General features: G+C 46.9%; 3 protein-coding genes across 8 annotated transcripts; 1 reads left to right on the forward strand and 2 right to left on the reverse strand.

Moving 5' to 3' along the window:
• Window positions 1-6,780: 6,780 nt before the first annotated feature.
• On the reverse strand, window positions 6,781-30,468 carry SPSB3 (splA/ryanodine receptor domain and SOCS box containing 3). Of its 3 annotated transcripts, none has more exons than XM_084641319.1 (8): window positions 27,660-27,743; window positions 20,912-21,060; window positions 19,165-19,342; window positions 17,680-17,867; window positions 15,651-15,753; window positions 14,646-14,771; window positions 13,834-14,182; window positions 6,781-7,243 (listed from the first exon to the last, which is right to left on the reverse strand). In XM_084641319.1, exons 2-8 carry the CDS (start codon window positions 21,038-21,040, stop codon window positions 7,144-7,146), a joined length of 1,173 nt encoding a protein of 390 aa, XP_084497445.1. In that variant the 5' UTR covers window positions 21,041-21,060; window positions 27,660-27,743; the 3' UTR covers window positions 6,781-7,143. The 3 variants fall into 3 exon arrangements, with proteins under 3 accessions (XP_084497445.1, XP_084497444.1, XP_084497443.1); XM_084641318.1 differs by lacking the exon at window positions 6,781-7,243 and adding an exon at window positions 30,368-30,433 and having other exon boundaries at window positions 13,156-14,182; window positions 27,660-27,749; XM_084641317.1 differs by lacking the exons at window positions 6,781-7,243; window positions 27,660-27,743 and adding an exon at window positions 30,368-30,468 and having other exon boundaries at window positions 13,156-14,182.
• A 301-nt stretch (window positions 30,469-30,769) lies between these two features.
• Window positions 30,770-42,224, forward strand: NUBP2 (NUBP iron-sulfur cluster assembly factor 2, cytosolic). Of its 3 annotated transcripts, XM_084642139.1 has the most exons (8): window positions 30,863-30,879; window positions 34,727-34,796; window positions 36,565-36,683; window positions 37,955-38,153; window positions 39,350-39,504; window positions 39,808-39,918; window positions 40,415-40,484; window positions 41,205-42,224. In XM_084642139.1, the coding sequence occupies exons 4-8, from the start codon at window positions 38,000-38,002 to the stop codon at window positions 41,348-41,350; spliced, it is 636 nt and encodes a 211-aa protein (XP_084498265.1). In that variant the 5' UTR covers window positions 30,863-30,879; window positions 34,727-34,796; window positions 36,565-36,683; window positions 37,955-37,999; the 3' UTR covers window positions 41,351-42,224. The 3 variants fall into 3 exon arrangements, with proteins under 3 accessions (XP_084498263.1, XP_084498264.1, XP_084498265.1); XM_084642137.1 differs by lacking the exon at window positions 34,727-34,796 and having other exon boundaries at window positions 30,770-30,879; XM_084642138.1 differs by lacking the exons at window positions 34,727-34,796; window positions 39,808-39,918 and having other exon boundaries at window positions 30,770-30,879.
• Window positions 42,225-50,485: 8,261 nt separating this feature from the next.
• On the reverse strand, window positions 50,486-57,603 carry IGFALS (insulin like growth factor binding protein acid labile subunit). Of its 2 annotated transcripts, none has more exons than XM_084640513.1 (2): window positions 57,531-57,603; window positions 50,486-53,726 (listed from the first exon to the last, which is right to left on the reverse strand). In XM_084640513.1, the coding sequence occupies exons 1-2, from the start codon at window positions 57,571-57,573 to the stop codon at window positions 51,916-51,918; spliced, it is 1,854 nt and encodes a 617-aa protein (XP_084496639.1). In that variant the 5' UTR covers window positions 57,574-57,603; the 3' UTR covers window positions 50,486-51,915. The 2 variants fall into 2 exon arrangements, with proteins under 2 accessions (XP_084496639.1, XP_084496640.1); XM_084640514.1 differs by having other exon boundaries at window positions 50,486-53,723; window positions 57,531-57,599.
• Window positions 57,604-65,245: the final 7,642 nt, after the last annotated feature.

Here is a 65,245-nt window from a genome sequence, read left to right on the forward strand (position 1 = left end):
TCAGGCTCAACGGGTAGTGATCAATGGCTCCATGTCTAGTTGGCAGCCGGTATCAAGTGGAGTGCCCCACGTGTCGGTCCTCCAGCTGGTTTTGTTCAATATCTTCATTAATGATCTGGAGGATGGTGTGGATTGCACCCTCAGCAAGTTTGCAGATGACACTAAACTGGGAGGAGAGGTAGATACACCGGAGGGTAGCGATAGGATACAGAGGGCCCTAGACAAATTAGAGGATTGGGCCAAAAGAAATCTGATGAGGTACAACAAGGACAAGTGCAGAGTCCTGCTCTTAGGACAGAAGAATCCCATGCACCACTACAGACTAGGGACCGAATGGCTAGGCAGCAGTTCTGCAGAAAAGGACCTAAGGGTTACAGTGGACAAGAAGCTGGATATGAGTCAACAGTGTGCCCTTGTTGCCAAGAAGGCCAATGGCATTTTGGGCTGTATAAGTAGGGGCATTGCCAGCAGATCCAGGGACGTGATCGTTCCCCTCTATTCGACTTTGGTGAGGCCTCATCTGGAGTATAGTGTCCAGTTTTGGGCCCCACACTATAAGAAGGATGTGGAAAAACTGGGAAACGTCCAGCGGAGGGCAACAAAAATGATTAGGGGACTGGAACACATGACTTATGAGGAGAGGCTGAGGGAACTGGGATTGTTTAGTCTGCGGAAGAGAAGAATGAGGGGGGATTTGATAGCTGCTTTCAACTACCTGAAAGGGGATTCCAAAGAGGATGCATCTAGACTGTTCTCAGTGGTAGCAGATGACAGAACAAGGAGTAATGGTCTCAAGTTGCAGTGGGGGAGGTTTAGGTTGGATATTAGGAAAAACTTTTTCACTAGGAGGGTGGTGAAGAACTGGAATGAGTTACCTAGGGAGGTGGTGGAATCTCCTTCCTGAGAAGTTTTTAAGGTCAGGCTTGACAAAGCCTTGGCTGGGATGCTTTAGTTGGGGATTGGTCCTGCTTTGAGCAGGGGATTGGACTAGATGACCTCCTGAGGTCCCCTCCAACTCTGATATTCTATGATTCTATGATTCTAAAATCGTACAATAAAAATACAAATCGAATTCTGAGGCCACTAGGAAATACCAGTACAGTATTTATGCCTGGGATGGGGAAGTGGGACTTAGGGTTCACCTTATGAACATCACAGAAACAGCTAAAATTGGAAAATAAAACTGCCTTAGCCATGGGATGCACTGAAATGCAGATTCTCAGTTTAGCATCACTTGAACATGAAATGTTCTGGGTAATATCAAAAAATGTTAAAAGTACTGGAACACCTTTTAAAAGAACAACAAAAATCTTTATTTAATATCTATAAACATGAAGAAATACAGTACGTCTCCAGTAAGGTTAAGCCTGAATTGTTCCTAGAAAAAATGATTGTTAAAATTGCCCATCAACAATCTGTGGAGGCAAAGCTATAAAAAGTCAGTCCACTACTGAAAATGGCCATGGGATCTTTCTGGTTACCTTGCATTATGGGGCAGTGGGCTGGAAAAAAAGAAAATATTATTAAATACACAATAGTGTACAGAGTGGGACCTTTGCAAATGGGTATGCCTCTCCCTGCCTGCCACCATAGAACCATGCAGTAGGGACACATCACTAGGCATATGTGTCTAAAATAAACTAAAAAATATAACCCGTGTGGTATATAATGGACAATGTGTATGTGTTGTATCCTGGGAAATAATATTTTGGGAGAATGACAGTATTAGCCAGCTACCGGTAAATAAGTGTAGATGCAATGCAAGCATTTTATATACTAAGAACCACACTTATTACCTTCCTAAGCTAAAAAAAAGCCCAAAGTACCGTGATTGCCCCCTTGGTTAATTTCTCCATATGTCATCTGCTTTTAAAAGCCAAAGTAACGCAATTTAAAAAAAAAAGAAAAACAAAAATATGCAAAAAAGCAAGTTCTCCAAATAACACATACAAATAAAAATATAATTAAAATTGCTAATGCTAAAAGGGAGCTTACTGCATATCACTGATATGATGTTTTTATGGTTTGGTCTCCCACCTCTAAAGGCATGCTATCAATCATGCTTCATCTATTGCTAATTGTATTGGTATTATCCTGCATTTGCCTAATTAAAATGTTATGTATGTGTTGCTAAATAAAAAAAATGTTTGTTAAATTGCAACCGCAAGCTCAAATTGCTTCTCAATATGTGGCTATAAAACAATTATATAAAATATGACCCACTCAAAAATTGTTCTTGAAGGGTCAAAAGGGGAATATGTCAGAGCAGGATTTTATAATTGTACTATGAGAATAAATGTTTAATTTGATTTTATCCTGCCAGTCACACTTTTTGAATAGCAGAAAGGAATGACCCTCTGGGACTATGGGATTCTGTTTCCCACACCCTTTACAAATTGGGCCCTTTTAGTTTTTTGTTGTAGGCTTTAGTTAGTAAGAGACAAGATCCTGTATTGTGTCTATGTTAAGTAGATTAGAAGAACGTTGAAGGCCTGGGCCTCAATGTGAATTGTTTTGGTTATAAAATTTAGCAAGGTTTAATTTACAATGTCTTTTCGCTCTATATAAAATACTGCTGTTTGTATTCTCAAAGGTCTCTGTAAAAGACTGTTTGTGTGAATGAGGAATGCATGCATCAGAAAAAGATAAGGTGTGAAGGCCATTGTCATAAATATAAAGGGAAGGGTAAACACCTTTAAAATCCCTCCTGGCCAGAGGAAAAACCCTTTCACCTGTAAAGGGTTAAGAAGCTAGGATAACCTTGCTGGCATCTGACCACAATGACCAATGAGGAGACAAGATACTTTCAAAGCTGGGGGGGGATGAAACAAAGGGTCTGGGTGATGCTTTTGCCGGGGACAAAACAGGACTGGAGTCTTAGAACTTAGTAAGTAATCTAGCTAGATATGCGTTAGATTATGATTTCTTTAAATGGCTGAGGAAATAAGCTGTGCTGAAAGGAATGGATATTCCTGTCTTTGTGTCTTTTTGTAACTTAAGGTTTTGCCTAGAGGGATTCTCTATGTTTTGAATCTAATTTCCTTGTAAGGTATTTACCATCCTGATTTTACAGAGGCGATTCTTTTTACTTCTATTAAAATTCTTCTGTTCAGAAACTGAATGCTTTTTCATTGTTCTTAAAATCCAAGGGTTTGGGTCTGTGGTCACCTATGCAAATTAGTGAGGATTTTTACCAAACCTTCTCCAGGAAGTGGGGTGTAAGGGTTGGGAGGATTTTGGGGGGAAAGACGTTTCCAAACAACTCTTTCCCAGAAACCCGGTTAGACGTTTGGTGGTGGCAGCGAAAGTCCAAGGGCAAAAGGTAAAATAGTTTGTACCTTGGGGAAGTTTTAACCTAAGCTGGTAAAAGTAAGCTTAGGGGGTTTTCATGCAGGTCCCCACATCTGTACCCTAGAGTTCAGAGTGGGGAAGGAACCTCAACAGCCATTGTCGGAGCCAGATGGTCAAGGGAGGAGGAGTGAAGAAATTTAACAGACTTATCAACACCAAAAAACCATCAATGTGCATCCATGACTGAGGGAAGGCAGATTGATGACCCCTAGGTGGAGGCTGGCACCTCTAAAGACAAAACAATTAATTAAATCAAAAGGACAGAATGGCTCTCTCGGAGGTGCTTCAGAATGTTAACATCAGAAGATAACACCGATTAAGGAGTAACCAGTCACAGACTGACACAGCAAAATCCATAAACTTCAACAACAAAAAACACTATAAGAATAGGGTGCTTTGTCATGGGACTTTGGGTTCATCTTGCCACTACTCCAGCAGCACTGGATCACGACCTACAGAGCCTGGCTCCCCACTGTGAGCAATCTGGCTGGCCACTAGATTAATCCAGACTCTGGACTGGTAACTATAAACATCGACTGGCAGTACTGTGTGCATGTGTGTGTGACTGAAAAGCATATGCTAACTGCTATATTCTCAATAAATGAGGTGTTTTGCCTTCTTCCCTATAAAAAATCTCGTGTGCTTTGTATAGCGTAACAGGGATACTCAAGAGATTGGTAGTGAGGATTTGGAGCTTCTGAACCCTAGGACGCTGGCTCAAGATCTAGCCGAGGTTGGTAGAGGCCACCCCCTCCACAATGCTATGCAGTGGCCTGTGTGAAAGGAATTGTCAGGCTCAGCCCAATGCCTAATGGCTAGGTGTGGCAGAGTGTTGCTAGAGAGGCCTTAATCAGCTCCTGCCACCCCAGCCCCAATCAGGGGGATTGAACTGGGACTGGGTAGATAACTTAATGCTTGCCTGGTAACAGACCACACCTGCCAGCCTTGTTAGCAGGAGCTATAAGGCTGGGAGGAAGTAGAGAGCAAATGGGGCGGGGCGGGGCGGGGCGGGGCATGGCATGGCATGGCATGGCATGCTATGCTATGCTATGCTCTGCTCAGAGGGAGGCGGGAGTCTCCTAGTCTGTTGCTGGCCAGCCTTGTGGTAGGCCAAGCTGTTGTAAAAAGCCTGTATATAGGTGGAAACTAGTGGTGGGGACTTGATGACAAATAAAGAGCGCAGGTGTTGCACTAGCCTGAAGTTTCCCTGAGTCTCTGAGCAGAGGGGGAGAAGGGCTGAAACAGAAGGGCATGGCGTGCACCCCATTACACGTGGGGGCTCATCCGGGATCCAAAACCACTGCCAGTGCATGGCTACCCAAGGATGGAGGGAACTGTGCGTTGGCTAGCTAAACAGCAAGAAGAGCTGCAGAAAACCCTGCAGGCCTTCCAGCAGTCCCACCACGCAGAGCTGCAGGTCCTACTTGCCTTGCAGGCCGAACAACAGAAGAACCACCAGGATTTAATCCGGGAGTAGGCCAGTGTACAGCAGCAGCTCCTGCACCAATGGGTCAGTCCCCCTAGAGGTGATGCAGCCACGCACCAGGATTGGGGCTCTGTAAGATGGGCCCCACCAACGACCCTTCCTGTGTACGTTTGAGCGGGTGGCCATGTGTGCCTGATAGGACAAGGCAACCTGGGTCCTAAGACTGGCCCCCTATCTGGCCAGTGAGGCGCAGGCTGCCTAGATGGCCTTAAGTGATGAACAGGCCAAAGATTACGACGCGATGAAGGCGGCCATCCTAGACCGGATGGGACTGTCCGTGGAAAAGTACAGAAAGAAATTTTGGATGGCCCGGTGGACAGGGGGGTTGTGGCTCTGAGCTTTTGCCCGGAAGCTTACAGACTGGGCCATGTGGTGGTTGAGGCCGGACACCCAGATGGTGGGAGAAATGATGGACAGGGTGCTTCTGGAACAATCTGTGAAGGGCCTCCCAGAAAACATACGAGTCTGGGTCCAGTGGCATCAGCCAAATATGGTAGAGGCTGCTGTCAAATTGACCAAGGAATATGCAGAGGCAGATGTTCCTTGAAAAGAGGGTTGAACAGGCCAGGACCTAGACCGGAGAAAAAACCCTGAGAAAAGAAAGGAGGAGATTAAGGGGGCCCCTACTTGCCCAGGACAGTTGGTCTGCTGGCGATGTGGGCAGCCGGGACAAAGATGCAGAGTACCCAGATATGGAGTGTGGGCTAGCGAGTTTTGTGGTTAGATGAACAGTGAAGGGAGGAAGCAGCGGTGAACACTGGCCATCATCCCCGTGCGGGTGGGGAGGAAGTATTTTTTCCCCACTGCTTGTGTCCTTTCCTCTGATAGGCATTGTGACGGGTTCAATCACAGAAACCCCCTTGGGACTGTCATCTGATGTGCTGAGATTACCTCTGAGCCCATTTTCTCTGCCAGTTTGGACCTTCAGAACCCAGCCTTGTTGAGCCAGACATGCCAGTCTGCTCCAACACAGACCCAGGGTCTGAACCACGTGCCCCAAAACCGCAGACTTAACTGAAAACAGCTTAAGAAGTGCTCCTGTCTCCAGGACCCAGACACCCAGCTCCCAGTGGGATCCAAACCCCAAATGAATCTGTTTTACTCTGTATAAAGCTTATACAGGGTAAACTCAAATTGTCTGCCCTTACCCATATGCAAACTATGTAGCTGTGTAGGGCACCAGGAAATTTGGGGCACCAAATTGCCCCAAATTTCCTGGTGCCCTATGCAGCTGCATGCTGCTCCAGTAGCCAGCCTGATCCCCTGGCCGGCTGAGCCAGCCAGGAAAGATGCCCCCACTCCTGCCATGTGCCCACTCCACCCCTTCCCCATAGCACCTGCTCTGCCCCCGCCCCGCCTCTTCCCACCACTGCTCTGCCCCAGCTCCGCCCCCACTCCACCCCTTTCCCTGAGCTACGGCCCTGGGGGATTGCAGCAGGGGTCAGGCACACGCTGCACTCACACCAGGTGGCGGGAAGTGGAGTGACCTGACCCCAGCCTGCTCTGGCTCATGCTGGGGGGGAGGTTCCCCCCTGCCCCCCAAGCCTGCTCCTGCCCCGCACAGACCTTGGGCACAGTCCCCCCCCCCCCACGGAGGCCTGGGGCCAAACATCTTCCCCCCCTCGTGGGAGGGCTGCGTAGGGCACCACAATGTCTAGGGATGGCCCTTCTCTGGGTCTCCACCCCTCCTTCTAAATGGAAAAGCACCAGGTTTAAGATGGATTTGAGTACCAGAAGCCTTCATTCTTCCTGGCATGACTCACAGGAAGACTTGCAAGTAAGCAGAGCCATTTACAACCAATTGTCGTAGTTGATGGGAACCATCGAGATTCCAAACCACCATTAATGGCCCACACGTTGCATTATTACAATAGGACCTTATAGTTTATATTTCTAGTTTCAGATACAAGAATGATACATTAATACAAACAGGATGACCACACTCAGAGATTATAGATTTGTAATGATACCTTTTGCATGAAGCATATTTGTTACATTATATTCACACTCATTAGCATATTTTCATATAATCATATGGAGTGCAACATCACAGACATATTTTCCCCTACTCCCCAGCCCTTTCTGTAATGGAGCAGAAGTCAGCATTCATCTGTCTTGCTTATGGTGGTCGCTATCAAAAAGCCAGCATTTGCTAGTGATGATAGCATGCTTGTATCTAAGGTAACCAAAATCTTTCTCCAGTACTTACAATTGGAGATAGCTGTGGTAATTGTTGGCAAATGTTGACTCTGTGATGACCCTTGCTGTAGTTCTTTGTATCTGTGCCATTTTATCGAGGTGCAAGCTCAGATAATACAGTGCCTAGGAAGATATTTTGTGATTGGAGCTTGTGCCTCTTCCATTACCACCTTCAGACCCCAGCGGGGATCAGAGCCCCATTGAACTCTGTACATATACAGAGCAAGAGTCAGTTCCTGCCCTAGAGAGCATACAATCTAAACAGACCAGGCAGCCAAAGGGTAGGTGGGATCTTAACTGCACACCCATTTCTTGGTGTGCCCTGTGGAAACCATGGCCACAGAATGGGTTTATAAATGTCTTGGTGACCAAGTACGTTCTTGTCTAATGAGAGACTTATAATCAGAAGGTTCCTCACAAAATCTTGTCATTCCTGGGGCACTTGTCAGTGTCCCTTGAAATGAATTCCATGCCCTGGAGTGGGTTATGACTCACTGGCTCACTGGGAACTAAGAGGGGATAAGCAGGCTTTACTGCTGTGCTGTGTAAACAGAGATAATGCACTTAGCCCATCCCTTCAAGCATAATATGGTGGAGGGCCTTGCTGTGCCCAGATGTATGTTTTCCTTCCTTCCTTGCTCCTCTCTCTCAGGGTCAGAGAGGGGCCTCTAAGAGGCTGACCCCTGCGAGCTGGAAGTCTGAGCAGGGTGAGTGCCTTTGGTGAAGTGTGGTGAGGTGCCTGTGGCTGGTATGCACAAGCCTGCTCTCAGCTTGGGATCGCTTTGCTCTGTGTCTTGCATGTTTTGCTCATTTTAGTTCTCCTCCAGGGGCTGATGGTGCTACAGCTCTGGGGTAACATTGAGGTCTGGTTCCTGGACACATGGCATGAGTTGAGCCAGCATGTTTCTGCGCTGACCAAGACAATAGCAAAACGCCCATACAAGTAAGTTTGTGTCACCCAGGCAGGTGCTCTCAACTCTCAACCGAATCCCAAGTCCAGAACATCAGCATCACTCTTTGTTCTGGTTGTGACTCTGACACACTGTGGAAGCAGGGTTGATACTGCTCCCATGGCAGATCCTTACAGAGAACTCAGTGCCATGATGTTTCAGGGGGCTCTATGTGGATGGGGTGGGGGGAGGGGGGAACCCAGGTTGTCTCCTGTCAGGGTATCCAGAATAGACTGGATGTAGGAATGTTCATTTCATGACTGTCCCTGTACGGTTATTCGGCTCTTTCCCCTCCCCCATTGCCATTCACACACTCAGTACACTGTGCTCTGCCGTCTAGGTGTTTGAGGGATAAGAGGCATAGGCTCAGAAATAAGAGCTGATGAGGAAAGTTAGGTGACGGTAGGACATGCCCTCTTAGCAGCCGGAGGGAAGGGGCCATTTTGAAGATGGAGAGGGTTGTGAGCTAATGGAGGAAAAATGCTGGTCCTGGAGGAACAGAGGTGGACTAGCCAGAAACCCTATTACAGAGGCTGCAGGAAGATGTGATCTCCCAAACATTCACTACTGCGTGTCCTATCCTTGCATCTCTTCCTGCAGGAAACAGCTGGAGACCCAACTATTCCCCTTCTGCACTGATGGGGGCTGGTGCAGCGGTGTACATGGGGAGAAGGACAGGACAGGACTGCAAGAGGCAAATCCAGTTTAACAGTCAGCCCTGTTGTGGCAGTAGCCATAGCAGCAGCATACCCTTCCCCAAGCCCAGTGCCAGGTTTACAATGGCACCAGTGGCTCCATGGAGCCGGGCCTGTGCCCAGAAGGGGCCCTGGCCTGCTCCACTTGCACTGCATCCTGAGACCCCACTGGCTACCCCCACCACTTGCTCCTCTCGGCCTGCCTGCCCACTGGCCGAGAGCTCCTCTCTGCCCCCTGGGCCTACCCGCCAGCTTCTCTGACTGCTGGCAGAGGTCTCTGCTTCCCACCACCTGCAGGGCCTCACCTGTCTCCCTGGACCTGAGCAGCTTGGGACTGGTGCAGAAGCCTGGCCAGTCTCAGCTGCAGCGGGGGGAGGTGTGAAAGTCTGGGGGGATCGGCTGGACCCCTCCAGGCAAGTATGTCCTGAGGGGGCCTGGCAGGGACAGGCCCTGGCCTGGCTGATCACACCACTCCCGCAGGGACGGAGTGATTCCCCACCCCAGGACCAGCCCTAGCTGCATTGCTGGCTCACCCGGCAGACATAGTCGCCTCCCAGCAGGGCCAGTGAGTGTGGCCGGGAGGCAGGGCATGGGGGAGTGGGTCTCTGGGGGGTGCTGGGTAGTGAGAGGGCAGGGAAGATCCTAGTGTGTTGGTGAACTAGGGAGTAGGGTGCCAACTTTCTACTTGCACAAAACTGAACATCCTTGCCCCCCCGTGCCCTGCCCCTCCTCAGAGGCCCCTCCCCTTCTTCAAGGCCCCCACTCCCCCCTCACTCCATTCCCCCTCCCTCTGTCGCTCACTATCCCCACCCTCACTCACTCGCTCATTTTCACCAGGCAGGCTCCCGATGGCACTTACTTCAAGCAGCTCCCAGAAGCAGTGGTATGTCCCCCCTCTGGCTCTGACGTGGTGGTGAGCCAGGTGGTTCTGCGCGCTGCCCCATTTTCAGGCGCCACCCCTGCTGCTCCCACTGGCCGGGAATCGCAGCCAATGGGAGCTGTGGGGGGCGGTGCTTGGCATAGGGCCAGCATGCAGCACTCCCTGGCTGCCCCTATATGTAGGAGCCAGAGGGGGGACATGCCAGCTGCTTTCCGGGAGCTGCGTGGCGCAGAGGCTAGCAGGGAGCCTGCCAGCCCCGCTGCATGGCACCACCAACCGCACAGTCAATGGCCTGGTCAGCAATGCTGACAGGAGCCATCAAGATCCCTTTTTGACTGGGTGTTCCGGTTGAAAACTGGACACCTAGGCACCTTAGAGCGGTTAGGGGCAAAACTGTGTGGAGGGCCAGGTGGGGAAGGCTGTTGTCTCCTGAGTGTGGTATAAACTGCTTAAGGGGGGGTGGGGGGCGCGGACAATTAACCAGTGGTCTTGACTCCCTAGAGGGAAGTAGCTTAGCTGAGAGAGCAGACCAGACTAAAATCATCTGCACTTGGATAGCTGGGCTCCCCAGCCCAGTCAATGCCAGACTAGCTAGAGAAAACTCTTGAACAAAAAGGGAGTGTGTATTATTCTCTTGCCTCCCACTCCAAAGATGTTAAGGTCAACAGCTTTAAAAATGGCCTCTCATTGGGTTCCTAAACTTTGACCACTTGTATTTGAATTTTGGTAGGTGCTTGGTAGTTCCAGCTCCCCTTGACTCTAAGAACCGTGGGTTTTGAATGTTTCTGAAAATAAGGCCCTAGCTCTTTACATTTGGGTCTCCATGTTGAAATGAGAATCCCCTCTTGCTTCAGTGGGACTCCAGATAGCATTGCTCACTTACTTGGAGGATGGCAACTAGGAAGGGACAGCAGATGCATAGAAATCCTTGTTATCAATGGCTATTCCATGGTGATACATTCTTCCAATAAACTAATTTAAGTAAACAAGCCGGTCAGGTCATTGTGTTGCCAAAGAAATTCTTTGTTCAACCACAATAATGTGTCCTAATATAGGAGAGCGAGTGGTTAAGCTTCTCATCTAACAGATGTTCCAGGTCCCGTGATTGGAAAAGCAAGTCCAGTTCTCATTAATGATTTCATCATTGGATGGTATTGGGCTCATCGCAGAGAATGCATGTAGCTAGTATGGGAACTTTTGAAGGAGCGTCACTGTGGACACATGGGTACTTCATTTCCTCCCACATCTGTTCTTAGAATGTTGAAGGGCACTCTGTAGTGCTTTCCAGACTTAGTTCAGCACAGCTGATATTGAAAGCTGAAGGTCTCAACCTCCACCATATGCATGTAAACTCCTTCATGATAGCTCCAGTTCAGACAAAAGTCTTCCAAATCACCTGCATCTAGCTACTTCAGGGGTAAGATTAGAGCTTTGCAAGAGGAAGAACCTTAACCAGAAGTCATTTGCTAACTGAGCTCCCTCTGAGGAGAGGCTGGAAATGAGAGGGAGTTCATTTCCTGCTGCCATTCAGTACTGCTGAGGTGTGAGATTGTGGATAATGAAGATAGCAGGCTCCACAGCTCTTGCAAACAGGCATGAGAGGAAGGAGGAGCATGCAAGTTTTTCCTGGTGCTGTGCCTCCCCATGGTTGGTGTGAGGGGAAAGAGTTCACTTGCCCCAGCCTTGGGGCAGGTCTGATGTTCCTTTGCCACAGGGAGCATAAGCATTGGACAGCAGAAGAGAACCACTTACCATTTCTATTTCAATCTAGCACCCTAATTGAGATCGGCTTTGTTATCTTAGTACGCTGAGCCAGTCAGTCCTTACAACTCTAGGCACAGTACTGTTACAGGATATGCCTGATGTTTTACCATGTGTCTCTGTTACATGTTCAATAACCTGTTCCCACCACTTTGTGTCCTGACTTGCTAGTTACCAAGATGGTGCCTACAGTTACAAGGTAACAGGACACTTTTTCCTCATTGATGTTTAAAGTCTTATAGATCAGGGTCACTTCTGTCAGGGAAGAACCTCTTTCTCAGCACAGAAGGTCCGTGGGAACAGTTTCAGGCCACATGTGGATTATTTTCTGCCAAAGTAACCAGACCCTTGTCAGTCCCTAATCCAGGAGTATTTCTTTCTGATACCCAGAAAAGGAACATACTTTATGGTCTGCTACAGTCAGCTTGCAAATCTTGCATGATGATTATGCAAAAATTACTGCTGATAAAGCTGTGTTGAGTTTCAAATCAGGTACCTGACACCAGGCCTGTCACACTAATAGATCAAGTGAGAGCTGTGTGATCCCCCTGTCTGACTTACTAGGAGCCCTACATTATTCATCCATTCTTTGGGGCAATAAAACCAGAGTCTCAGTTATTAATTTGATTAATAGAGGAGGCAGCAAGTCAGATCCCTCCTTTCTCCTCACCTTACATAAAAGGTGCACCTAACTACCATAGTGTGCCCTGAGATCCATCTAATCCAGTATCCTGTCTGACTATGGCCAGTACCAGATGCTTCAGAGGAAGAAACAAGACCTTCACAAGGCAGATGTGAGATAATCTGCCTCCAATACATCTTTATGACACTACACCCCATATTCTTCATAAAAATAATTATATGAATATGGCATAACTAAGATGTTTTATGCAAGATAGGTTATGATTTGCTGATTATCCAATTTGTGTGCATGCATCATTTCTGTATCTGAAGTTAGGAATATTGACTATGTAACAATCACAACTGTGTGTGTACTTAGGGAATGCTCACCAGACAGTATGCACACAGCCTGAATGGGCCATTAGGAAGAACAATAAGACTTTGAAGATACTACTAAATCCTGCCTTCCTGCAAAGGTTCCTGGATTACTGCTTGGACACTACAGGGTCAGGTGATTGTGTCATCTGGTACTAGACCCCCATCTTGGACTTTTAGTGTTTTTCCATTAAGAGGTCATGTGGGGGTCAGCCTGGGAAACAAGATTCCCACAATATGTAAATTCTATTTAAGGCTGGAGCATGTGTTAATTATGGTTGCTGGTTCTTCACTGAGTCCTGCTTTATAGGATGACTGCTGTAAACACCTAAGACTGTTTAGGGGAGAAGGACTAGGACCCAGGCCGAGAAAGGCAAGCCTCTGAAGGGTACACCTGGAGATTTAAGCTGCAAACAGTGTAATTTACCTTCAAAAAACTCTGCAACCTGCATACAGCAATATTTACAGTGAGAAATTACTATTTTATTAAGCCTAGTTTGCATGTTTTGTTTGAGTTGCTCAGTAATCTGCTTTGATTTATTTGTTATCCCTTATAATCACTTAAAATTTACCTTTTGTAGTTAAGGGGCTTGAGAGCCCATCACAGCAACACAGTCCAAGGGAAACCCAGGCTGGTAGGACAGGCAGCCTCAATGGGACCCCAGCACATTCAGTGGCAGCCCAAAAGGGGGGATCCAACCTGTCACAGTCTCCTCCTGATTCTAATAGAGATTGTCTTAAATCCTGAAGCATGAGGTTTAATAGCCCTTCCAAGACTCATTATGATACTTTCAGTATTCTTGAGAGCCACACTTTGGCTCATACCTTCATGGGCAGTTAAAGTAAACAGTATGTTTATTACCAGTTAATAGTCTTTGATACAGGAAAAGCAGCAGTACCCAACATGCAAAGCAGTTAAAGAAGTCACAGGACTCAAATGAGATCATTTACAGATCAGCTCTAGCAAGTAACCGCTCGTTCACAACAGTAAAGCATATAGATGCAATTTTAAGAGCCTCTCTCTAAACACTGCTGTTCTAGATCACATCCCAGTGACCCGATGCCTTCATTGCAGGTGCCAAACCAACACATAACAGTTAGGAGAAGGGTGGAGTGGCAACTGGCTTTGTCATTTGATGGGATCATAAAGCCTGCTAGAAGAGATGCACATTCTGAAGCCAGGAAGCCGGTTTGAAAGCTTGCGTCTCTCCTGGAACAGTCTACTCCCTAGAGATCAGCTAGTGATGGTGGTAGTGAGTAGGAGAACGAAACTAGAAAATTTTGCTGTAGGTTATCTGGGCTGCCTATTTCAAAGAAGTCACTCTCTCCTCAGTTGGGATAGGTTTTCAATGCAAGTGGCTGATGCGTGTAGCTTAAAAGATTTCAAGAGAGCAGAAGTCTTTGCAAACTTGATTAGAAGTTGGGTGTCCCCATGAAGAGGTGTCTGGCCTGGATCACCCTCAGAGATAGTGAAGGAAACCACCCCCCAAGGCAGTTTGTTTGAAAGTAACTTACGTCCTCCTGCATCTCTTCCTTTGGCATGCCTCTGCATCCGAGCCACAGGAGCTATCTGAGTCACTTCCTGACAAGGAGGAAGAAGAGGTGGAAGGCTTCAATGTGCTACAGTTCATACTCAGCACCCAGCCTAGTTTGTTGTGTAGAACTTGCTTAAGTCCTGGGGGCAATGGCAGCACTTCCAGCGTATCCACATAGTTGGGCAACAGCTGGCGGAGGCGGTAACAGCAGAGGTACTGGAGCGACGTGTAGCTGGCGCATGAACGGATCACCTTCATGCTGCTTTTGGCTGCAGTGGAGCACACCATGGGGTAGAATTTCTTGTTCTGCAGTTTGGTAGCTGCAACTCCTGGGAGGAAATAAAATCAAGGAGGCTGGTGTTAGTCATAGGCAAGGGCACAATTAGGTAATTACCTATAATGCAGGGATATAGTTTCTAGGATGCCCTGTGATCTGAACTATCACCCCTTCTCCCACCTAAATGTGGGGTCTACAAACATATCGATAGAGATCTGGAAAGCAGGAGATATTTGAAGGCAGGCCTGTTGAAGTGAATAGTTGTTTTAGAGACACTCTGCTTTATGCACTTAATCTTCCTATAGTTTGCCATTTACAGAAGCCCACTATCCCCATCTTCAAACAGTCAGATGGCACTGAGACTTCCAAGAGGCAGCAACAAGCTGAAGACCGACCCAAAGGGTCAATGTTCCATAATTCATACACCACTCCCTCCCTGGATGTTTTGTCCTATCACTTTGTTGTGCTTAAGGGTGGGTTTGGCTGGATGATGGCCATTTTGTCCCAACTCTTACCTATGCATTTCCTGTTTTTGAAGAAAGTGAGAGTTCCATGCCACGTGTCCAAATGAACCCCAATGATGGAGCCTTGGCCAAACCTTGAGGAGAAGTTCATTTTATCTCCCCTGTGGTGGAGTAATCCTTAGACAGACAGACAGACGATTAAGAAGCAATCCTACACTCTTTAGATCCATCCCATCTTCCACAATCTCTTCCTATTTTGTATAGACTGAAGGAATCAGCCATTTAATTAAAAAAACCCTAGATTTCCCCATGACCACCATTTTGCTGCCCCCCCATCCCAGAGCATGTGAAGGGTCTTTGGCAGCTCAGGAGACAGCCAATGGTGGAATATACTCTTGCCTCTAGACCCATGGTCAAGTATAGGCCAAATGTGTTAAAGACTGAAAGTTGTTGCCCCTCTGTGGTGTGACAGCCTATGTGAAATGAGCTAGGTGTTCTCGCCAAGGCAGTGGGGAGGGAACCTTATTGGCAGTCTCAGCCATGGAGCAAATACAGAACAACAGAGATTGGACTTCCTTCACTCCTTTTTCAGGTGGAGACACTTTTTTTGGGGTGGGGTAGGGTGGGAGGAGTGGTGGTTTTATGCTGTTATCTACAGAGGAGGTTGGGCATGGACAACGTTCAGCCTCTAGGTCAGTCTATGTATCTGGCTAAGGAAGTTACTTCACTGTATTTATATTAAAAAAAAAAAAAAAAAAAAAAAAAGAGACAGACCGACAGACTTTAAACGACAGAGGCAATCCTGATGGGTAAACAGCAACACCGGCAATATGCATGGATTCTCTCCACTGCCCAAATGGAAGGCTGGCTATGGGCAGCAGTTTCAGTCCAAGTCCATTAGGGATATCAGAGCAGATTCACAGTCCGGGTGACCATTTCAGTCTTATTCCCATCATTCAGAGCACTTCCACAATTGCTAGGATTAGGTTTCTTCATATCCATGAGCCTTCCCCATGAACTCTAAAGGCAGCAGTCCCCCTCCCTACCCTGCATTACCTGTGTATGAGAGTCCCCAGCTGTCTTCATCCTTGCCCAGCAGACTACAAAATGTATGGCGGTACTTGTCAAGATTCACATCTGAAGTCCCAATTCCCACCATCTGGATGGAGGTAGCCCATGCCAAAGAAGAAAACAAGATCTTTGTTTCTGCCATGGAACCACTCAGGGCTTTAAGCACAGCATAGCAGTGACACACAATACAGGAGTGTGACGCTCTGTATCTCGGAGAAACATGCTACACCCCCATGTTCATCTTTATAAAATGATTGATTGGTATCCAATGCAAAGTTGGTCACGTTGGGTGCCTTAGGAAGGCTAATGATGCACTGAGCATAGCTATTATAGTAATGTTATAGGTTATAATTTCATGTATGTAGTTATGAGGATGAAAATGTATCCTCATGGCTTAAAATAAGCCCTGGCAAAAACTCTCCAAGAGCAGAGAGGTAGTTCACACCTCACCAGGGCAGGTACGGGACAAACCCAGCCCAGCCTCACAGGAACAAAGGATCCTGGCCTAGGCAGCAACAAAAGAATCTGTTAGACTCTCAAGGGAGTCAACCCCCCTTCCTTTGGTCAGTTTGGAACTGCAATGAGGTAATGCTCACCTGACTCTGAAAGGAGAGGGGTGGGGGGGAAAAGCCAAGAGGGAAGGAAGGACATGATAAAAGGGAGAGATGTTTGCCACGCTCTTCCCCCACCTTCCACCTACATCTACAGACACCACATTAAGCAAGTGAAGTGCTGATCAAAGGGGAGAGCCTGGCTGAAAAGCAACCAGCCAGCCTGTGATGAGAAGCATCTAAAGTTTGTAAGGACATTGAAAGTGTTAAGATCAGCTTAGAATGTGTTTTGCTTTTATTTCATTTGACCAAATCGGATTTGTTATGCTCTGACTTATAATCACTTAAAATCTATCTATCTTTATTGTTAATAAATCTGTTTGTTTATTCTACCTGAAGCAGTGCATTTCGTTTGAAGTGTGTCGGAGACTCCCCTAGACTCATATAAGCTTGCAGTGTCCAGCAGGCATAACTGGATACTGCAAGACAGAGGTTCCTAGGGTTGTGGCTGGGATCAGACGTATTGGCTAGTGTCATTCGGTTGCACAATCCAAGGAGCAGCTTACATGCCAGAGGCTATGCGTGAACACCCCAGGAGTGGGGGTTCTCACAGTAGAGCAGGGTAAGGCTGCCTCCCAGAGTCAAGGATTGGAGTCACCTAGCAGATCACCGGTCCAGACAACACCAGAGGGGAACGTCACAAGGAGTTTCACCTTTGGGTCTCTCCCTCTGCTACTTTTATTAGCATGTCCCAATAGGCTCTACTGGAATCTCTGGGCAAGTTACAGGTTTTATTCCTGCACTCTAGGAGTTTACTATTTATCTGAGTGAGGCAGGCAAAGCAGGAGATGGTCACATCAAAAGCCAACCAAAGGGGGAGTGGAAAATGGTGATCGTTAGGTGAATAGTAACTTCTTTATCTACATGCTCCAGTGCTGTTCCAGCGTTCATCACGTTAGGAACTAGTCAGAAAACGGTGCATCTCTGACTGGACAGGCATCTGGCATTTCTCTGCATTCTGTCACTCCAAGCACTGTGCGGCAGGGCCCCATCTCTCTATTTTGTCATGTTGAGACAATCACTGGTGACCTACAAATAATAATGTAACAAAAGGCATGAAGGAGAGCCAGGAGATGCGAGTCTTATACATGACCTCCACTGACTCCGAGATCTCAAGTAAGTCACTTAACTTCTCTGCTTCAGTCTAATTGAAGTTCTTGGGCTCAATATTGGGGTATTGTGATGAAATTTAATGGCCTGTGCTATGCAGGTCAGAACAGATGATCAAATGGTCCCTTCAGCCATTAAACTGTTAGTTTCCCTGTCTGGTAGCTGAGGAGGATTCCAGTTTTCATGAAGTACTTTGAGAGCTATTGATGAGGCATGCTGTCAAGTACTGTTCTGTTAAAAGCTCGTCTATATCTGTGCATCTACGTGTTCCTAAACAGCTTGGCTCAACATACCATGTCAGTGCCATAGACTGGAGAGGTCATCTTGATCTCCCAGAAGTGCTGCCCCTCCGCCAGCTCCTTGTTCCCACGGATAGCAGCAGTGCCACAGCTGTACTCCATGTGGAAGTTCACCTTGCGGTTGTCACAGGTCAGGAGGGTTGCAGTCGATTTGTTCACGTCATCCCACACCCACTCAAAGTCTGTTCAGAAAAAAAAAAGACAGCATCTTTAGGAGGTGGGGCTATATGGGATCGCACTGACCCAGAAATGTAACAGTTTAACAACCTTTAAGATTTTTATAATCTAGCAGGCTAAATACCAGGCTGGGTCAGTTGAACAGTCAGCTTGCTAAAACCCAAGACCTTTTTGCTGTATTCTGGCTAGGGATGTCATGCCAGTGTGGTCCATCCTTAACCACATCTATCACTATCAACAAACAATAGTTCTCATTTTGAGGTAACACCAGAGCTCAGGTGTGCAAGCAACTTGTCCTACAACTGCAGTTACCTAACACTGTCACATACATAACAGCTGCCAGCTAGCATGCGAGGTTGGGTTGGAATCCAGGCCACGAATGAGACAGAGTAATGTTGCCTTTAGTATTTATTACAAACAGCAACGTCAATCTGAAAGACAGGCAGGAAATGACCCAGATGATGTCTAATCTGGGAAAATGAGAATTTAAGACACTTCTAGAGCGTCCTTGAGTTTTGGAGAATCCCATTTTTATTCCCTTTAGGCTCATGAAATTACAGCCAGAGGGCAAGCAGTGTTCCGCCTTCTCATTCCTGACATATGAACACCCCCACCACCTGGCCAGGTCCAGATTTTATCTAGCTCTCCTAAGGCACAGTAAGCCTGATCTTAAATACTCCTTACTACCTGACCAGTTTGCTAATTGTACTGAATTGTGCCGAGTTTGATCCTTGTTACATGTACACTGCCCCACAGTTCAGACTACAGGTGTGTGAACAGCAATGCACACTGGATTACATTCATATGAAGTAGGAACCATTTCATTTGTACCTGCAGCATCCACATGGGGGAGTTACAGCACGTTGATGTGCACTGCTATTCGCTCCCCAGAAGTTCATGGCGGGGCAGTGTAGATGGGATGCCCTGGGATGTAACCAGGAAGTTCAGTTTCACTTGTGGCCTAAGCCAGATTTGAAACCAGGCCCCCACACATGAGATCTGGTGTATTAACATCTTTAGAGTTTAGCCTGTGAATCATGCAGGATAATATACTGGTTATCTTCCCAGTTTCCCTACGGAACATGTCATAAGAACAAAACAGCATGCCATGCAGGAATAGCACAGGTTATATTTTCCCCACTAAGCATGCAGTGGTGGTCCCCTCCCCATTCTCTACAGATGAGCAAGTGGCACCACCATCTGCATAACCCGAGGGGACCCTGAAACATATGGGCAAAGAGAAAGCAGCACAGTTCAAACCCCAGAGGAATAGCAAGAGCAGTTTAAGAGCTGCTTCCTTACACTCATCCTCTTCACCACACTGGCAGTCCTTGACACGATGGATGGTGTGCAGACTGGAGCAGTACGGAGTCTCATTCTGGTTCTCACAGTTGCAGTAGGACTCTCCTGTCACAGGGATGGCGCTGGGGATGGAGGGCGAGAGGGAAGGAAACTCTGGCTCAGAGTCAGAGTCACTGTGCTGCCATGGAAAAGCAGAAGGATACCATCAAAGCTAAAATTTGAGGGCCATCCCATAGCTTGAGCAGTGCTTTACAAAGCCATGGCTTGACACTCCTTGTATTGCAGTAATACCCAAAGGTCCCAGTGGGCACATGCCCAAAAGAGCCCACACAGATGAGTGGATGGGGAACGATGCAAAGTTCAAGCAAATTGAAGGAGGATGACAATAAACACACTGCATTCCAGGTCTTGATTTTACATCACTGACACGATTTAGGGATGTATGAGGTTGAAAGGAGGAAACCACAGGAGTGGGGAAAAAGGACAGACAAAGGGTAGGGAGAGCGAGATTGGGCAGCTGAGGGATTGACATGGAAAAAGAGGCTAGGATGCTACCAACAGTAGTACAGCAAGCAAGGGGGAAAATGTAGAGTGCATTTCAGGAGTGAGGGAATGGTGGCTTCAAGCAGTAACCGCTGCTGCTACTCGTGTGGAAGAGAGGGCAACACTCCACGTTGGCTTTTGTCTTAGGGGACAGATGATTGGAAGACCTCACACTTAAGATACTTTCTTAAAAAGCTTTTGCTTACTGTGGTGTATGGGCACAGAAGACATGTAGTTACAACAGCATCTAAACATTACTATCCCTATATGCCAGCATATCAAACAGCTGAACCTAAACTGATTTCTTTTACGCAGTGTTTGTACTTCATACAAGATACAGGGCCAGACTCTAATCTCAATGACTTCAGTAAATTACTCTAGATTTACACTGGTGTTAGATAATTAGCCCACTGTTTCCTATGTATTCCTGTTCTATTGCCCAGATTGAAAGTCATGCTTAAAGGCTACAATGACACTTGGATTTTGTACGACTCTGGTTCATTTGTGCATAGCCCATCCCAGTGCTCTCCTGTCCTCTGCAAATTGTTTCAATGTTCAGGCCAAACATCTAGAAAGACACATTTCTGCCTTTTCTCTTCTCCGCTTTCCCCTTCACAGAAGGGACCTTGCAGAATTTATAGAGAACGTTACCACTGTAGAAACTTTAAGCCACTCTGACAGGACTGAAGGAAAACAATTATACATTGTCCCTCTGAATTCACTGGGCCAATCAGGTGTCTGAGTCAATCTTACCCTCATACCAATGTGCACCTTGCTAGGGAGTTTAACCTGTATAACTAGGAGCTGGGGGAAAGCAAGCTGAAGGAGGTCAGCAGCTATTTTAATTTATCCCTTCTTACATGGTTCTATTTCTTTTCCTCCTTCATTCCCACCTTCCAGCTCTTCTACATCAATTTATACCAAGTGAGACAAATTCAGAGGTGGTGTGTCAAGGTGTTAAGTTACAGGCTGGTAACTGGGTGAGAGTCCAATTTGCATCAGCTTAGACGCCCTGTAAGCTTAGGTTACTGGAATCTTGTCTGAATATGGTCCACTGTGCATGCTATTGCCACACTGGGCACCTGGCCCTCAAGCCACTAGTCACCTGCATCCTGGGAGGAGGAAAGGTTTCCTTAATGGGTGTTTTAAAACATGCTTTAGAAGAGGATATTTTTACTTTGGGATCCTTAATATTCCAACCTACCTGCCCATCAGAGTCATAGCCCCATCCATGTGCTCCAGAGGCCAAAGCTACTGCCCGTGCATCTGCATCCCGGCGTACCCCATTCAGGACAAAGTGCCAGGCCCTGCTGTTGCGTGTGCGTCGTGCCATGGTGTTTTGATACAGATAATCTGCAAAATGGGAAGGGAAGAAAATAAGATTACCCAGAGCAGCAGAGTCAACCGGAAAGGATCTATTTGGGCACCACTTCCTTCCAGTGGTCATCAGGCTCTACCCCCTCTCCTGGCCACCTTGTGAATAGGTTTGGGATAGCCAGGCTCAGGTCAAACCGGGGCCTTTGCCATGGCCTTATGGAACCTCACACCACTACTCTCTGGCTAGACTAGTAAGACATACACCTTTCACAGCATGGTCAATGCTACACCTGTTGGCCAGCAGGGGTTGCTGCTGAGCAATACAAGCATAAACCTACCCTCAGGAGCCAAGCTCACCACCTCTGCAGAGCTCCCAGCCCAAACTGGCTGAAAGAAATACTAGGATCTACTTCACTTTGAACCCAGCGTGTTGAACTGGGTTACCAGAAATACTCCTAGAAGCACAAAGGGGGGGGGGGGGGGGACAGTGCCACCCTGCACTAGCACATAAGGGAGAACTGCTACTGCACAAACCACCCAACACCCTCACCTTTGTCCTGAAAAAGAGATGAAGATCAACAATAATTGATATATGCAGGCTCCTGTGGGTCCAGTAACTACACCATGCATAGCCAAGTTCTGACGTTAAACTCTCCCATTCTTAGCTGTCTATGGCATTGCCTCCTGGCTCTACAGTTACTACACAAGTTGATGTGTGTGTGCCTGTCTGCTCATCTTTGACTAATTGACTATAATGGGAAGAGGAGAAGAGAGACCAACTTCTTGCTGTAGAGGGACAATGATCTTTTCATCAGCTTGTCCTGACTTTCCTCAAGAACAAAACTTCTTGCGTGTTTCTGAATTCTAGCCAGCTGCGTCTCAGAGACCAGGTTTGGGGAGGTTCTATTTCCCCCAGACAGACCAGAACAAGTTTCTAGCCATTACAGCAAAAACTCACATAAGAAAAAAGAAGAGCTAATTCTTGTTGCTCAATCCCCTCCTTTCCCCCCTAGAATCTCCTTTTAGTATGTCACACACAAAAAACCCCTCCCTCCTCCTTAGAGCTTTCCATGGGGTTCCACACCTCTTCCAAACATCCCTTAGCCCTGGTCTTAGGTCAAATATATTAGTGTTAGATCGATTTAACCTTGCATCCGTCCACATAACGAAGCCATTTTTGTCGACTTAATGGGCTCTTAAAATCGATTTCTGTATTCCTCCCCGATGAGGGGATTAGCGCTGAAATAGACATTACCGGGTTGAATTTGGGTTAGTGTGAACGCAATTTGATGGTAGTGGCCTCCGGGAGCTATCCCAGAGTACTCCATTGTGACCGCTCTGGACAGCACTTTCAACTCAGATGCACTAGCCAGGTACACAGGAAAAGCACCGGAAACTTTTGAAGTTCATTTCCTGTTTGGTCAGCGTGGCGAGCTCATCAGCAGAGGTCACCAGGCAGTCCCAGAATCGCAAAAGAGCTCCAGCATAGGCCGAACGGGGCGTACAGGATCTGATCACTGTATGGGGAGAGGAATCCGTGCTATCAGAACTCCATTGCAAAAGACGAAATGCCAAAATATTTGAAAAAGTCTCCAAGGGCATGAAGGACAGACGCTATCACAGGGACCTGCAGCAGTGCCGAGTGAAACTTAAGGAGCTGAGGCAAGCCTACCAAAAAACCAAAGAGTCAAACGTCTGCTCGGGGTCAGAGCCCCAGACATGCCGCTTCTATGATGAGCTGCATGCAATTCTAGGGGGTGCCCCTACAACTACCCCACACCTGTACATGAACTCCTGCAAGGGAGTCTCATGCAACAGAGATGAGGATTTTGTGGATGAGGAAGATGAGGAGGAGGGGGAGGTTGAAGATCGCTTGCCTGGTATGCACTGAGAAACAGTTCTCCCTGACAGCCAGGAGCTGTTTATCACCCTGGAGACAGTACCCTGGGATCCCGGACCTTGAAGGCAGAGAAAGATTAATTTGCCCTGAAGACTTGGGATTCATTCGCAGCCAGTACAGCTACTGGAAAAGTCTGTTAACGTGTTTGGGGATGGAACGGAAATCCTCCAGGGACATCTCAGTGCAGCTCTCCTGGTGGTACTCCCAAAGTCTTTGCAAAAGGTTGCTGGGGAGGGCAGCCTTATTGCGTCCTCCATGGGAGGACACTTTACCACGGCAGACCAGTAGCACATAGTCTGGAATCACTGCATAAGAAAGCATGGCAGCATGATCCCGGTGTTCGCTGGCATTCAAGCAACATCCGTTCTCTATCTATGTGTTATCCTCAGGAGAGTGATATCATTCATGGTCACCTGGTTGAAATAGGGGAATTTTATTAAGGGGACATTCAGAGGTGGCCGTTCCTGCTGGGCTGTTTGCCTGTGGCTGAAAAGAAATCATCCCTCCTGTTAGCCACGCGGTGGGGGGAAGGGTGAAGCAATCATCCCAGAGAATTGGGTGGCTTAGTTGGGTTTGTGCTGCACGTTAACCCGAAAACATCAGCCCCTCCTTTTAAATGGCCAGTGTGTCTTTTTCAAATTTTACTCTCCTTTTTTTCCCCCTCCCACAGCTGCAAAGGTTTCAACGCTGCAACTAGCATCTCTGTCCCAGAGGCTAGCGCAGATAAGAAGGCGAAAAAAAACGCACTCGCGATGAAATGTTCTCTGAGCTCATGGGGTCCACCCAAACTGAAAGAACCCAGCAGAATGCATGGAGGCAGACAATGGCAGAGTCCAGGAAAGCACAAAATGAACATGAGGACTGGAGGGACGCATGAGAGGACAGGTGGCGGAATCAAGAGGAAAGGTGGCGGCAGTATGGTGAGAGGAAGCAGGATGGAATGCTGGAGGATCAAACTGGTATGCTCTGGCGTACGGCTGAGGTGCAGGAAAGGCACAGACCGCCACTGCAGCCCCTGTGTAACCAACCACCCTCCTCCCCAAGTTCCATAGCCTCCTCACCCAGACGCCCAAGAACGTGGGGGGGGGGGTTCCCCCTCCGGGCACCCAATCACTCCACCCCAGAGAACTGCCCAAGCAACAGAAGGCTGGCTTTCAATAAGTTTTGAAATGCAGTGTGACCTTGTCCTTCTCTCCTCCTCCCGCACCCCACCCAGTGCTTCCCTCCTCCCCCACCCCTCCCGGGCTACCTTGGCAATTATCCCCCTATTTGTGTGACGAATTAATAAAGAATGCATGAATTTGAAACAACAATGACTTTATTGCCTCTGCCAGCAGTGATCGAAGGAGGGAGGGGAGGGCGGTTGGCTTACAGGGAAGTAGAGTGAACCAAGGCCGGGGGGGGGGGGGGGGTTCATCAAGGAGAAACAAACACAAGTGTCCCACTGTAGCCTGGTCAGCCACGAAACTGGTTTTCAAAGCTTCTCTGATGCACAGCACGCCCTGCTGTGCTCTTCTAACCACCCTGGTGTCTGGCTGTGCGTAATCAGCAGCCAGACGATTTGCCTCAACCTCCCACCCCGCCATAAATGTCTCCCCCTTACTCTCACAGATATTGTGGAACACACAGCAAGCAGTAATAACGTCACCTTAGAGACTAACAAATTTGAGCATAAGCTTTCGTGAGCGACAGCTCACTTCATTGGATGCATCCGATGAAGTGAGCTGTAGCTCACAAAAGCTTATGCTCAAATAAATTGGTTAGTCTCTAAGGTGCCACAAGTACTCCTTTTCTTTTTGCGAATACAGACTAACACGGCTGCTACTCTGAAACCAGTAATAACAATGGGAATATTGGTTTCGCTGAGGTCTAACTGAGTCAGTAAACTGCTCCAGCGTGCTTTTAAACGTCAAAATGCCCATTCTACCACCATTTTGCACTTGCTCATCCTACAGTTGAACAGCTCCTGACTACTGTCCAGGGTGCCTAGGTATGGCTTCATGAGCCATGACATTAAGGGGTAGGCTGGGTCCCCAAGGATAACTATAGGCATTTCAACATCCCCATTCTGGTCTGGAAAGTAAGTCCTTTCCTGCAGCTGTTCATCCTGAAGATGCGAGCGTCATGCACCTTTCCCGGCCATCCCATGTTGATGTTGGTGAAACGTCCCTTGTGGTCCACCAGTGCTTTCAGCACCATTGAAAAGTACCCCTTGCGGTTTATGTATTGGCTGCCTTGGTGGTCTGGTCCCAAGACAGGGATATGCATTCCGTCTATCGCACCACCACACAGTTAGGGAATCCCATTGCAGCAAAGCCATCCACTATGACCTGCACATTTCCCAGACTCACTACCCTTGACAGCAGCAGCACAGTGACTGCGTTGGCTACTTGGATCACAGCAGCCCCCACAGTAGATCTGCCCACTCCAAATTGATTCCTGACTGACCAGTAGCTGTCTGGTGTTGCAAGCTTCCAGAGGGCTATCGCCACTCGCTTGTGAGCTGTGAGGGCTGCTCTCATCTTGGTATTCTGGTGCTTCAGGGCAGGGGAAAGCAAGTCAAAGTTCCATGAAAGTGCCCTTATGCATGCGAAAGTTTCGCAGCCACTGGGAATCATCCCAGACCTGCAACACTATGCATTCCCACCAGTCTGTGCTTGTTTCACAGGCCCAGAATCGGCGTTCCATGGCATGAGCCTGCTCCATTGCCACTAGGATGGCCAAATTGCTGAGGCCCGTGGTTTGAGAGAAATCTGTGTCCATGTCCTCATCACTCTCCTCACCGCTGCCATCGCCTCCTCGCCTGCTTTTGCAGGTTCTGCATATACTGCATGATAATGCGCGAGGTGTTTACAATGCTCACAACTGCTGTGGTGATCTGAGCAGGCTCCATGCTTGCTGTGGTATGGCGTCTGCAGGAGAGCAGAGTTTCAGGGGAAGTGGTGGTTGGATGACCAGTTTTGCAGACCTACTGGACCGTCCGCTGCCAGGACACAACAGCTGAGTGGGCTGCACACTTGCTGTGGTATGGCGAGACAAGAGCAGCCAAGCAGAGTTGCAGTGGAAGCGGCCCTGCAAGACCACCAGGAGAGCAGAGTGCCAGCAGAAGCGGTGGATGATGACGACGGTTAGCAGTCCTACTGCACCGTCTGCTGAAAGCAGTAAGGAGCTCGCACAGAAAAAAGGCACGAAACGATTGTCTGCAGTTGCTTTCATGGAGGGAGGGACAACTGACGACATCTACCCAAAACCACCTGCGACAATGTTTTTGCCCCATCAGGCATTGGGAGCTTAACCCGGAATTCCAATGGGTAGCGGAGACTGCAAGAACTGTCAGATAGCTACCCACAGTGCAACGCTCCGAAAGTCGACGTGGACACACTCCACCGACTTAATGCGCTTAGTGCATTAGTGTGGGGGGGGGGGGGGACACAATCGACTGTATAAAATTGCTTTCTAAAAAAATCGACTTCTATAAATTCAACCTAATTTTGTAGTGTAGACATACCCTTAAACACATGTGCAATCCCTCTAGTTCTGAAAATGCCAAGTTCCTTTAGAGCAAACATGCTAGAGAGCTCCTTGCCCCACACAGCCCCGCTGTTGAGGGATCTCCCTGGCCTATGCAGCTCTTAATTATTTTTTGCTAATGAAATAAAAAGGTACTGGCCTAAGCCTGCCACTTTATCATTCACTATACTCTCCCACCCCCATTCTAAGAGAGAAAGATCCATCTCTTAGCCTCTTTAACAGATCTGCGGAAAGGGGGCTGCCTGTATACTGTACTGCCACAGACTCCTCAGTTTTGAGTTAGAGGAAAGGAGTAAAGAAAAATAAGTGGTATTTACCAGCATTTTACGCAACACACACATCTGAGATTCAGGTGATTTTCTGTTCTTCCCTGTGACCTATTTCTACCTCCCTGTGGGATGCCCAGAGATTTGGTTCAGAGCACTGCTGATAGTGAGGGAACTGAGAACGATTGGTCTAGATAATACTTAGTCCTGACATGAGTGCAGGGGACTGGACTAGATGACCTTGCAAAGTCCCTTCCAGTCCTACGATTTCTGTGAGTCTATTCCCAGTCTACCCCTTCTGAAATACAGGCACTCCAATTCCTCATTCTATTCCTAAAGCAGGAAAGAAAGTGCTGAATATCGGACCAGCCCTGCCCCAGGAGACCCTGTGGAAACCCTTATGGTATAATACCAGCTTCCTATTCTTTCCACACACACCTGATTTTGGAGCAGCTCATATGATTTGCAATCTATAGCCAGAGTTCTAAATGGGAGGGGAGACAGAGGTCAATATTTTATTCCTAAGAATCAGTTCTAAGTGTAAATACACCTCTACCCTGATATAACGCAGCCTGTGCCAAAAAACTGAGCCAAACAAACAAACAAAAAGCTTACCACATTATATGTGAAACCGTGTTATATCGAACTTACTTTGGCCCCCCTGCTCCTTGTCCCCTGACCACCCTCTCCAGAGACCCCCGTCCCTAAACATCCCCAGGACCCCACCCCCTACCCAACCTCCCTGCTCCCTGTCCCCTGACTGCCCCAACCCCTATCCACATCCCTGCCCCCTGACAAGCACTCACTGGCAGCAGCGGGAAGCGGAGCAATGTGGCCCCAGCCCGCTCCACTTCTGCCAGCTCCCAGCTGCAATGCTCCACTTCCGCCGCTGCCGGTGAGTGCGGGGAGGTTGGGGAAAGGACGCCCCCAGCACTCACCTGCAGCAGGAAGCGGAGCGACGCGGTCCCAGCCTGCTCTACTCTTCCAGCTCCCAGCCGCGGCACTCCACTTCCCAAAGCCAGTGAGTGCTGGGGGCATAAAAGAACACACCCAGGGACGGGTGGAAACATGGAAACTGAGATTGAGTCAACCTGTACCTCTAGACTAACACCCAATCAGGTACCTTTGAAGGAGGGGAGAAAGATGAGAATGTCCATATCCAAATGTGATTTACTTCTAGCCCAGGGAGACTGCAGGCAGCAGGAAGTACATGAGTCAGACAAAGCCTAATTATTGACAAACAACCCCAAGAACCAGCTTAGTCTTTATTCAGCAGAGACTTGAGAACCATTCTTCTTTCTTTTTATAAATTATAATTGGATCTAACCTGTGATGGGGAAGGGAGAACAAGTCTCAATTAGTGAGCAAAGATTAAAGCCCAACCCCAAGGAGTTTTGCCAGAGGTTCATGTGGGAACAGGATTGGACCCTAAATAGATTAATGGAAAACCTGCACCCACCATTACTTGTTAAGCATCAGCAGAATGCCAAGTTGTTTAAACATTGCTACTACACAGGAAGAGGAGATCAGAGATCTCCAGGGGAGAATGGAAAAGATTCATTATTGGTGCCCAAGCTGATAAGAGAGTGAAGTGCTAGCATGACACAGAAAAAGTTAGCCTGATCTTACACATCAGAAGTTAAGCCTGCTTGAAAGCAGAGCCTGTGAGAAGAAGAAAGATACTAGGGTAAGGCTAGAGGGCAAATAACCCAGAGGCATGGATTTAGCCCATAGGTGAGGGAGAATTGTGGAGGTGTGGGTGGGGTGATACTCCACAGGGAAGGGCAAAGATTGACTTCCAGTGTAAGACACTAAAAACAGTATTTGTAAAGACACTGGGCAATACAATATATTTTAAGCCACTGCATAAAGCATTAAAAGCCATAATCATAAAAAGAGAGAAATAAGAACAATTTGAGGCATTTTAGAAGCAGAAGAGAACAGAAAACAGCACAAGAGAGGGAAAGGTTAATATAGACTCAAGAGTGGCTATAGTCAGTCATCTAGGATGGAGAAAGCAAAGTTTAGACACATTTTTAAAAGTCATGCACAAAGGACTCAGACACATTTCAGGGAAGAGAAAGTCCCATGGCTGAGGGCCCATCACAGCACAGGCCCATTGTCATACTGACCCAAGACAGGGGGATTGCCATAAGCCAGGCGGCGCATGATCACAGATATCTGGGGCAGTACGAGGTCTGAGGAAGTCTAGAATGAAGCTTTACCTGATTTGCATGAAAGGTTTCAAGGCCCAGCAGTACCAGTTTCAGGTCTATGTGGCACTTGATTGGCAGCTAACAAAGAATGCCAGGATCAATGTAATATGATGATGGTTGCTCAGAGCAGCAAGCAAATTATCTCCTGCAATCTGCTCAGCAGGTAAGTGACAGAGTTACCCTGTCAGGAAGGAATTAGAGTAACTGAGCTTCCTAGTCAGGAGGGCAGGTGATGCTGCTGCTGCGAGGTCAGCATGGGATAAAGAAAGGAGCAGCCTGCACAACTACAAGAGCCATGTTGAAGTCACACTCAACACACCATGAGGGCAGAGTGATGCCAGGCTGCAAAGTACCTCTGAGAAAGTTTCCCAAATGCACAGGGACAGTAAGGAAGAAAGAGCAGCACAATAACAATGACCCCATCTACCTAGCTACACAGATTCTGTTCCCTAGGATGCAAACAAGGTAGCCACAGGGCTACAGCTGGCAGAATCAGCCATTTGTCCAGGCCAGGGCTCTAACTGCAGAATCCCTGGGCACAAGAGGGGCAGGGTGATGTCATCAGTATGCAATTGACACTCAAGCCTGGGGGTTTTAAGAGTGACTTTGCCTAGAGCTCTCAGGTACAGACCAGCACCACAAACGGCAATTCTGTACTTCTGAGGTTCTTACAGCAGACTCATCTCTATGGTATCCAAGGCAGCATCAATCCCTCAGGGATGACACAGATTGGCTCCTATCTGCTAGAGATGGCCGGGACCAGACCAGTTCCAGACACCACCCCACTCCCTTATACTCATAGAAAGCCCAGCCTGGCCAGACACAACTGACCCCAATACAAACCCTGCAGGCGTTCGGAGAACCAGGGACTGAGCCCAGACTAGAATCAAACCTGGCTATGCCAGGGGAGGGGAATGGGGGTAGCTAGCGAGCAGTATGGGGTCCCCCGTCGTCCCACACAGGACAAAGACGACCCCACAGAGGGAGACAGTTTTTAAAGCACCCAGAGGCCACAGATCTACATCCGCTTTCCTAAACACACACACACACACACACACACAGATTTATTCCTCCTCCCACAGACAGCAGCCCCCCAACAGAGCACAGATCCCCCCGCCCAGGAACAAGCTGCTGGCTCACCCTCCCTCATGAAGTGAGCTATAGCTCACGAAAGCTGATGCTCAAATAAATTGGTTAGTCTCTAAGGTGCCACAAGTCCTCCTGTTCTTTTTGCGAATACAGACTAACACGGCTGTTACCCTGAAACCTCCCTGTAGAGATTCCCCTCCCCCCACCCAGGGACCGACCGCAGGCTCATCCCCCTGCCCAGCCCGGGGACAAGTCGCAACCGCATCCCCCCGCTTTGGAACAGGCTAACCCCACTCCCCCGCCCAGGGACCAGCCGCAGCTTCATCCCACTTCCCCCTTACCTACTCCGCTGCGCGCGCCTAGCAGCTAGGCCACCCTCGCGCTCCTTCTGACCTACTTTCCCCCTCCCAAGGTATAAACAATCCACCCTCTGCACCGCCCCTTCCGCGCCCATTGGCCGCGACTTCCCCGGGAGACGGAGCCTCTCCTCATCCGACATTCTCAGTTGGACCGTGCTCCCCTCGCTCACAAATCAGAGGGCGGGGATAAAATCACTAAATTCTGATACCATTGGTCAAATGGGCTGTCAGTCCTCAGAGGGCTGCACCATTGGAGAAAAGTTTCTAACTCAGACATTGAGGCGCTTAGAGCGTGATCACGTAACAGAAACGCAGAGGCCATTGGCTGAGAGGAACGTCAGTCAGCAAGGTCAGGTTGGGGCCAATATTAGTTCACGGGGCGGGATTACAGCCAGAGCTCGGTTTCTCATTGGTGGTGGCGCTCCTCGGCGCGTGGTCTCGGGGCACTCGGAAGTGCAGGAGCACTGCTTGAAGCAGCATGGAGGTAGTCGGGGGTGAGTAGTGGGGAGCTGGAGGGGCAGAAGGAGCGGGGCCGTTCTGCGGGGGGTTGTAGCGAGGGCTCCCGCAGCGGCCTCTCCTGACTCCCCTGCCTAGCTGTGCTGGGACGGAGCCCCACGAGGCTGGGAAAGCCCCGAGCCGTGGGGACTGCGAGGCTCAGCCGCTCACGATGGGCCTCCTCCCCCGGTCCCTGCCCGACGCTATGCACGGGGAGCGATGGCCTCCCGGGAGCCGCCCGCTAAGGCGGGGGGAGCCGCCCGCTAAGGCGGGGGGTGTCGCTGTACAGCGGCTGCTTGGACCGTGTTTCTGTGGCACCCAGCGGCCATATGCGTGACTCGGAGCCGCTGCTGACCAGGCCTGTTGTGCTCTGCTCCGCCAGCCATGGGTGGGGCGGGGCTTTGGCTGCGCTGGGACTGGGGGTGGCTCCCAGCCGGGGTCCATCGCTCCCCCTCCGCTTCCCCGTGACAGCAAGGACATGTCATCCTTTGGCCAGTGTGTGTCTGCTTCTGCAGAGGGAAGGCCTAGGTATAAAGACCACACGTGCTCTTTCTGGCTCGGTACTGTGGTGCTCGGCGGCTGGGGGCTGCGCCGAGGATGCTGAGACCTGGCTTTGGCCTGCTCTCTTCTCCCGATTGACCGTAGCACTCTGGGAGAGGGATTCCTCTGTACTCCCCACTCTGACGTGAGGTTTAAAGATGAGGACTAGGACAGTGAACTGCATCTACTATTGCACGGAGAATGTAAAACAAAGACCGGGATCACTGATGTGCTGAGAACTATGAATAGTTCCTTTACTCATTGTCTACAACTTGGTACAAAATCCCAGCACAGTGAAAACACAGCCTTTCAGAGCAGATTGTGCCTAACTGTATCTTGGGGACAGTTATACAGTAGGTGTTTTTTTTGTAGTGTAGACAGTACCTAAAACAGCACAGCACCAGTTCCCATGTGCAAGGAGGCTATCTTTCTCAACCCTACCACATGGACTTTGCAGAAACTGATGAAACTGCCAAGAATTTGTGGCGTGACACACTATTAGTAACCTAACTCAGTCCGACTCCTGCTACGTTTTCTCTTCTCCTATGACCAGCAACTTGGGACTAAATCCACAAAAGGGCTTAGATGTTGCAACACTGAGCATTGCAGCACCTAACCTTTAGGTGTCCTATTACCCAGTGGAATCCTCATCCCAGAGTTAGGTGCCCAGGCATGGGGAGAGTTAGGCATCTAAGAATAGGACTGACAGAATGGGGCTTAGTATGCTAAGCTTGAAGCTGAATAAATTAGCCAATCAAAAATGCCAAGCAAAGGGGTGGGATGTAAACAAAACATCAATAGGTACCTACTCTGGTCCAGAGGGAGGCACAGATCTCCGCTTGGGATTCACAGCTGTCATCCTGCTCCTGGACTTAGGCACCTAAGGGCTGGTCTACACTAGAAAATTAGATGGACCCAGTTATGTCGACAAGGGGTGTCAAAAATCCCCATTCCTGAGTGACCTAGTTAAACTAGCCTAAATCCCCATGTAGACAGGTCGATGGAAGAAATAGATTTATATATGCTGGATTGTGTATCTAGAAAGGAGGTGGATTACATACGCTGATGGGAGAACCCCTTTCGTCAGTGTAGGTAATGTCTACAATATAGCATTACGGCTGTGTTGCTGCAACATTTCAAATATAGATAAGCTTTAAACCAGGTCAGCCATCTGTCTCTGTTTTGCTCAGGTGTGCATGCATGAGAGATGGAGACTGATGGTCACCCCATTATAAACAATAGCCCAGAGGTTAGGGCACTCGGAAGGTGAGGGACCCATTTTCAAATCCCTGCTCTGCCTGATTTGGGCATCCATCCCTGAGGAGGATTGACCCCCATGCTATTGGATGTTTTGGGGTGGGTCTCTCTCAATCTCTCTGGTTGTATAAATGATTAAATGTTCATTGGAGCAGGAAATGGCATTTGGGGCTCCCACATCCTGGGTGAGTGACCTAACCACTAGGCTGTAGAATCAATCTTTTTCTGGTCTAATGAATAGTTAATTATTCATACAAAGTGGTCCAGTTCCAACAGGAGTGGCTGTGGGAGACCTGCCCCAGAACACCCCATCACATGGGGATGGGCACTTTCCTGGACTATGAGTGATCCCGATTCAGGTCCTTGCTATTTCCCAGGTGAGAGCTCTGACCACTGGGTTATTGGGCATTCTCCTGCATGCCACCCAGCTGTCTCTTGTGTGAGGGCTTCAGAGAACACCTGTTGGATCAGGCCCTGCAATTGAGATGGGAGGGAAGGGGCACCTAGCTTGTGAATTCCACTGGGACTTGTGATAAATGAAGGGGCAGGGGTAGATTCCTTTTACAGACAGCCAGTTAGCTATAAAATCCCTGTTGGTAGCAGTTCTCTATTTGTTTTACCTGTAAAAGGTTAAAAAGTCTGACTGCATGCATAGGTAAAAGGAAGTGAGTGGGCACCTAGCCAAAAGAGCCAATGGGAAGGTTAGAACTTCTTAAAATTGAAACAAGACTCCCGTTTTGTCTGTCTGTGGTTATGCTCCCAGAGAGCAGGGACAGGGCTGGACTATGCTGTAAGAGCTTGCACCAGGTATGAAAAATCATTAAATCATACCTAGAAATTACTCATTTGAAACCTCAGATATGTAAGTAGATCAGGAAATGTCTAGGAAGACACAATTAGGTTTATCTCTTTTATTTCTTTATGGCTTCCACTTCTCTGTGCTAACACCCAGATGCTTTTGTTTTGCTTGTAACCATTAAGCTGGACCTCAAGGAAACCATTCTTGATACTTAATTATTATATTTGCTCTTTTTAAATCTAGCATTAGCCTAAATTCCAGATGTATTTTCTTTCTTTTTGTTTTTAATAAAATTACCTTTTTTAAGAACAGGATTAGGACTTTTGTGTCCTAAGAGATTTGTGCACATGCTGTTTAATTAGCTGGTGGCAACAGCTGATTTTCTTTGTTTTTTCTTTCTCAGCTCTTCCCCAGAGGGAAGGAATTCTCAAGTGCACCTTTCTGGGTTCTCAAAAGGGGGTTTCTGCACTTGGGTGATGGTAGCGTCTACCCATCCAAGGTCAGAGAAAAGCTGTAACCATCGGAGTTTAATACAAGCCTGGAGTGGCCAGTATTAATTTTTAGAATCCTTGCGGGCCCCCACTTCTGCACTCCACATGCCAGAGTGGGGAATCAGCCTTGACAGGGCTTAAGCATGACCTAGGGCACCGAGCAGCTTGGCGGTGTCAGGACTGCAGTGGTTTTGTGTGCATCCACCAGGAGGGATGTAGGCACCTATGCGGTTAGACAGCAGCTGAATAGAGGGTTTGAGGATCTCTGAGTCCCCCCACATGTTAGCTGCCATTTTAAGTACCTAAAGCTATGTCCTTTTGTGGATCTAGCCTTTGGAACTTGCTGCTTTCTCTAGTCCTTGGCCCCTTTGAGAGAATAATAACAATCCTAACCTTGAAAATGCCATCTAATATGCTCCCCAACTATATGACAATAGACAATTCATCTGTATACAACCAAAGAGGTTTTAAAAATTATGGGGGGGAGAGAGAGAGAACCTACATAAAAGGATGTTAGATATTAAACACCTATGGAAACATCTTGCAATTTCTTCCTTTCATTACAAAGGAGAAAAAAAGCAGAGATCTGTGCTATGAGTTACCTTTGAATTCCTGATTACTTCTCCCATGATCAAAGCAGGCTCCATCTCAAGATGAAGTCTGTTTTTCTCACTCAGCTTGTTCTTCAGTAAAATGAAGTCTTCCTCTTCCTTGATTGCTATTTTATATTTCCTGAAACACTGGAAAACCCCTCTGAAGCAAGAGATCACATCTTCCTCTCAAGTGCTGCTTCTGATGGTTCAGGTTCAGCGAACAGAACCAGTCTGAGGTACACCCCACTTTGATATGTGAAGCTTTAGGAAATTCCTTGATGATTCATGTTAACTATTTCTGTTTTTTCCTGGACTTACTGAGGATTGTGTTTACCTTTATGTCTGAGTCCTTAGGGTTTCCAGAATGTGTTACTGATCATTCAGGAGTGTTAGGAGCCATTGGAATTCAAATAGTCCTCTGTTACCTGTGAGTCAGGTGAGGGAGTTCTCCATTGGACACCTGGTCCCACTAGTGCAGAAGTACAGATAATGTAAAGATTCATGGAGATATTTTACCTATAATTAGGGCCTTAGAAAAAATCTTCAGGAAGCTGTGCCAAATTTGCAAATCGCGGCAGAGGTGCTGATATTACTTTGTTTATGAAACACTTAAAGTAACAATCCATAACAAAACATACCTAAAACAAAATTAGGTGACATTCTTGCTGTAAAATCAGGTTACTCTCATTGCTCCCTTGCTTCTTTTCCCCACTCCCACATAACAATCCAGATTTGATTTTTAACAGTAAAGGCCTTTGCTGGAACACAAGATCCCAGAGATCTGCCTTTGGAAAGATGGATTTATTGGAAACCTGTGGTGTATAAGCTTTGTTTCATGTGGTTCATGAGACATTGGTCCTTAAAATTGTCAGTGATCTTTGGTCCTGGAGGTACAGCAAGTTCCAGCCCTCTACCAAATATAGCATGTGAGTTATAGCATGTGAAACTAACCAAGGTCCCTAATTTGCCAAGAGGCAGCGTCATTTGCCCTGAGCTCCAGAAACCTGTAACAATACCCATCCTCCTCCTCCTCTCATGTATAGAGCTGGTCCCCTTGGGTCAAGGTTGAATTCCATTGATGAGGAATCTTGCACTGCCACTTATCTGTGCTGTGACTCAATACAGAACTTCGTTCTTGGGATGGTTCAAAGGTGTAATTTCCTCTAGTGTCATTACAGTGGTGAAATGAGTGTGTTAATGCAGGTTTGCTGGGGCTTTATCTCCATTTTGAATTTTTCTTGCTTTCAGAGCTGTGTAGTTCTTGTCTCTAGATGGATCTTTAGATCACAAATTTCAGATTTTCTGCCTCTGCCAGTACCCCTTGAGGCCCTCTAGCTGTACTCCATTTAAAGACTCTCAGAAGAATGTGTTCACACCCCTTCCCTGGGGACTGAAAGCACACTGTGTATGAGTCATAAACAGAGGTTGCTTAGACCAGAGCAAACACTGACAGTGCAGCAAGCAAACCAAAGAAAATTTAAAACAAGACACTGACACATCCATAAAAACAAGATCTACACAGCACAGAAAGCAGGAAACTCCTAGGGGACTGGATGGCTGAGGAAAGGGAAGGCCCAGAGCGTTTCACTAGGTCCCAAATTGCAGTCTGGCCCAGAGCATTTAAGCATGTGCTTAAGTCCCACTGAGGTCAGTTTAAGTACTTTGCTGAATCAGAACCAAAGTCCTTACCACCCACTGGCTGTATGTTGAGCTGATGAGTCACAGCCCTGTTCCTAGTGGATAATTGTCTACTCAAAATCCACCATCACATTTTGACTCAGGTTGCCCCACTGTTTTTAAACATTTTGCAACACCTTAGCCAAAATGTCTTTTCTGTAGTTTACATGGTGATAACTCCTTTAGTGGGAATGATGTCCTAGCTGTGAAATGTGAGGAATCACTCAGCTGGCTGCCTATGGCATTGCTATTCATACATCCTCAGAGCAGCATGATGCTGTGTAGAGGTGCAGGGATGCCTCAGCGTTGTTCCGTTGTCCTTCACAGAGAGAGGTAACCTGGCTGGAGTTGGACACATCCTTCTGGTGCTCTCAGGAAAAGGAGGCGTGGGAAAAAGCACCATCTCCACCGAGCTGGCTCTGGCTTTACGGCATGCTGGGAAGAAGGTGAGCAAGCTACCATGTGGCAGTTATGAGTGTATTCTCCTTCCCCAAGATTCTAGTCTGGGGTTGTACGTTCATAATCTAGGTATTAGCAAAAATGCTACAAGATGTTTATCTAGTCATTAAGATCCTGCTGAGGTTGAGCAAAAGTTATTTTTACTATAAGATTTCAGATTTTTCTGCATTTATTTGACAAAAAAAAGCTGCAAAGTCCAGCTTTAAGGTCCTCTATTAAAGATGCTATATATGTGCAAAACATGATGAAAGCGCTGTGCAAAGCTTGTTCATTATAATTGTCTGCATTATGCTAATGGGAAAATAGGCACCGAGTGGGGAAGTGACTTGTCTAAAGTCACACAGTGAGACAGTGGAAGAACCGGGAGTAGAACGCAGGTTCCTTGACACCTGGACCTCAATGGAGTTGCTAGGCCATGTTGCCTCCCTTTCCTAAGTAATGTCTTCTTTGGGCTTGGCAGGCTTTGATATACTATGCTCTAAAAAGCTACTGGGATACTCACTTGCTGTGTGGATGGAGACCATGAAGGTTGAGTCCTTGATCTTTGCTGTCATTGCTCTCCAAGGCCTCTTGTTGTCTTGCCTGACCTGCTTCATGGCAGCTGTTGTGTGGGCAATGCCGATTTATAGGGCATAAGTATGAGTAGGGAAAAGAAAGGGGAGGCAAAATCCCTCTAAAGGTTTCTAGGGGTCTGAGAGGACATTGGGCTTACTTATGGAAAGGCAGAGAGAAAGATTTGGAAGAGGGAGGGGCCCTCCTGTGCATATAAGCAGAACATGAGCTATATGAATGTTTACAATTTACATTGTGGTGAAGGCTCTCAAAGCACTTCACACACACCCACACCCACTAAAATGTGGCCTCTTGCGGGGAGGGAGGGTCAGCCACCCAACATAACGGCAGTGGGGAATTGTGGCTGAGGACACAGGGCAAACAAAATGTCCCAAAGGCTCTTTAAAGTCCTGCAGAGCAGATGGGCCATGGTTTTTAAGGTCTCATTTGAAAGATCTCTGTCCAGGAAGTTCAATGACAACACACTGATCTCCCTTGGAAAGGGGAAAGGTTGTGTGAACTCATCTGGGATTTGAACATGTGGTTCCTGTGTATTTCAAATCTGATGTGTAGGATTCTAAGCCATCCTTTCCTTAAGATCTGGGCTGTAGAAATCAGTGAAGAGTTATGTTTTGCCACTGTAGTGGCCCTCTGTACTGCCTTAGTTTAAGGGATTGTCTGAATGGTTCCACATATTTACTGGCAGGTGGGGATCCTGGATGTGGACCTATGTGGCCCCAGCATCCCTCAAATGCTCAAAGTCCAGGGCAAGAGTGTGCACCAGTGTGACAGTGGCTGGGTGCCTGTCTTCGTCGACCAGGACAAAAGCATCTCTCTCATGTCGATTGGCTTCTTGCTGGAGAAGCCAGACGATGCTGTGGTTTGGAGAGGACCCAAGAAAAACGGTACACACGGCTTTTACTCTTGGTAGTGACCCTACAGCAGTGGTGCCCAAACTTCTCCTGTTGCACCCCTCGCCATTACTGCACAGCCAAGGCTTCCATCCTCAGAGAAGGAGCTCAGGCTGAAGCAGAGCTGGGGGGAAACGAGGAGAAAGCTGAGGCAAGAGGAGGAGCGGCCTGGGGGCAGCTGCATCCGGGGCCAGAGCTGGGCTGGGGACGGAGCAGAGTGGAGCTGTGGCTGGAGGTGGAATGGGGCTCCATGCCCCCCTCGAGGGGTGTGGGTTGCCCCACAGTTTGGGGACCACTGCCCTACAGCAAGGGCACCTCCTGCAAAGATGAAGCTCGTTGAAACACATGCTTGCCTTACTTACAGGCTGGTCTTGTCTTGCATATTGCTCATTATCCCCTTGTGCTTAGGCATGGATAGCAAGGACTACAGACTGCAATGTTTGAGCAGGTGAACTAGGGCTGGATGGCAGACTAGGTGTAGGTAGCCTTTGACCTCTTTCAATCTAGGCTGGTCATCATCTGAAGCTCCCCTTCCCCCCGGCTTCTTGCCCTGACTCCCAGCTGGGATCGGCGCCTGAAGCCGCCCTGGGCTTCATATCTCAACTCCCAGCCAGGAGCATGGCTCCTGCCGTGAAATTGACAAGACAGCTGAGGTAAGGGATGCAGTGTCTACACAGACACTGCATTGCCCTAACTACATTAACATAAGCCTTATGCCTCTTGTGGAGGTGAAGCTATTAGGCCGGTATAATGGGACTTACATCTGCAGGAGCATGGCTGTAGTGTGATAATTAGATCGACATAAGCTGCCTTATGTCGATCTAACTAGGTAGTGTAAACCAGCTCTGGGGAATGAGCTGTTAGATCTGTCCTGTGCTCTCTGGACAGGCCTCTATAATGATCACTGTTGTTGGCACAGAACAGAATCTCCATGGTCTTGGAGACTGAACTACCCTCTTGCCACGCCCTGTAGATGCACTCCCTGTAGGGCAGGATAGAGACCCTGAGGGAAGATGGCACTGCTTCTGTTGATAGAGGGCTTCTCTTCCTACTTAAGTCTTATTCTTTTGAACCTATTTGTTCACACAATGTGGTGATCTGATATCTAACAACTGCTGCTACCACACTGTTGAGATTACAGACCACACCTCTGCTGAAAGCAAAGATTTTCCTCCGTTTTGTTTTGGCAGCTTTGATAAAGCAATTTATCTCCGATGTGACCTGGGGAGAACTTGACTTCCTTATTGTGGATACACCTCCGGGGACCTCGGATGAGCACATCTCCACGGTGGAATCCCTTCGCCAATACAAGCCCCTCGGGGCAGTCCTGGTCACGACGCCACAGGTATATGATGCTTGCTGGGGTAGATGTTTCCACACCCTGCCTTGGGGTCACACCAAACTAATATTTTATTGACCCCATTATGCCTTTAGGTTTGTGTTTACATGACCCTGTATGAATGTCAGTGTCTCTCTATGGCTATTAGTTCTGCATTTCTACTCCCTTCATCCCTCCAACCTGTCTCTGTGTAGCCTGACCTAAACTCAAGGATTGGCAGCACTGGATGAATGGGCAGAAAGATGGACATGCACCTCTTTGATTTTGCTGTCCCTTTATCACTGATACCCCATGACTCTGTGCCCACAGGCGGTGTCTATAGGGGATGTCAGACGAGAGCTGACATTCTGTAAGAAGACAGGATTGCGAGTGATCGGGATTGTAGAGAACATGAGTGGTTTCGTCTGCCCGCACTGTTTGGTGAGCCCTTTAAAACTGACCCACGGCTGAGCACCTCCTGCCTCAAGGGTATGCTAGGCAATCTGCTACATTGTTCTGCTTGAGGCCTGGGGTTTAAATTGACTTTGCTTGACTGTGGTCCATTGGAGAGACCAGGGAATGCCACAAAGGTAATGTGGTAGGTCTCTGGAGGCAAGCGGCTGACTGTACTGCTTTGTGGACCCTGCCCTCCTTCATTGGCTGGCTGTTGGGGTAGGTTCAGGAGAGGCTGCTCTTTTGTCTTCCTAGTGGGTGATGGGGGGTAAGAATGTCTTTGAGGAAGTGCATGAAGTCAGGGGGGGAATCAGCAGCTGCCCCAGGCAAATGAGCATTGCTTACTCAGATAACTGTATCATTCTCTGCATTAAATGTATCCAGATAAACAGTCATGTTGGCCATCTTTGATGCCCAGCCGTCTGCAGAACTGCTGCTCTGGGAAGTTCCTGGTGACTAAATGCTGTTTCTTCTGCTCTTCCAGGAGTGCACAAACCTCTTTTCCAAAGGGGGCGGTGAAGAGCTGGCCAGGCATGCCGGAGTCCCATTCCTAGGTGAGTGTCTTTTGAATGCAGAACCCTCCCTCGGGGGAGGGGTAGATCAGAAGAGCAAATGGTTGGTGAGTGGTGAGAACACAGTGCCACAAGGAGCATGGAATGGGGTCCAGAAACCAAACTGCAAGCTAAGCAGGGGAATCTCCCCTTGAGGTCTGAAGAGAACCTAGTTTGGGAGAGGAGCATAGAGCTGCCAAAGGGATGTGGTTATTGTGTGTCTGGCCGGCAGAGAACCTGGCAGTCCAGTCCGGCTTTGCATATGATGGGAGATTTGGAGTGATCCTAGTTGCCTGCTGTCAGGTAACGGCAAATACAGGCAGCACCACTGAGAGTCCAGCGGAGCTCCTATGAGGGAAATGAGGAATTTATTTAAACCTCCTTAATTATTTATTCCTCCCCCTAATCAAGGAGCAATAGTCTCGACAGTGATGCCAGGGTAAATCTCTGCTGATTGTGGTGCTAGAAGCACTTATAGCTCCTTTCTACCAAGAAAATGTCTGGTATGGTGCTGCACATCTAGAATGTAGTCTTGCTGGTGAGCAGTAAGGAGGTTAATAATGCTCAGTCCTGTTTGTCTTGTCTTATTCTGCCTCTCCTTTGGTTGATGTGGGTGTCTCACTCCCACCTTTCTGTATCTCTGACTTGCATGTGTGTACTCTCATCTCTGTAACTCGTCCCAATGGTCTCATGGTCACTTTCTCCCTTTGCCCTCCCACACAGGGTGTGTTCCCCTTGATCCCCAGCTCACCCAGAGCTTGGAGGAAGGCAGAGATTTCATCCAGGAGTTTCCCAAGAGTTCTGCCTTCCCTGCCCTTGCTCACATCGCCCAGCAGATCTTGGACAGGACATCCCCTGAGGGCTCCTGAGTGTGTTTCTAAGGCTGGACTCGCGTTGGCCGCCTCTTTGCAGCACTGTCAGCCGTGGACCAAGCCGATGGGGAATGTCAAAGCTATTTTAAAACATTTTGTGGGGGAGAGGGTGTCATTGGTACCAGTTTGCAGAGATCTGGGAAAGGGAAGTGACACTATCACTACTAAAGCCTTGAAGAGACCTTGCTAGAGCTTACCATTGCTCTCTAAGGGGGCGTGTACATTTGCAACACCATTTGCCTTCTGAATAGATGAGCACTATGGCCATCCTGGAATGGTCTATGGGGGCACAGGTGGTGCAGCTTTTTCTAGCCACACAGAGAATGTTTCATCTGCCCATGAAGTCCTGCAAAGTTAGTACACTGTGAAGATGGCCACTTCCAGGCTGTGGTGCTGCTGCTCATTTCTGCAGTATTCTTGGCTCTGTAAATTGTGTGTGGCCATTGGTCTTTGCGGCAAATACTGGTAGTGATCCAGGACAGGAAATCCTTCCCTTATTGAACAGAATAGCACCAGCAATCTCCACCCCCCGACTCCTGCTGCTGCTACCTTCCCCCCAATTGCTTCTGTAGTGCTGCACACATGGTACTTCCTAGTTCACAGTGACTGCTGTCAGCTTCATGCCAGACCCTCTGACCCTAGATCCTAGCCGAGCCATTTCACTCTGAAGCCACAAGTATTTGGTACAGAATATGCCTATGAAGGCATGTGTGATGACATCAAGTCTCTACAGGAGCTCTGAAGTCTGTTTACTGAGTCTGTGTCTTATCACTTACTTAAGGAACACACAATCTTTTGGCTCCCTGAAAGGTGTCAGGGCTCAGGAATATTTGTAAAGGCTACAGACATTAAATAATGTTTTCTTACCATCTGAATGTCTCATTGCATTTTGTTTGTGTATGTGTGGCGGTGGTGGGGGGTTTGTCCTCTTCCCCTCCCCCCGCCCCCCCAACTGAATTCTAGTTTCCTTCCTACACCCTGTCTGTATTTGGTGGCAAATAATGGTTCTGCTCTGCTGGCCGTTTTGTTTGTTTTGTGTGTTTTGTTTGTGTTTTTGTTTTGTTTTAAGATTAAGGAAGTGCTACATTGGCCTTTATGGCTAGAGAAGATGGTCCTCTCTAAATCAAGTCTAGCATCACTTCTGTCCTAGTCTCAAGATGCATCTGGGCTACCCGATCAAAACAGTCGTTGGTCTAAGTGCAAGGGAGGTCCTGAGTCACTGCCTCCACAGAATCTCTGAACAGCATCCTCCTCTCCCCTTCATGATGGATGTTCCAGAGGCTGGTGACTACCCATTGTAGTGCTCCTGGGAGCGAGATGATGGGTATGCAGATGTGGAACTCATATCATTGATCCCAGCTTGCCTTCTCACTAGAAGTGCTGCAAAGGCAGACAGTAAGCTCTGATGTGCCTTGCTGATTGGCTTTCCTTTGTAAAAAGAAAAGGAGTACTTGTGGCACCTTAGAGACTAACCAATTTATTAGAGCATAAGCTTTCGTGAGCTGTAGCTCACGAAAGCTTATGCTCTAATAAATTGGTTAGTCTCTAAGGTGCCACAAGTACTCCTTTTCTTTTTGCGAATACAGACTAACACGGCTGTTACTCTGAAAGCTTTCCTTTGTGACATCCAATCAAATTGGTATTGAGGGGCTCTGAAGGGAGCCATTCCCCGCCCCACACACAGCAGGGGTGATAATTGCTCTGATGAGAAGAAGGAAGTAAAGGGTCACAGGAAATGGATTGCATTGAGGCGTATACTGAGCATCGGTGGATGGATTTCCATGATAAGTATGTCCCCTTGAGGATATTTAGAGTAAGTAAGATTCCAAGGGGGCGGGTGAGGAAGTTGCTGTCAAATGCTGGTGACTGTCCGAGATTGTATCTCGGGGCTTGTCTACACAAACATTTAGTTCGGGAAAAGCTAGGGTGTGAATCAGAGCCTTGCAGCAGGACTGGGGTCCCACAGGATCCACTGCCATAATAGGGCAAAATAGTGCTGCCAAAATGTACTTTGCGGGTGGGATAGGGTGGGCAAAAAAGCCAGACTGCGGTAATTTGCAGGAAAACACTTGAAAACTTAAATGTAAGCGAGGGATAGAAAGAGATTTGATGTCTATTATAACAGGAGCTAAAAGTTTTTTTTGTTTTTTTTTTTTACATGGTTTAAGCAAGATTCATTCTATTCTTTTAGTGGTAAAATTTATGTCTAAATTCTGTTTGTTTATATGCTGTCAATTTAATCGCAATTAACTCACACAATTAACTCAAATTAATCGTGATTACTCACTGTTAAGCAATAGAATACCTATTGAAATTTATTGAATATTTTTGAATGTTTTTCTACATTTTCAAATATATTTATTTCTATTACAACACAGAATACAAAGTGTACAGTGCTCACTTTATATTTTTATTACAAACATTTGTACTGTAAAAATAAACAAAAGAAATAGTATTTTTCAATTCACCTCATACAAGTACTGTAGTGCAATCTCTTTATTGTGAAAGTGTAACTTTAAAAAGTAGATTTTGTTTTTGAGTATGGTTATGTAACAAAAAATATGTAAAACTTTAGAGCCTATAAGTCAACTCAGTCCTACTTCTTGTTCAGCCAACCACTAAGACAAACAAGTTTGTTTACATTTACAGAAGATAATGCTGCCCGCTTCTTATTTACAATGTCACCAGAAAGTGAGACCAGGCATTTGCATGGCACTTTTATAGCTCGCGTTGCAAGGTATTTACATGCCAGATATGCTAAACATTCGTATGCCCTTTCATGCTTCGGCCACCATTCCAGAGAGACGTGCTTCCATGCTGCTGATGCTCGTTTAAAAAAAATGCATTAATTAAATGTGACTGAACCTGTGTTCCCTCTAAGTATGGTTGGGCAGCTGCCCAGAAGGGATTCAAGTGCCACGCACTTGATTAGCAGAGCTGCGCACATCAAGCAATGTGTGTTCAGGTGCCCCTCCCCCCGTGGCTTTGCAGCCACGTTGCTCCCAGGACCCTCCTGCTGGCTGTGCAGAGCGGGGGGTGGGGTGGGGAGGTTCTGATGTCAGGGTGTACCCCATCTCCACAGAGTAGGGGAGAGGGGAGGGCCTGGCTCAGGACCAAGGGTGAAAGTAATATTAAATTCTTACAGGTACGGGGGCCGGCTCCAGCCCTCAAAAGGGGTGGGGTCTCAGGCAGAAGGGGCGGGGTTGGGGTGGGTCAGCCTCCCCCAGCCAGCCCATGCGCGCTGCCTGGGGCTCTGGCAGTGATTTAAAAGGGCCCGGGGTTCTGGCTGCTGCCGCAAGCCCCAGGCCCTTTTAAATCGCTGGCCTCGGGGCAGCTGCCCTTCCTCCTCCCCCTCCCCACCCGTTGGTGGCCTGGGGGGCAAAAGGGGCAATGACGTTAAAGCGCTGCAGCAGTGCTTTAACATTGTTGTGCCTTTTGCCGCCGATGGGAGCGGGGGCAGCAACGTTGAAGCACTGCCTGCCACAGCAATGCTTTAAGGAGGGTCCTTTGCCACAGCAGCGTTTTAACATCACTGCCCCTTCCCCTCTGTTGGCCGCCCTGCCGGTATGGACTCTACCGGCAGGGCTGCCGACACGGGAGGCAAAAGAGGCAGCAACATTAAAGCTCTGCTGCGGCAAAGGACACTCCTCTCCTTAAAGCGTTGCCGTGGCAGTGCTTTAATGTTGCTGCCTCTTTCCCCCACCAGCACTTTAACGTGGGCTGCGTACAGGCTGGTACCAGCTTGTTACTGGTACACCATACCAGCCCACTTTCACCCCTGCTCAGGACTCAGCAGGAGAGAGCTGCTGTGGTCTGAGGTCTGAATGAGCCTTGAAGCCTTCCCTTCCCAGTGAGTGCCTTAAAGAGACAGCACATGGTCTCTGAGACTTCCCCAGCGCCACTTGCGCTCTCTCCCTCCCTGTCCCACTCCCTCCTGCCCATGTACCCCATCTCTGCAGAGCTGGGGAGGGGAGACAGGGCTTAGGACAGAGCAAGAGAGCTTTCAGTGAGTGCCTGGCATCTCTCAGAAACTTCCCCCACAGCCAGCACACACACATTTCAGTTTTTTGACGGGTCTATGCATTTCATAATTTTTATTTCTCTTACATTTAAATTTAGTTCTTTGAGTAGTGAGTTCTAAAATGCCTAACCTGTCCTGGATGGAGTAATTATCTCTATGGTAACTTTTTAAAAATATACATGATATCTAGGTTTTTTGTTTCTACTGGTGGTGCACATAACAAAATTTATTCTGCACATGGATGGAAAAAATTAGAGGGAACATTGGACTGAACTCTTTGGGGGAGAATTGTATGTCTCCTGTTCTGTTTTACCTGCATTCTGCCATATATTTCATGTTATGGCAGTCTCAGATGATGACCCAGCACATGTTCATTTTAAGAACACTTTCATAGCAGATTTGACAAAACACAAAGGTAGCAATGTGAGATTTCTAAAAATAGCTACAGCACTCAACTCAAGATTTAAGAATCTGAAGTGCCTTCCAAAATCTGAGAGGGACAAGGTGCGGAGCATGCTTTCAGAAGTCTTAAAAGAGAACACTCTGATGCGGAAACTACAGAACCCAACCACCAAAAAAGAATCAACCTTCTGCTGGTGGCATCTGACTCAGATGATGAAAATGAGCATGTGTCGGTCCGCTCTGCTTTGGATCATTATCGAGCAAAACCCATCAGCATGGACGTATATCCTCTGGAATGGTGGTTGAAGCATGAAGCGACATATGAATCTTTAGTTGATCTGGCACGTAAATGTCTTGCGATGCTGGCTACAGCAGTGCCATGCGAACACCTCTTTTCACTTTCAGGTGACATTGTAAACAAGAAGTGGGCAGCATTATCTCCTGAAAATTGTAACCAAACTTGTTTGTCTGAGCAATTGGCTGAAGCAGAATTGAGTGGACTTGTAGGCTCTAAAGCAGAGGTGGGCAAACTATGGCCTGCGGGCCACATCCGGCCCACGGGACCATCCTGCCTGGCTCCTGAGCTCCTGGCCCAGGAGGCTGTCCACGTTGCCGTGCAGCGCAATGCTCTGGGCAGCAGGGCTGCAGAGCCCGGCCTGACCTGGTGCTCTGTGCTGCGCGGCTGCCTGTCCTGGTGCTGCCACACCTCCAGCCACTGGTGCTCCAGGCAGCGCGGTAAGAGGGCAGGGAGCAGGGGGAGGTTGAATAGAGGGCAGAGGAGTTCGGGGGGTGGTCGGGGCAGTCAGGGGCGTGGATAGGGGTCGGGGCAGTCAGAGAGCAGGGAACGGGGGTTGAATGGGGGCAGGGGTTCTGGGGGGCAGTCAGGAAGGAGAGGAGGGGTTGGATGGGGTGGCAGGGGGTGATCAGGGGACAGGGAGCAAGGGGGGTGGATGGGGCAGGGGTCCTGGGAGGGGCGGTCAGGGGACAGGGAGCAGGGGGGATTGTGGGGGGCAGTTGGGGCGAGGAGTCCGGGAGTGGTTGGGTGGAGCAGGGGTCCCGGGGGGGCAGTAAGGAAGGAGGGGCGGCAAGTAGGGGTGGGAGGTCCAAGGGACCGAGAGCGGGCGGGGTGGATGGGGCAGGGGGCTAGAAGCGGGGTGGTCGGATAGGGGGCGGGGCCCGGCCCATGCCTGGCTGTTTGGGAAGGCACAGTCTCCCCTAACCAGCTCTCCATACAAGTTCAGAAACCTGATGCGGCCCTCAGGCCAAAATGTTTGCCCACCCTTGCTCTAATGTTTTTTTTACATTGTTTTACTTTTGAATGCAGTTATTTTTTCTACATAATTCTACCTTTGTAAATTCAACTTTGACGATAAAGAGATTGCACTACAGTACTTGTATTAGGTGAATTGAAAAATACTATCTTTTTTGTTTTTTACAAGTGCAAATATTTGTAATCAAAAATAAATACAAAGTGAGCACTATACACTTTGTATTTTGTGTTGTAATTGAAATCAATATATTTGAAAATGTAGAAAACATCCAAAAATATTTAAATAAATGGTATTCTATTAACAGCATGATTAAAAAATTAATCACAAGATTAATCACTTGACAGCCCTAATATATAGAAAAAAATTTTTTTTTAAGTAGCATGAGGGAATCTCTCTCTTGTGGGATTTGCGGGATCTAAGGTTTTTCTGGGTGGGAGCGGGATAAAAATACAAGAAACAAAGCAGGAGTGGGTGGGAATGGGTATTGCAGGACGGGAGCAGGATTAAAAAAATAGTCTCAGGCAGGGCTCTAGAGTGACTCTCCACCACCCTAGCCTGCTGTGGACTGACTACATGGACCCTGCTGCAGCTGCATGGTAGCAGTTCATTAATGTGCCTTGATTTGGTCCTCTTTGAAACAGGACTAGACCAAAGTGCATGTCACCAGGGTTCACACAGACTGTAAAAATGTGGTAGGCTAGTGTGGGGTAGATTTACACCCCGGCTTGCAGTGAATTAAATGTTTGCGTAGACAGAGCCTAAGTCTGCATTTCTATCATCTGACTGGTTTCAGAGTGGTAGTCTGTATCAGCAAAAACAACGAGGAGTACTTGTGGCACCTTAGAGACTAACAAATTTATTTATTTGGGCATATTTAATCCTGCTCCCGTCCTGCAATACCCATTCCCACCCACTCCCGCATATGCCCAAATAAATAAATTTGTTAGTCTCTAAGGTGCCACAAGTACTCCTCGTTGTTTCTATCATTTGACTGTTTCATTGCTAGCTTAAACTGAACTTTACCTTCTTCCAACTCCTCTCTGCTACCCCATTATCTACCACCAGCCTCTGCTACCTCAAACCTGTAATCTCTGGTTCTCTTTGCCTCCTCCCTTTACCCTGCTCTACACAGCCAGGCTGGGTCTGAATCCTTCCTCTGTAATATCGCTAAGATCCAGCCTTTTCTTTTTGTCCATGTCACTAAAATTCTAGTCTGTGCCTTGGCATCTTTTTGCCTTGACTACTGAAACCTCTCTGGCTTTCCTGGCACACACCTGGTTCCCTCCATTCCAGACAAAACACCGCTGCTAAGATCCTCTTCCTTATCTGTTCCTATGTATGTTGCTCCCTTTGTGAATATTCCCATTGTCTCCCACTCCATCAAGTACAAGCTTCTCATCTCCTCCTACAGAGTCCTGCACATGTCAGCAGCGGGCATTTCTTTCTATTACCAAGAGATTGTCAAGCACCACCTTGCCCCCTCTACTTATTCAGTTTGTTGTATGCTTTTACCCTTTGTCCTTGGGGCATGACCTGGGCCTGCTGCTTAGAAAGGGCCAAGTACATAATGAGTACTCCCTGAAATAAACCAACAGAGTAAAGGGCTGGAGAGTGGGTTTAGCTTTTGTCAGAAGTAAGAAGCAGCTGAGTGAAGGGGGCAGGGTACTAGTTAGTAGGGGTGAGCCAGCTATTTGTATTGAATATGTGCAGGTGGAGTTATGTGAGCAGCTAGGAGAAACAGCATTGCAGATACCCGCACTCTATTAGAGCACATTGCAGTTATTAAAAAAACTATTATTGCAACTCGGACCTTCCTTTACCAATCAAAGTGCAGGGATTTGCATAATTAAACACCTGTGGGCAGTCATGAGACAAGTATCCCTATGCTCTGGTTAACTGAGATCATTTCATTACAGTTTCCACCTTTTTATAGCCCATCGGGTGCAAATTAGGTGATCTGGCATCTGCCTGGCAATCTGCATCCAAGTGTGACTCCTTGAGGAGCTGATTTTGTAAACTGTCATGGACTCCACTGGGAGCAGGATCAGACCGCTCTCATCTTTTTGATTGCAATTGAACTCAGGATAGGATTTTCAGAAATGCCTAAGTGGTTTAGGAACACAAGTCCCACTAAAAGTCTGTAGGATTTGTGAACCTAAGTCACTTCACCACTTTGAAAAAACCCATCTATCAAACTTGAATAATGAAGTCTGAAAGCAATTTCACTGTAACAAGCTCTAGCTTTGCTTGTGGTGGAGTTTTTAAGGTAGGCAGGAAATGGCAAGAGACTTAGACTTTAAACAAAAAGAAAAGGAGTACTTGTGGCACCTTAGAGACTAACCAATTTATTAGAGCATAAGCTTCGTTGCCAATTGTGCCCACATATCTATTCAGGGGACACCATCACAGGGCCTAATAACATCAGCCACACTATCAGAGGCTCGTTCACCTGCACATCCACCAATGTGATATATGCCATCATGTGCCAGCAATGCCCCTCTGCCATATACATTGGTCAAACTGGACAGTCTCTACGTAAAAGGATAAATGGACACAAATCAGATGTCAAGAATTATAACATTCATAAACCAGTCGGAGAACACTTCAGTCTCTCTGGTCACGCAATCACAGACATGAAGGTCGCTATCTTAAAACAAAAAAACTTCAAATCCAGACTCCAGCGAGAAACTGCTGAATTGGAATTCATTTGCAAATTGGATACTATTAATTTAGGCTTAAATAGAGACTGGGAGTGGCTAAGTCATTATGCAAGGTAGCCTGTTTCCTCTTGTTTTTTCCTAACACCCCCCCCCCCCCCAGATGTTCTGGTTTAACTTGGATTTAAACGTGAAGAGTGGTCAGTTTGGATGAGCTATTACCAGCAGGAGAGTGAGTTTGTGTGTGTATGGGGGTGGGGGGGGATGTGAGAAAACCTGGATTTGTGCAGGAAATAGCCCAACTTGATTGTCATGCACATTGTGTAAAGAGTTGTCACTTTGGATGGGCTATCACCAGCAGGAGAGTGAATTTGTGTGGGGGGGTGGAGGGTGAGAAAACCTGGATTTGTGCTGGAAATGGCCCACCTGATGATCACTTTAGATAAGCTATTACCAGCAGGACAGTGGGGTGGGAGGAGGTATTGTTTCATATTCTCTGTGTATATATAAAGCCTGCTGCAGTTTCCACGATATGCATCTGAGGAAGTGAGCTGTAGCTCACGAAAGCTTATGCTCTAATAAATTGGTTAGTCTCTAAGGTGCCACAAGTACTCCTTTTCTTTTTGCGAATACAGACTAACACGGCTGTTACTCTGAAACCAGACTTTAAACAGTATCTGCTGCTCGCTAGCGCAACTCGTTTTTTTTATAAGAATTCTATCTACGTGAGGCACAAAATTTAAAAAAAAAATCACTTACAAGATGACCTGCAGTAGCTTCAAAGGTTTATTTGCCTGCTGTGGTTTATCAGGGCGTTGATGTGCATTGTTTTTCTTAAACCTGCCTACATCTGCCATTGCAAGGAGCTGTTAAAAGCCTGTCACGTGCGCTCTGCTCTCCTAAAACTACAGGTTGGGTGTCTGCTTTTCAAGCCTTTTCCCTAAGCTTTACACTATACCTGGCTTCAGTGACCAGATATTACAGATGAGGCTCTGCCCCTGACTTCCTCTCCTGTGAGCCATGGGTTCTCAACTGGAATTTAAGAACAGGTTTTGGGGGGTCATGGTCACCCTCCCTTTATTATTTCCATTATGGTAGCACCTGGGGCCCTAGTTATGGATCAGGCCCCATTGTGTTTGGTGCTGTACAATCACAGAATGCTTTATGGATTCATGAAACTTTTTTGCATTGCAACACAGAGTTATGCAGAATGGAAAAGGTTGACAACCACTGCTCCAAGCTACTGCTGTACGGATGGGATGAAGCCCCTGCTTGCATTAGCTAGTCACAACTGGGCTGATTCCAGGGCAATGATACTTAACTGTCAGCATTCCCACTAATGATCACTGTGGCCCAGACTTTTCTCCCCTAGCTCAAGAGGATCTTGGTTTCTCCATTTGCTCTCCCCAGCCTGAGGTCCTCATGTTGCAGTGATATTCTTTCCATTAAGGAGGGTTGTCTCCATGATCCATTGACAACAGCACCTCTGCCAACCAGGAGTGGTTGCTAAAAAACTGGTATGAGATGTTCTTTGCTCCTTGGTGGCTAGACAGGTTGCCTATCCATTGCTCCCAGCTCAGGAGTGAGACCCAAATGCTGGACCTTAGCGGGCAATACCCTTTCAGGTTGGCTTTTCAGTCAGACTCTTATTGTACTATCATAGTTTATTTGGGTTCTTTAAAATCAGTTTTAATTTTGGAATTGGAAAAGACAGTCCTCAGAGAAGGCTTCTGTCCACCCATACCTTCACACACACCCATTCTTTCCTTCGCTTTTCAGTGCTGGGCAAAGGAATGCTGGCTCTGAATCACAATGCTAAGTTCAAATAGCCCAAAGGTAATTGCAAAGTCCAAAGAACCTGTTTACCCCGACTGCTCAGCCAAAGCTGGTATGCTGGTTCTCTTGAAAACTGCAGCTATACAAATATAGTAATGGTACAGCATGGAGAGAGAAAGCTAAAGAGTGCTGTACAATCATACTGGTCTCCTTGGATAATGGTGAATGGTGGAACACGCTATTTTGGACTGCTGCCCTGGTGAGCTTGGTAAAGAGATCAGGGAAGGTGGCTGAGATGCCAGATAGCTATACCCTTTTACTTAGTAGCCCGCAGGAAAGTAGTTCTCCAGATTCTACCTGAACTTGTGCAAGTATGTGTCTAATGCTGCCAACTATAGAAAGCAGAAAGTCCTCTGTAAAGAGGAAGCGTGTTAGTTAGCAGTGAGCAAAGTGATCTTCACTGATTTCCCTCAGGTCAAGGCCTGCCAGGTCTGGCGGGTTTAGGCAGGTCAGGTTGTTGTACACGTACACGGGTGTGTGGGAATCATCCACCTCCATAAGGGACTGTACAAAACGTGGAACCACTGTGGGATGCTGCAAGGAAAAGTCTCTCAGTTCCTTCAGCGAGCAATTACAGTGCCACTTGTTTCCTTCCAGCCACAGCTGCTCCAGCACAGGTGAAGGGCCCAGAGAGCCAACTGAGAAGGTTTCCAGAGAATTGTTTCTGATGCTAAGATACCGCAAGTTTGCTAAGGGGGTAATTGTGCTGTTGTCCAGCATCTCCAAATAGTTGCTGGAGAGGTCGAGCCAGAAGAGACGCTGAAGTGGGCTGAAAGCGTTGTGAGAGATCTCCAAGAGCTGGTTGGAGGAAAGGAGAAGGTATTCCAGGTTATTCAGGCCTACAAACATGTTGGGGGAGAGATGAGTCAGCCTGTTGTGCTTAAGGTCCAACTCCAAAAGATCATGCAGGTCATTCAAACTCTCGTCTTCAATCATGGATATGGTGTTGTGCTGCAAGAAGAGCCTCCGGAGGCAGGAAAGGCTGGAGAAAGTTTGTGGCCTGATTCTGCTGAGACAACTGTTTTCCAGGTGAAGGCTATGCAGCTTGGTTAGGCTCTTAAAGACATAGTCGGGAAGTGCCTTGAGGCAGTTACCGGACAAGTTCATCACTGCGACATTAAAAAGCCCAAGGAATGCCCCGACCCTGATCTCTTGAATCTGGTTGTTGTTCAGCATAAGGACCTCCAGCTGGCCTAGCCCATCAAAAGTCCTTTCTGCCAGGCTCCTGATCCTGTTGTGTCCCAACTGTAGCTCCTCCAAGAATTGGAGGTCTTTGAAAGTCCTTGGCCTCAGGCTGGTGATAGAATTACTGGATAAACGCAACACGTGCAGGCTCAAAAGGCCCAGGAATGTTTCTTCAAAGAGCAAGATGAGACGATTGTGGGAGAGGTCCAACCACCTGAGGGACTTCATTCCCATGAATGCACGTGGGGCGATGGCATTGATCTGGTTGTGGTTCAGGTACAGCTTCTGTAGTTTCTGCAGCTTGACAAAGATATTGAGCTTGATGCCCTTGAGCAAGTTCCCACTCAAATCCAGCTCCTTCAGCTCACTGAGACTGCAGAAGATTTGGTGCTGCAGGTAGGGCAGCTTGTTCCCAGCCAGGACCAGTTCCCTCAGGTTAGGCAGGTTATGGAACACTCTGTCAGGCAGCACCACTAGAGAATTCCACCCAAGGTTCAGGTACCAGAGGTTGGAGAGCCCAGCAAACAGGCCTTCCTCAATCTTGTTGAAGTGGTTGTTGTTGAGGCTTAAGGAGGCGAGGTTCTGTGTGTGAAGGAAAGTGTTTGGTGCCAAATGCTTCAGCCTATTCCGTTCCAGGTGCAGGTGGTAGAGGCCCTTTAACCCATGGAAGGCATGCTGCTCAATGCTCGCCAGCTGGCTGCTCTGCAGGTTAAGGAAGTCCAGGTTGGAAAGGTTCATGAAGGCCATAGCTGGCACAGAAAGGAAGTTGTTCCCATCCAGCCATAATGATTTAACGTTGCTGGGAATGTCTTCTGGGAGGTGTGTGAGGTTCCGGGAGCTGCAGAAGATGTTGAGCTCCTCGCTGTAGTCATCATAGCTGCAGGCACATGAGCTGGGGCATTTTAGGAGCTCTGTGTCAGGCTCCTGAGGCGCTTCTCCGCTGGGAGCTTGGGACCCTGCTGCCAGCACCGAGACCAAGAGTAACAAGAGGGCAGTGTCTGCTGGGGGAGTGGAAGGGGAGATTAAGACAAAACAAATGGAAAATATTAGCTGACAACACACAGCAAGAGGAAATGATGCAAAGATGACATGGCTAGGTACACTCAATGCGCCCCAAATGCCAGTACCATGTAAGGCACAATACTGGGGACTGAGCAACCATAACATGGAAGAACACTGTATTATTGTCTGACTTCAATGCCTACTGATGTTTGCAGGAGCTAATCCTGCTGAACTTGGTGACTGTTTTGCCATTGATTTCACTAGGAGCAGAGTTAGGTCCAGGGTCTGTGGAGCAACTTGGGTTTTCTCTCTGTTCAGTTATATAGGCCAGACTCACCATTGTCCTGGGCTTGTGCACTCATTTACACTAGTGCAAACATTCTTGATCCTCTTTGTACCGGTATAAATGACTGCACAGGGGCAAGGCAACAATGAATTGGGGCCATCATTTTGAAATGTGGGAGTGACAGTCTTAGCACATAAGCCGAGAAGCGTACCCTTGGGAGCATGTTGTGTGTCTGGGCTAACTTAATCAGGTTGTTCACATCCTTCTGTCTGTATCTATTTACAATCTGTTATCATTTGGCTGAATAGGCTTTTCACCTTGACAAGAGTGGGATTGCAATGGCTGGGTAGGATCCCCTTTTGGTATGTCTGGTAATTGCTTCCTTCCCCTGACATGGGCAAGTTGCTGACTCAGAGAATCAGTCCGTGACCAGAGGTTGGTTTCCTCTCCCTACTCCACTGAGCCTTTAAAACTGGGGTCTGCTATTTCTTTTTCACCCTAGAAACAATTCCTGGAGGACCAGTGATGATGCCTTTCATTAAGGCTGTGTCCTAGCTCCGCCCACATGCAGGCTCACATCATCTAAGAGGACGGGACATGCTTTCTAGAGCTTGATCGATGCATCTCCTTTGACTAGCCAATAACAGACCAGTGAAGTTAGTAGTTCATCTCTCCTCCTCCACTGTGGAGTGGAAAGCATTGCCTGCGGGGATCCCATTCCAGGCATGTCTGCCAAAGCATCTCAGTCCTCACTGTCATCTTTGCTGTACTATTCTTGGGCCCCCAAGCAGTTCTGCCAGCACAGCTCAATCTGGAACTGCAGCCCCCCTCTTTACTGACCACATTCAGGACTGGTGCAGGTGGTCACAACCCTTCTTCGATGTCCGTGGGAGCTATGCCCACTTACACAGGGCTGGACTCTTTAACAGAGGCCTACAGTTGTCTGTCAAGAGGTTAGGTTGGTGCTAGGAAATCTTTTACGTGTAACTCAACCTGCTGTAGATCCAAGACCAGAACACTGACGCTGGCTGATGAGCACCCTAATCCGTTTTCCCAACCAGATGCCTTTTTCTGTTCAAGGACACGTAATTCAGCAAAGAGAAAGAACTGCTCCCTTAGCTGCAGCCATTGTGCTTACAGGGGGAAATGATGGCTTTATCAGCATGGAAGGCCATGGGTATGTCCTAGAAAGAGAGCAAAGCTTATACAAGATAAAGTGCCAAATTCAGACCTGGTGTCATTGGAGATACAGCCACTGAGGTTAACACAGTTGTACCCATTTTGAACAAGGTCTGAACTTGATCTTGATCATCAACTCCTCCTTCCCCCTCAGCCCCCAAACTCCTGAGAAGCAAACTCCATTTCTGAAATTCCTTTCCTACCCTGCGCTTCCTTGTGCGATTGCTTGTGCACCTAACTTGTGCTTCAAGCTTAAGTGTCATGAAGGGGGAAAAAATATAGGCCAAGTGCAGGAAGCCGTGCATAACAAAGAGAAATTGTTCAGTACAATTCAGGTGTGCACATACCATATTGTGCTGTAGCGTCACAGTCCCTGGCATTAAGGCTGTCTCATTTCTTTTAAAAAACTCTCTTCAGAGGGGCTTACTTCAGCTTTTAAACTTGCTTTGAGGAGTGGGGGGCTAGCAATTTTAGTGAACAATGTGAATGACTGAAATCTGCAAACCTTTTTATCACCTGTAATTTTAAATGCTTCCCTCTACCCCACATTGGTTATTCAATAAACATTATGGAGAGCCCTGTGCTCTCAGGGTTAGAAGACCCCTCTAAATGCTAAGCATACCCTGTGTGGGCCCTGTGTACAAGAGAGATGTTGTCTTTATTAGAAATGTTCTTTCTCTACTCTTTTTTTTCCCCCCCACAGTCTCTCCTAAGTGGCAGGCACTGGCAGTGTTCAGTTCAAACTTTCAAACACAGGATATTCAAGTGGGTTTGAAATTAGGCCACATGAATTCATCCAACCCCATTTACAAGGGAGGGGAGAATATAGCAAATTAGAGTTAGATAGTTCCACTGTTTTGAAGTGATGGGAAAACAAGAAGAGGAGAAGTTGGTGATTTCAGATGATCTATTGCACTCTTGCAACGAAACAGCGGTTTCATTTTAGTCAAGAAAATGAGGCTATCTGTTTTGTGATGCACACCAGTGCCTGGTTCTGGTTCTGTACTTTAAAACCGAAACTTGTGATGGTAAGGTACTGATCCTATGCCCATCAAATCCATCCATTGCTTTTCAGCATGACTTCCCACGCATCATACAGCAGGCATATACTGTAACATTATACTTCCTCATCTCCAATTTATTTGGGGGAAGGATAAATCAGGAATGGCCAAGCTATTTGGGCAAGAATATTGCCTTCTTATTTTCTCAGGGTTTCTGTGCAGGATTTAGAGCAGACCCAATTAAAATCTGCACATTACTACTTGTGAGAAATGAACATTACTGTAGCATTTCTTATTAAGAATTAACAATGAATACTGCAGTTACATGAACTAACTCTAAGTGGCAATTTACTTGCAAGTGCCCTGTGAACAGTGTTCTAATGGCCCCTACTGCATTTGATCCTGCCTTCCCATGTATGATACACATACTTCTGCCCATGGGTGCTGACCCAGAGATTTCTAGGGTGAGCACCAGCACACCTGCTTATTGGGGTGTGATGGGGGAGGGGCCAGATCAATCCCCCAAAGTACTGATGTTGCAGTCACATAGTCTGCGCTGCCAATGATATCTCTCGAAAATGAACTCTGGGCTTATTTATCTCTATCTATCCATGTCCATCACTGTGGCATGTACAGATCTCCTCTATCTGACCTATAGTATCTACAGCTAGGTTAATAATGCATCCTTTATGTACTTAACTTGCATTTTAGAAAGCCCATAGTTATGTGCTGATAGGGTACCTCTGGTCTATTGTCTTTGTTTACATGTCTGCCAATGTAGTATTCTTTTTTTGTGCATGCTTGTTTCCAACATTATTAGCCCATACATTCAAGATCCTCTTGGATCAGCAATTAGATTTTCTCTGCATGTTTCAGCAGCATTTTTCTTCTTCTAAAATTCCAACAGTAGATGCACCCTGTTCCCCAAACTCTCAGAATTAATCTGATCTTTCAAAAAATAGGGAAGTCCAGGAGGTCTTGCCTTAATTCATTATTTGGAAGCTCTTTTTGCAAAAGAACCAATCTGTTCCTCCAGCTGCAAAGTTATTACTCTAGCAGAGACACGTGCACTGTGCATGCAATCTCTAAAGCTCCTTAAAGTAGCACACGGGGAATAATAAAGCCTGAACATTATCCTATAACAGCAGAGGTGGCAAAAGAAAAAGACGTTGTTGAGCAAAACAAGTAGAAAGTTTCCAAGAATTCATCGATCTGCTCACCCTAAACTATTTACCTGCCCTTTCTTATGGAATTTATTTGATACTCTGGTGCAGATCCATGCTATCCTTCTCTGATGAGATACTATTGGAGGAATGTGGGAAGTTGCTTCCACTTACCTTTCCTTGTGTTCATTGCAACAGAAGCATGGGAAGGAAACATTCCGTGGAGCAGCCGATTCTGTTGTCTGTATTTTCCCCCAGCTGATAATGTAGTGATACAGCAACCACCTTGATGCCTGTCCAGCACTCTGTGCTCGATTGGTTTTAACCCTTGTGCTACCAGGCAGGAATGCTGGGAGGTTTTTATTACTAAGGCAAGGGATGTTGATTGAAGGTCTTGAGCTGTGTGTGTATATTCTTCTCTGAGTCTGTCGCTCTGTGAGTCAGATTTTCCTGACATCTATAACTGGGAACAAATATACTGAAAATACTGGTGAAGGTAAGCTAATGGCTTCCCACCCCACCCCCGCTTTAGGTCACTGTTGTAATTAATGTAGATGCCCATGTGAGGTTTATACCCCGTCTGGGAAATGACGAGTAGGGTTGCTTGAGAAGTGAGTAAACAGTCCTGGAGAGAACTTGACTTGACTACTGAATGGAGATGAGCTGAGGAAGCAGTGTTCTGATCGGGATTAAGTTTTGATGAGGATTCAGGTTCAAGGCAGATCAGTTCTAGGGTTTGAGTTTGATGGGGCCAGATGGTGGGAACCTTGCAATGCTGGATGATCCTGTGACATTTCCGCAATCTTGAATGATCCACGTCTCATGAGACTGTGAGATTTCTGCCTTCTTGTGAGATGTTCTTGTGGCTTGCTGGCTGCATCTGAACCAGGCCTAGCAAATAGAGGGGTTCTGAGTTGGAACCAGAACCATATGGGCAGGTTCAGATTTGGAGATTCAGATCCAGGCCTTCCCTGTAATCTTAAAGGGATTGGATTTGAAGTTCCAGTTTTGGCCCACCTCTAGTTCCAAATTCCCATGGTTTTTCAGGCTTGGGTTTCTACCAGCATTAGAGGTGAAGCACATAGTGGGGAACAAAGCACTTGGGTTCTAAAGGATTTGGATAGTCTTGGTTACTGGGCCAGCGGATGGCAGAGTAGAAACATGTAGGAACAAGAGAACAACGTGCTAAGCGGAATGTATGTCTAGCCCATGGTTAAAGAAAAGGATCTGGAGTGATTAGTGTGGATAACTGAATTGAGACAAGTAAAACAAAAGTACCTTACTTAAAAAGAGACAACAAATGGGTGATACTGTTTCCAAAAAGAGCCCTGGCTAGAGTGACTGTCTGGAATACTACATTCTGTGTTGGTTTTACAATGCAACAGGAAATATATGCTTTAGGGCTGCATCAGGAGTGTTGTGGAGTATGGGCTCTAGGATTTGGTTCCTACAGGGGATGGATCTGCTTTTACAAAAAATGCCTGTGGGTCTCAAAGATCTAAGTTATGAAGAAAGGTTACAGGAGCTAGGACTATCCTCTGGAAAAGGATAGTGAGCCAGTTGAAGTTTTTAAATGTTAGAGGAATGAATAAAGTCAAAGGATGGGGTAGAATTTTCACATTAGTGTGAGATTAAAATCCTCAGGGGTATTATTTAAAGATAAAGGGAACTGATATTGATTTTATATACATTTACTTCAGTGATGGAGACTTTAGTAATGTGTCCAGTAATCATGGTAAACATAAAGTTACCCAGTGATTGAAGGCAAATAATATAGAATGAAACCTGTCTTAGATGACTGCTCATGGGACTGGCAAAATTAGTTGCTTAATAGAACTGGCTGCCTCATAAAGGTGATGTAACTTCAGATATGGAGCAATACTTATTCTGCAAGTAGTCCCATTGAAATCAATGGAACTTCTCATGGAGTAAGGCAGGAGTAGTCAATTATTTTTTGTAAAGGTCCAAATTTCTTGATCAAGGTATAGACTGCAGAGAAAATAATTTTAAAAATACAATAATAATAATTAATAATAGTTAATAATAAAGTAAAAATATTTTGGGGTCCATTCAAAAGCATCTGGTGGTCTGGATTTGGCCCATGGTCTTCCTGTTGACTACCCCTGGAGTAAGGTAATACTGTGAGTATGGGTGGCAGAATCTGGCCCTATGATTTGTACAGATTTTACTGAAATCAAGACATTTGTTTTAGAAGAAGATTGAAGAGTTTGGTGAAAAAGCATGAAGTTCCTTATGATCTATTTTATCTAACTAGTGGGCTAGGTTCTTTATTGGTTTTATTGCTCCTCAGATGGTAATTAACTGATGTCTACAAACATGTAAAGCACTAATACGTTTCAAAATTTATTATGCTAATAATTTTAAATCTTTGGGCTCATTCCTTGGAATTTATATCCTAACTTGACAGAGATCTAAAGAAGGAAGGGAAAATTAAACAGAATAGCTTTGTAATAGAGTTATGGAGACAGCTTCATTTGAAGGTTATTTTATAGAGCTAATGCTGAACATGGCTGCACAGATCTCCCCTGAAGTCTTTGCTACACAGAGTAAACAATCTTTAGTTCCCAAAGAGAACTGCTTTTAAAGGTGATGTGCAAAGGTTGGTCAGCTCTTTTTAAAAGAGCTTGTGCCCTTTTATAAGGCCTGGAAGGTTTGTGTTCTGAATCTTTAATATAAAGACCTCCTTTCTCCCACATGTTTGTTAGGGTTTGGAGTTAAATGCTAATGAAAACAGAAAACAAAGCATTTTAATTAGTCTTCTGGCAAATCTCAGTTGCTCAACGTTCACTTTCTTGTGATGTCATTTCACTAGTTTCTCTATTTGCCATAGTCTAGGGTAGATAATACCTGAATTTGTAATATCAAAAGCAAGCAGATTTTTTGTCAGGGGGTAGAGGGAGGCAAACATTTTCAGATCTTCATTATTAAAGGAGCATAAAAAGAGTACAAACCATCGATAAAACTTTAAAAGGGGACAGGGATTTTTTTATTGACTTATCAGGGTCTTTGGGAGTTCTTTTTATCTCAGCTGTTATGGGAGCTGTTTGGCACCTCTGACAGGGCTAGGGGCTTGGGTGGGAGGGATAAGGCTGACAGATCGTCCTTAGAAGCTGACTTATGACTGGAAGACTGTGGCTTCCTGCCAGAGTCATTTGGCAGATGTTCAAAACCACTCTGTAGGGGTCATGAATTTGCTCTGTGTTCCAGGTCATTTCCCCATTAGCACTGTTCAACCCAGCTCATGAAGAAACTTTTACCAGTTTCCAAGAAGAAAAGGTCACTGCTGTCTAGGGTAGAGGAGGCTAATTGGCTCATCTGCCTTCAGTGCTGGCCTAGGTGGATCTTGAGGGTAATCCATGTTACATACTCACTCTGATAATATTGCAATCCTGTTTCTATATGGGGGTTGCTAGTGAGAGGGGGTTATTGCAGTGTAAAAATTTTTTTCTTAGTTGTACTACTTCTAAGTTTGACTTTTATTTGTTTGTTCCCAATGACCATTTTATGCTGAAGATCTTTAAGACCCAGGTGCCAGATTCAAGAGAACAAATTCACTCCTGACTTCATTTTACAGCAGGGCTGACTTTGGCCTGTTCTTCCTTGGGATGACTCTTGCTCCTCTCCCTGGTGAGGAGGCAGCTTGCATGCTGATGATGGAGCCTGTTTGCACACCTGGAGTAAACTCAGAGCTGTGCAAGGTGGTATAAATTCTGGGTTGGCAAGTGGGTTTGAGTCTAAACTGGTGTAATTTACACACTGAGGAGCCCAGGGAGAGTGAGTGTAGCATAGAGGAACTAACAGGAGGATGTAAGACAGTATCAGTTAAAGCATCTCACTTCTACTTTAATTTGAACCATCTTAGACTCACTTATAGACTGTGGCCTTTCCTCCACCCCAATGACTGGCTCTGCTCTGGGGTGTAGCAGAAGCAGACCTATGGTTAGGCTCTTGGCCACATTGCTTTATCCTCCTTCCTACTGAACTCCCTTGATAGAGTGATCATCCTTTTTCTTATCTTGTGTAGATTCACATCCACTATTATTTTTCCAGGTAAACAGGTTGCAGATAGAAACGGGGCTCACACACCTCCCAGCCACAGTGAGTGTGTCTACTGGGAAGGGCAGGGTCAAGCATCTTTACAGGGCCTGGTGGGCCATAAAACATAGGACTAAAAGTCTCCTTTAGAAAAATGTCCGTGACCTGCCCATAAAGTGGTCCAGAGACCACTGAAAATTGCTTGACCAAACAGATCTGTTTTAAGCGGTGTCTTAAAGCTATCCATTCTCGGGCCCCCTCAGGAGGAACAGATCCCAGAGGTGCGAGCCCTTCACTGAGTATATGCTTCTGCTAGTCTCTGAGTGCTCAGTCCCAAGGAAGGGCATCCTGCCTGCCTTGCTTGGGCCTAGGGGCGGAGGCGCATCCTCAGATAACTAGGTCCCTAGTCATGTATGTCTTTCTCCAGTAGTAACTGCCCTTAGTATTGGTGTTGCTGTGAAAGATTTCTAGCACCAGATTCTTGGGAAGAGAGGCTGCTTCTTTAGTTAGCTATGTTATCTTACTTGTGAGCTTTCCTTTTGTTTCACCAATGCTGCTTCTGCCTCTAAATCTGAGGAGTGAGAACACAGGAGAATGGGCTGTTGGCTGCATTGCTCCTGTTTCCAAGACACAGTACTTTTTAAAGGCTAAGAGGTGACTAAAACTTAGTAAAGCACAGCTACAGTGTGAAGGATGAAAAAATGTGTAGCCAATAGAGGTTACTACAGGGGACTCACTGCTGCTAGACAAGTCCTCTGATCTGTGGGAAGTGACATGCTCTCTAGAGTACTGTAAATTCTTCCTTCAGTGTCAGTGTTACAACCCTAAGGAAACTTGAGATCCTATATTGGGTCTGGGCCATCCATAGATTTGCATCGTTGCCCAACGTATTTAAAATGTTCTGACTCCTTCTCTTTATTATATAAGAACAGGAGTTTTCATACCAGAACAGGCAAGTGATGCTTCCAGCTAGATTCCTGGTTTCTGATACACCCAGCACTGGCTGCTATCTGAATGGAAGGCATAAGACCTCAGCACTGACAATGCCTCCAGTTGTACTATGCTGTATTCCACAGTGGAAGGGTCCAGATTTCTTCCTGACTCCCATGAGCCACAAGGTTCAATAACCATTATGACTTTTCCCCTTCTAGTATAACTGCAGCTACTGTCCTTAATCATAGAAGTGTCTAATCCATTCTTCCATTTTGCTGAACTATTTATATCTCAATAATGCCCTAAATATTATGATTTTCAATAACCTCCGTAATATCCTGCAATCTTGAAACTTACTAAACGATTGAATCAGATATGCCCTGCAGCAGTGAGTTCCACAGGTAAATTATACTAGTATGTGGGATAATGAAGTATTTCTATCTCTCTATATCAGTGTTGAGTTAGGGCTGGTGTGTACCTCTCCTAATACAGCAGTGAGCATTTCAGGTTGTTGTTTAATTCTGGCAGAACTTTTAAATAATGTTCTAGTTGGCAAAAAAATGTGAACACACACACACAGGAGCCAGAGTCACAGAAAGAACAATCTGATATTCCTTTGCTCAGTACATTCACAGGTTACTGTGATATGACTAGATGAGGTTTTTGTTCAGTTTCTTTCTTTCTTTAATTCAGACTTCCCCTCTCCCCCTCTATTTTAATGTTCTATTCTGGGAAATTATCGATCAAAAGGGAGAAATGAGAAAGACACACACTAATAGGCGCTAAGTACATATTGACACAAGGTGTAATCAATGTGGAAGCTTAAAAAGAGCTGAATCAGCAGGGACCTCCCTGCCAAAAATCACATGACCTGTAATTTAATTTAAAAAGAAAACCTCCTCAATGTCCAGAGAGAGTTTATGCCTCTGCACAAAAGCCCCTTTGTGTGAAAATATTAAACCAACTCTGAATGAAACTAAATAATAGAAGGGATCTATTTCTAAAGCAGCTGCAAAGCAACTGACTTGTTAACTTCTAGACACCTTTCCAAGCTCAAAGCCAGACATGAAAGGTACCAGAGAGCTGGATATACTTGCTGTAAAGTATTTTGCCACTTGATTTGAAATATTAGTGAAAATTAATTAGGGAAAGATTATCTTATTATCACTTTTAATAGGTCCTTGTATTAAATCAAACACACACACACACACAGGGGAGTTACAGTTGAATAGCAGTGCCTCATACCCTTGCAGAGCACTGATTGCACCTATACTTAAACCTTGTAAAACCACGAGTTAAGGAAACATCATCCCTGCCACACCACCTTAGCTCTGCCCACTGGAGTTGGCAAGAGCCACTGAGGATATACAGTAAGTATATTTCAGACAGGGCTGCCCTGTAATAAGCAGATCTGAGGAACAACTAAGCCAATGTGCATTTTTCTGTCCCCCAGAATTGTATTCTTTCATATGTCTGCATGAGCTCCAACTGCCCTTCTCTGCGTTCAGGACAGCTGGATTGCCTGGTGTAGCAGCTCATGCTGCAGTATGAGGAGGGGTGCATCTGCACCCAGAAGGATCATGGACCCCTCATTTCTGTGCTGCATTCCGTGGGCTGGACAATAGAAGAGCACGGTAGTCTATTCTTGCCATGTGTCTCTGGAGTTGTCTGGTAGCTCATGACAGGATGCATGGAAGTGCAGATGATGTCCCAGAAGGCATCCTTTGGACAAGGGGGAGGGAGCAGTTTGTGCAGAGTAGGTGCAGTGGTGGAGTGTAGTGAGGACACAGTCTGATGGTTTCTCTTGCTGTCCCCATGTCCTGCATGCCCCAGCGCACCATGTCATCTGGAAGGATAGAGTGCTATGATGGGCAGGGAATCCCTCAAAGAGAGCAGAGTTAAGGTTGGTGGGTGGCGCTGGTGTGTGCCTTAACCCTTTGGTCCCTGCTTTTCAGAGGTGCCCTTGACATCCTGGAAGGGTATGAGGCACTGCCAATCAACCTTCACAAAGTTTTTGGGCAGTGAATTTCCCTTGTTTTTGAGGAAGTGATAGTAGTGAGGGGGACATGATTGGGGGCACTTGTGGAGGGCACAGGGAGGCTTCCTGGGAACACTTCACTGCCATTCAGCTACCAGCTGTACCCTACCCCTGGCCCTCCATACCCCTAGTGAGGCTGGAGGAGCCATGGGGAGAGAAGAAGGTGGTAAACAATGGGAAGTAAGGAGCACTGGAGGCGGCAGCACTGGAGGGAGCAGAGGGAGTCCCAAACTCCACACTTCCTGTTAGAAAAGTGGAAGAGGATCTGCATAACCCTCTGCCACTGAGAAGGACTGCAGAGATGTGAAGTGGCTCATTCAGCCCAACTGGTATTCTTCTCCCCCATTCCCAAAGTCTGCCTCAGCCCCTGCTGTGCAATACCCATGTTAGAGCGATTTGAATATTAAACTCAGCTCCTTACTGCAAAGAGGGGCATGATATTCAGAATCCATGGACCAAATGACTCCATATTTGCACCACTGACTCTAGCCCTGGCCTTGAAGTGGCACCACATTGTTCTAGAGGGCTGGTTCTACCACAACAGTTCAGGTTGTACCAGGACTTCCATATGAACAGGGGTGGAAAGGATCTATGCTATCATTTTAAAATGTTTGGTGTAGTTTGTGCACTGCTTGATTTTTCTTTAGCAGTTTCCAGGGATATGAGGGGGAGGAATATCATTTGAGGTTTGCCATGACTGTTTTAAAAAGGGCCATCTAACACCAATTTTTCTGCAGTTGGACAATTTCTTTCAGCCCCCACTTCCACAGAAATTGCAGCACTTTGAGGGGGGAGCTAGACAAGTGCCTGACTATTATAAAAAGGCAGTCAGCTGCGAACCAGCTGAGTGGCGAACAGCAGA

Source organism: Lepidochelys olivacea (genome assembly GCF_965140295.1).
Source record: "Lepidochelys olivacea isolate rLepOli2 genome assembly, chromosome: 10".
NCBI lineage: Eukaryota > Metazoa > Chordata > Testudines > Cheloniidae > Lepidochelys > Lepidochelys olivacea.

What these genes read in the sequence shown, in the direction of transcription:
- IGFALS (XM_084640513.1), bottom strand. Translation starts at nt 57,573, where the DNA reads ATGTTTCCTTCCCATGCTTCTGTTGCAATGAACACAAGGAAAG. An exon ending in TGCAATGAACACAAGGAAAG is followed by an intron (nt 53,727 to 57,530) that starts GTAAGTGGAAGC and finishes CCACTCCCCCAG; the next exon opens with CAGACACTGCCCTCTTGTTA.
- NUBP2 (XM_084642137.1), top strand. An exon ending in TACGGCATGCTGGGAAGAAG is followed by an intron (nt 36,684 to 37,954) that starts GTGAGCAAGCTA and finishes ATTTACTGGCAG; the next exon opens with GTGGGGATCCTGGATGTGGA. An exon ending in TGCCGGAGTCCCATTCCTAG is followed by an intron (nt 40,485 to 41,204) that starts GTGAGTGTCTTT and finishes CCTCCCACACAG; the next exon opens with GGTGTGTTCCCCTTGATCCC.
- SPSB3 (XM_084641319.1), bottom strand. Translation starts at nt 21,040, where the DNA reads ATGGCACGACGCACACGCAACAGCAGGGCCTGGCACTTTGTCCTGAAT. An exon ending in CTGGGGACTCTCATACACAG is followed by an intron (nt 14,772 to 15,650) that starts GTAATGCAGGGT and finishes TGTCTGTCTAAG; the next exon opens with GATTACTCCACCACAGGGGA. An exon ending in CAAAAACAGGAAATGCATAG is followed by an intron (nt 14,183 to 14,645) that starts GTAAGAGTTGGG and finishes ATTTCCTCCCAG; the next exon opens with GAGTTGCAGCTACCAAACTG.